Source organism: Chlamydotis macqueenii, chromosome 3 (genome assembly GCF_036417535.1).
Source record: "Chlamydotis macqueenii isolate bChlMac1 chromosome 3, bChlMac1.mat, whole genome shotgun sequence".
Lineage (NCBI taxonomy): Eukaryota > Metazoa > Chordata > Aves > Otidiformes > Otididae > Chlamydotis > Chlamydotis macqueenii.
In genome coordinates this window covers 9,756,941-9,829,029 of record NC_141558.1, presented here as the reverse complement: position 1 = coordinate 9,829,029, position 72,089 = coordinate 9,756,941, and the positions used below count along the sequence as shown (strand labels likewise).

The 72,089-nt window shown below is 38.1% G+C and overlaps 1 protein-coding gene across 2 annotated transcripts; it reads right to left on the bottom strand.

Annotated features, from left to right (window-relative positions):
• Positions 1-18,069: 18,069 nt before the first annotated feature.
• APOB (apolipoprotein B) lies at positions 18,070-55,134 on the bottom strand. 2 transcript variants are annotated; one of them, XM_086745099.1, is made up of 29 exons: positions 55,037-55,134; positions 53,319-53,357; positions 50,582-50,697; positions 49,566-49,711; positions 48,368-48,521; positions 48,028-48,183; positions 46,900-47,024; positions 46,625-46,710; positions 45,676-45,895; positions 44,428-44,655; positions 44,115-44,232; positions 43,846-43,992; positions 42,580-42,791; positions 41,986-42,223; positions 41,262-41,438; positions 40,772-40,963; positions 39,862-40,029; positions 38,447-38,658; positions 37,735-37,917; positions 37,388-37,509; positions 36,550-36,760; positions 35,102-35,277; positions 34,780-34,967; positions 34,378-34,523; positions 31,597-31,973; positions 23,093-30,658; positions 22,172-22,286; positions 21,161-21,344; positions 18,070-20,077 (listed from the first exon to the last, which is right to left on the bottom strand). In XM_086745099.1, the coding sequence occupies exons 1-29, from the start codon at positions 55,092-55,094 to the stop codon at positions 18,251-18,253; spliced, it is 13,887 nt and encodes a 4,628-aa protein (XP_086601225.1). In that variant the 5' UTR covers positions 55,095-55,134; the 3' UTR covers positions 18,070-18,250. The 2 variants fall into 2 exon arrangements, with proteins under 2 accessions (XP_086601225.1, XP_086601226.1); XM_086745100.1 differs by having other exon boundaries at positions 37,382-37,509; positions 53,319-53,354; positions 55,037-55,094.
• Positions 55,135-72,089: the final 16,955 nt, after the last annotated feature.

The following is a 72,089-nucleotide window of genomic DNA, read 5'->3' as shown; positions in this document are numbered from 1 at the left end:
TGCTGTGTAATAAGTGGAGATGGGCACATGGAAGAAATCTCAGACAATCCAATAAGTGGATGGGTAGAAAATGCTGTTGAAAGGACCAAAGGGAATAGGACAACTGTCCAGACATTTCAGAATTTCTTCCATGCTGCAGGGCACTGGTGTCCAAACATCTTGTTCTGGTGGCTGAGTGACTCTTCTGGAAGTACTTGGAGATGATTTTTTTCCTATCCTCCAGGAAACATTCCTATCCTCCATTATCATGCAGTGAGCAATGTGGGCATGCGTGCAGTAAAGATGATCTGAGTTTGTGCCCTTAATCCAACTCGAAGCGGGTATGTCATCCTTCATGCATATGAACTATAAGCACATGCACCTTCCTGCTGTGTAAATCTCTGTCAGTGTCTGGGAAATCCCTGAGAGCAGGATGCTATTCCAGGGAAGATCACACAGTTCACCTCTCCTGAGCTCTGCAATCTGTGGGGTGGGAAGCAGAGTTAGGCTGGATGAACTACTCTATCTGGGGCAGCCCACTTCAGCTGACATCCTGATGGGGACTTCTCAGCCCTTTCAGTGCCGTATACTGGTCACCAGCATGTTGGTGATGTGAGATGAGGTGTGAGACAGCAGGGAAGATACCAGCTGGGATGAATTGATCCTGCCACAGCCACTGACCTGATTCACAGTCAGTTCCTCACAGCAGCGTCTGGGCGGCCCACAGACGGGATGGGCCAGCTGGGACTGACACAGAAAAAAAGGCTCGTTTTCAATGTCATGAGTTTGGGAGGCAAAGGAGGGTTGGTTGTGCTTAGTGTTTGTGGAGAGAGAATCAGTTCTGGAGGGACCTGTTCATCTTCAGTAACAGAGACTTGTTTTCCTGGAGCAAGACACTTCTGTCTGCTGTTAATTAAACGCAAAAGCAAAACGTAGAATCAGAAAACTCCAAAATCAAACAAATCAAGATAGGCAAACTAGATTTCCTAATTTAGTGAAGGGTTTCTTTCCTCCTCCCTCCAGCTTTGATTGATTCTCAAAGAGGTAAGTTTGGTTTTTTTTGTCAGGGTCAACTGAGCAGTGAGAGTTAGTCTAGGTTCCTTCAGGAACACTGATTCCTCTAAGAGATACAGGTTGGAGACAGGAAAATATGGCTCAGGAAATCAAAAGGATATAGTATGTGCCTTGGCCGAAACACTCACAGTTGGATTTCTGGGCTTCTAAGTGGTTGTGGGACACTTAGTTCAGATTTGGTTGCTTATGTCTATTTCCCACCTCTAAAATTGGTCTGTTTACCTCCTACAGAACGTATTTTCAGGTAAACTGAAGAAAACTTTATGAGAGAATGAAGTATATCAATTTGTATTGTACAGTGTCACATCATCATAAATTGTGTTGTGGAGCCTGTTGATGTTATTATGCTTAATCTTCTGTCTAGCTCTGAACAGACAAAGAACTTGTGGAGATTTAATTCCAGTAATTGCTTCTGCTGACAAGCTGAGAACCTAACTCTCTCAAGTCAGTAGGGAAATACGCATTCCAGTTGCTTCTTTAGCTCGGGTTCCTTGCAGTGGTTTCAGTATATTTTGCTGGAAAGTGCTTTCTCACAGCCAGGTCTCCCATGACACCGATATGGAGTGTACACTATATTCTTTCCCTGTTTCCTCCGGAGCCCAATATATCCTTTGCAGCACTTTCAGCTTGAAATGAAGTATACGACCTAAAGTCTATAGAATAACACGAATCACTGGACAATAATTTATAAGGTCACCTCATAATTACTATTGAGTATAACATGACCCTGTTTATTGGAATATACACAGGAGAAAGATTATTTTTGTAATTTTTCTTGTTTATTCAAGCCAACATTGCTCCAAATCTGAATGGATTTATTGACAACACAGTAAAAACAATCATTGTCAAAACAGCTGGGAAAAAAACTTTTAAATATGGTACAATCTTCCTTCTCCTGAAACTTTCTAGCAGGGAGGTGGGGAGCAATACCTGGCTCACGGCTTTTCTGTAAAAGGTGATTTTTTTCATACATAAAGAACTGAGATCTGCTTAGGGATCTGTAATAAGAATGAACTAACTAAATGATAACAAAGCGTGTTGCATGTTAATGTTCCTGTTCTGGTTTTGTTAGTGAGGGGGGGGCCTAAGGTGGTAGCTTCTGTAGGAAACTGCTAGAAGTCGCTCCCCTTTGTTCAGTGGACTTGGCCAGGCCTAGGGCAGACCCGCTGCTGGCCAAGGCCAAGCCAATTGGTAGCAGAATGTCCCGTGATAACGCCTCTGCGATAACGTATTTAAGTAGGGGAAAAACAGAAAAAAAAAAGGGAAGAGAAGATGTGAAGCAGCTGAGTGGGGGGCAGAGAGGGGGAGGCGCAAGCCTTATTGGCCTTGCAGGCCTCACCCTCTGGCCTTCCGCCGGGCAGCTGATTGGGCCCAACTCTGCCCGGCCTGGCTGCAAGAAGTGCAGAGGAGATGAGAAGTGAATAAGATGAAAAAGGATCCTGAGAGGTGTCTACCAGCCTGTTGTGAGGAACGGCTGCAGACGCCAAGGTCAGTGAAGAAGGAGAGGGAGGAGTAACACGGCTCCTGGCCAAGATTCCTCTGCAACTCGTGGTGACGACCATGGTGGAGCGGGTTGTCCCCCTGCAGCCCATGGAGGTCCACGGAGGGGCAGAGATCCACCTGCAGCCCGTGGAGGACCCCACGCCGGAGCAGGTGGAGGCCTGAAGGAGGCTGCGGCCCTTGGAGGGCCCGCTGGGACAGCTGTTCTAGAGGGACTGCCCCCCGTGGAAGAGATGACCCATGCCGGAGCAGTTTCACGAAGGACTGTGGCCCGAGGGAGGGACCCCACGCTGGAGCAGAGGAGGAATGCAAGGAGTTCTTCCCCCGACGATGACACAGTGGCGTAAAACAACCCATGATGAACTGACCGCAACCCCCATTCCCTCCCCCCCCCCCCGCGCCATGCCGCTCGGGAGGGCAGGTAGTATAGATAACATTAAGCCCAGGAAGAGGGAGGGGTGGGGGGAGGTTATCTTGTTCCCTGTCTCATTCTCCTGCTAATTTTAGAAATAAATGAATAGTTTTCCCCAAGTCGAGTCTGTTTTGCCCGTGACGGTAACTTTAAGGATTTCTCCCTGTCCTTATCTCAAGCCTTGAGCCGTTTTTCCTTATATCATCTCCCCCTGTTCTCTCGGAGGGTGGGGGGAGTGAGAGAGAGACTGCATAGTCTGGTCCCGATTGGGGCTGAACTGCGACAGTTCCAAAGAAACATGTTGTATTTGGAAGAAAAGCAGGTTAAAGCAAAGAAGCAGCCAACAAGTTAAAGAGGGAAAGTTATGTTTTGGGCTTGTTTTGCAGACTCTCAGGGTTCTGCATTTACTGCCCCTAGGTTATAACCCCCTGTGCTTTTCTCCATGGGAAAGGTAGAAGCAGTGAGGGGTAGAACAGGCCGTGGTGTTTTTGGTAGTAGATGCAAAAATCTTTGGGCAAAACAATTCTGTGTTATTTTGATTATCTGGAAAACTCTGAGGATTTGAGGGTGAATTTTCTTTTCCTGTGATCATACATGATTTTCAGGGCCACCAGGAGCCCCCTTGAGACCTGAAAAAGCTGATAGTATATCCTCCCTCGATACTTCTGGTGTTGAGGAGGGAAGGGAGAATTTTGATAATCACAATATTATTTGTGCTCAGGATCCTCCCTGGCCTGCAAGCCAAACTCTCCCCACTCTCCAAACTGAAGTAGGGCGCATGAGTAAAATGCTGGGGGGTGGAGGGGGGTGGAGATGCATTGTCTTTTTTTGCTTGGGTAACGGCTGCGGTTACAGGAGGGACTGTGGCGTACATCACCTTGTGTGCTTTCATAGAATCATAGAATCATAGAATGGTTAGGGTTGGAAGGGACCTTCAAAGGTCATCTAGTCCAACCCCCCTGCAAGGAGCAGGGACATCCCTGACTAGATCAGGTTGCTCAGAGCCTCATCCAGCCTGGCCTTGAACGTTTCCAGGGATGGGGCCTCCACCACCTTTCTGGGCAACCTGTTCCAGTGTTCTATAACTCGCATTGTAAAAAATTTTTTCCTAATTTCTAATCTAAATCTACCCCCTACTATTTTAAAACCATTACCTCTCGTCCTATCGCAACAGGCCCTACTAAACAGCCTTTCCCCATCTTTCTTGCAGGCCCCCTTGAGGTACTGGAAGACCGCTATCAGGTCTCCCCGGAGCCTCCTCTTCTGCAGGCTGAACAGCCCCAGCTCTCTCAGCCTGTCCTCATAAGAGAGGTGCTCCAGCCCTTTTATCATCTTCGTGGCCCTCCTCTGGACCCTCTCCAACTGGTCCATGTCCTTCTTGTGCTGGGGGCTCCAGAACTGGACACAGTACTCCAGGTGGGGTCTCACCAGGGCAGAGTAGAGGGGGAGAATCACCTCCCTCGACCTGCTGGCCACGCTCCTCTTGATGCAGCCCAGGATGCGGTTGGCCTTCTGGGCCGCAAGGGCGCATTGCCGGCTCATGTTGAGCTTCTCGTCCACCAGCACTCCCAAGTCCTTCTCCTCAGGGCTGCTCTCAATCCATTCCCCGCCCAGCCTGTGTTTGTGCCTGGGATTTCCATGACCCAGGTGCAGGACCTTGCACTTGGCCTGGCTGAACTTCATGAGGTTGGCACGGGCCCACCTCTCCAGCCTGTCAAGGTCCCTCTGGATGGCATCCCTCCCTTCCAGCGTGTCGACAGCACCACACAACTTGGTGTCGTCGGTGAACTTGCTGAGGGTGCACTCTATCCCACTGTCCATGCTGCCGACAAAGATGTTGAACAGGGCCGGGCCCAGCACGGACCCCTGAGGGACGCCACTCATGACCGGTCTGCACCTGGACATCGAGCCATTGACCACCACTCTCTGAGTGCGGCCATCCAGCCAACTCCTTATCCACCGAGTGGTCCGTCCATCAAACCCATGTCTCTCTAGTTTAGAGAGAAGGATGTCGTGCGGGACAGTGTCAAAAGCTTTGCACAAGTCCAGGGAGATGATGTCAGTTGCTCGTCCCTTGTCCACCGATGCCGTCACCCCGTCATAGAAGGCCACCAAATTGGTCAGGCACGATCTGCCCTTGGTGAAGCCATGTTGGCTGTCACCAACCACCTCCTTGCTCTCCATGTGCCTTAGCATGGTTTCCAGGAGAATCTGCTCCATGACCTTGCCAGGCACAGAGGTGAGGCTGACCAGCCTGTAGTTACCTGGGTCTTCCTTATTCCCCTTTTTAAAAACCGGGGTTATGTTTCCTCTCTTCAAAGAGCTTTGAGGAGGCTGAAATATCTGACTGGTGTCTGAGTAGGTCTGCACACATGCAACCTGCCTGGGTGTACGTTTTCAGAGGTTTCTAAGGATGGTTTTGCATTTAGGGTGGTTGAAGGAAAGAAACCTCACTTCTCCAGGAAAGGCGTTGTACAAGAAGTCTACCTTCAGCATATGTTTGTGAGACCAGAACCAGAGAGCTTACTGAATTCTACCAAGATTTGATGGGTTAAAAGCACCAAGACACTTCACATGAGAGCAGTGACTGTAGAGGCCTGACAACTAGAGAAAATCAAAACCTGTGTAAGAAATATAGTAAATGCTGTGCTCTAAAAGCCCAGTTTGTTGCTCTTCTGGTATTCAGGATCCCGTAACTCCACTGCACATTCCAGATGTGCATTCCAGACTGCTCCAGTTCTGAAAGTATGCTTGGCTTGACCAAACACGGGGGTTTTAATTCCAAGTAGAGATGTATTCATTTGCAGTCATCAAAAAATGTATATTTATGGAGGAAAGCTTGGGTGCTGCGTGCCAACACACCCATTATGAGTGTGTAGAGTAAAGAGGCACTGTCAGATTGCATATGTTTTAAATATCTAGACTGAGAGACCAAAATACGTAGGGACAGTAGATGGATTAGTGACACATTTGGAAAACTATGGGTACATGTATTCTGGTAAACTGAACAGTGTCAAGGCATGGGCACAGGCACTGGAACTTATTCATCCATGCTATTCAATTGTTAGAACAGTCCTTGGTGTGGTTTTGGCCCAGATCAACTAACAACCTCCCCAAAAATTCCTAGATATGGTTTTGTGAGTCAGTAAAGGCCAGGGACTGTTGCCAGTAGGCAACATGCAGACGGCTGTCCTGTTCTAGAGGTTAAGAGAGTTTAATATTATGGATGTGATCAGATTGTTCCAGATGGCTTGATGGCCCTGACACTGTTTAGTTTACTAATATAGATGTAACCTTTAGGTTTTTATACTCATCTACTTGGACCTGTGACTCACATACGCCAAACAAGCAGCTGTGGTGATTTAAGATGTTATTGCACCTGAGCTCTTTGTTACTGGCAGTTTTTGGAGGTTGCTGACCCCACTGTAGAGCTGCCAAAAGTAATGTGCTTCAAGTGTTTTAGAGCAGTGAAGGTCAAGCCACAGTGTGAGGTCTGTGCATGTACTGAATATAGGGAAAAGTCCAGTTTAAGAAAATTCTTCCTCCTCCCATTGCATCCGTGTGTTTAGAAGGTATTAACTAAGGCCAGAGCTCTCACTGGAGCTGTTGCTGTCTCATCCTTCAGCACAGGATGCCCTTAATCATGACCTTTTGGATAATACCCCTTTCTGAAAGCTACTATTTGGCTTCCATGGGCTGCACTGCTTTTCTGAATCTGTGCTTTTCGGACTGGCATTGCACAAGAGTTTTGCACCCTAAAATCTATAGCAATGATATTTTCCCCAATTGCAATCACTCGTGCTTTTAGAGACAAATTAACTTTAAACAGTTTAATGTCTGTTCAGTTGTCCCAGGCAGATTTATTGTGAATAGAGCTTCCAGCTGCCGGTAGGACTATGGTAGGATATAGAGATGGTAGGTGGTGCGGTGCTCTTTTTGTCCATGGCTGTGAGGAACCTCCAGCTGCCGGTGGGACTATAATGTGGTATTGATGGGGGATCTGATTGTTTCCATATATCTTAGGTCATTTTTCTTTTAGAAACTTGCAACACTCTCTGGTTGAGTGGCAGAAGTGATGGTCTCCTCATTCCCATACCCAGGGCTGTGGCTGTCAAAGAGAAGAACCAACAACCTCAGCAACTGAAGCAGCCACCTTTCAGCTCCATGGAGAGCCCTTGCCTCCCTGCCCAGTGTTCTCGCAGCCTCCCATGTCTCCCTGATAGCCAGGAGACACCCCTTCTGGGTCATCCATGCCACTCACCCCTCTGTGATGTAGGCCACCCTCAGTGTTCTTCCTGCTATGAGAAGGCCATTTCATCACCAGGGATGGTGCCAGGAGATCACGTGTGGCCCAGTCAGCCCTTGGCTACCCAGGGTGATAGGGTGACAAGCTCTGCAGAGCTTCCAGCTCCCTGCAAGACCATGATGGGGTGCAAGTAGGGTACTTATTTGTCCTGTAGAGCTTTGAAAGCTCTCCAGAGTGAGAGGACAGGACCACACTGGGGGCCGGTTGCATTCCCATCTGTATGTCAAGCTGTAATGCACAGGAGAAGCAATAATGGTGCAGCAACTCTGCTCTGTCCTCCCCCTCCTGCCCTTGCTTCTCTTCCAGTCTGAGCTGGCATAGCCCATTTTATACTTACTGCAGCTGAGTGTGTCACCAACCCTCCTGTGACATGGCCACCACCAATGTTCTGCCTGCTGTGACATGGCTACTGCATCACCAGAGTGATTCCAGGAGCTGGTGGCTGCCTGCTGTGACGTGGCCATGACATCACTGGGGCTGATGATGTCTCTCCTCAAGCAAGAAGAAGCAACCAAATAATAATAATAATAATAAGCAACTGATAGTGCTGGGGAGGGAAATTAAGTAGCTGTATTTGCAATTTAAAGAACAGCAGCTCAGTATAGGTTAAAAGAGAATTAAAAGCAGCAGGTCCTATTCACTGCCCAATTTTAAAGGCTTATGTTGCTGCTTGCTGTTGAGATTTGTGGGTCTGAAGGCTAAATTCTGGAAGAAAAATACTTGTGAAGTTGACTGAAGGAAATGACCTTTGGAATTAAAGACATGTCCACTTCCAAACTCTGCATCAAGTTACTGATGGCACTGAGGATGTTTCAGTGTGAATCTCAAGAATCACACCTTTCTCTCCCTGACATGAACCAGAGATTTTGCAAGGGACTGTCTTATGCTACACACTTCAGCTGAACAAAACTTATAAGTTAGCTTCCATCTCCTTGGTTCTCAGCAAAAGTGTTGCATCCTCCTTAACTGACAGCACCAGAGGCAAAGGGTGAAACACAGGTGGTTCCCTCTGAACATCAGGAAACCCTTTTTTATTGTGGTGGGGACTGAGCACTGACACAGATTGCACAGGGATGTTGTGGAGTCTCCCTCCCTGGAAATATTCAAAAGCCATCTGGACATGGTGCTGGGCAACTGGCTTGAGGTGGCCCTGCCTGAGCAGGGGACTTGGACAAGACAATCTCCAGAGGTCCCCTGCAACCTCAACGATTCTGAGATTCTGACTCTGTGAAAGTATTAACAAACAGGGGCATGGGCTGACGGTTACCCACTGTGCTTTTTGGCAATCAGATCAGTGGCTTAAACAAAACTTAGAATATGGAGAAGTCTGCCACAGCTTTCTACCAGCCACTTCTAGGGCAGTATCTGAAGGGAGATGAAAAGGACATAAACAACTTTAACTACAAGAGAGTGAAGCTCCCTGAAAAAGGTTCCCAGACTCTGGTGTGAATACTGCAGTTGGTGTACCTATTGCAGTGCTACAGACACTCCTAGGAAGATGTGTATGTGTAAATGAATGGTCTTTTTTGTGTGCTTTTTTTTTTCCCAGAGGGCACTGGGAAAGAAACTATACTTCACAACCTGGTATTAGAAGACAAGCTCAGAGATGAAATTCGTTGGGCATAAGCCGTTTGTCTTGCTTAGAGTCTCCTTGTGTTTTTACAATGCCTCTCCAGCTGGAGAAACACAGAGCAGTAAATGTAATTTAAAAGGCATCCTCAACATTTCTGATATCCTTAGCATCATAGCACATGCCATTCTTGTCCTCCAAAATATGTGGGGAAAGTGTGGTCATCTCACACAGTGCAAAAGGACAGCTGCTGGTTAATGGCTCTGCTAATCACAAGTGCACGCTAATAAAAAAATTCTACTACTTCTTATTTTAAGCCAAGTTTATGTGCTTATTTTAAGAACAAAGGCCCAATTGCATAAAGTACCAGTGTTGCTCTAGCCAAAAATTGTAGATATCCCATCCCTCCCTTCCTCAAAAGGAAAAAAGAAGCCTTATCTGGTTGACTGCAAGAGCAACATTCTTAGATTAATCTCAGAAAGGCATCTGATGAGTAAAAGGAATGCATTACGTCAAAACAAAAAATCACATTTACTGGTCTATCTTTTCCCAAAACCAGTTTCTACATGTGTTGAAGATAAACAACAGCAGCAAAGCAGGGAGTCTATGACCACAAAAATGTCATCTAGGGCCATTTTCTGTGACTTCCAATGTGAGTGGGAAACGTAAGCTTCCTCCATTTACATTACGCTAGATAGTTTTGGGAGCACAAGAACTGCTGAAGCCAGATTTAATACATATTTGTGTTGCATGATTGATCACGAGTTCCACTGGAAGATTTTCCTGTGGCTGGGGTATTCATAACTAAGCTTTCCTTTGTCATCTCTGTATTAAACAGGTGTGGACTCACAGCCTTTCACTTTTCTGGGGTGCTTACAAGGTTTAGTTCGTACCGTGGAACTGAGTAATAGTTCAGGGTGGAAGGTATCTCTGGAGATCTTCTGATGCAATACTTTACGCAAAGTAGGGCTAACTTCGAAGTTATACTGAACTTTGAAGTCAGATGATGTTGCTTGGGACCGTACTTACCTGAGTTCTGAACATCTCCAAAGAAGGAGATTCCCCGGCCTCTCTGGGATCTGTGCTGGTTTGATCACTCACAGGGTGACTTTTTTTTTCTCTTCATATGGCTTTTATCTATTGATTTTTGCCTTTTTGCTGTGAGAAGAACTTGACTCTGTCTTCTCTGTAACCATGCAACAGGTCATGGAAGACAGAAATAATGTCTTCCCTTAGTCTTTTCCTAAGACTCAACAAACCCATCTATCTCCCTCTTGTTTGCATGCTGTGTGCTCCAGCCCCCTGACTAGGTTGCTGGCCACTGCTGAACTCACTCTGGTATGTCCATGGCTCTCTTTCACTGGGGATCCCCAAACCAGACACAGTAATCCAGATGTGGTCTCACAAATGCCAAATAGAGAAGAAGGATCTCTTCCCTGACCTCCTAGCTACAACTGCCCGGTATGCAGTTGGCCTTCTTGGGCAAAAGACCGTCCTGCTGACTCCTGTTCAACTTCTTGTCCACAAGGAGAATACAGATAGGTAGCTATAACATGTAGATGTACATATTATACATTGTATATTACATCTCTCTATATATCCTAACTTTATCCTCCCCCAATGGAAAAAAGTGTGCTTTAAAAAGTTCTGTTGCAACCTTATCCACAGTGGAACAAATGGGCTATCTGCTAACTCCATTATGGTGGATATCAGTAATCACTATGGGAGTACTCGACTTCAGAAACAGAGACTGGCTGCACACCAGACACGGAGCAAAAGTGCAGACGGGGTGAAGAAGCAGCTGAGCTTAGCATCAGACTTTCCAGTATGTGCTCACTTTTCAGTATCAATCTTTGCAGGCTATGCTTTTCTACTTTAAACACTTTTTTTTTTTTGCAATTATTTGTTTTTTTAATGGAAAAAAAAGTAATGTAATTTTATTAAATAAATCATCTTCTCCCTGTAATATCGACTAGTTTTCATGCCTTGCTAAACATTGAACCAGATGAAATGGGGCTTGGTTACGTACGGTTAAGTGGCATGCTTTTTGTGAACGGTAAAAGAGATAACTATTTGTTATTTTTAAACAAATGTTCACCCGTAAAAAGAAACATCTCTATTAGACAGAAAAGTGACTTCACAAAGGTGCATTATGTGGCAGCCAAAAATTGAAACGGGTGGCAGATTATTTCCAAAGTTAAAAGTTTATGGCGAAACCACGATATAAATTAACTGCTAGCAGCCGTTGAGTCCATTCCTCGGATCATTTATCTGTATGAGAGTGTTATATGTTTGATGCCTGGTATGTATGATGGTTTTGGGGTGGACTAGAGTGTTTCTGAGTGATTTAGCACATGAAATCAACTCCAAGTTTCTAAAACAATAAACATGATTATGGGACAGAGAAGTCAATACATGAATCTTGATTTCTTGTTGACACTACAGTATGTCTGTCCACTTCATGGTCTTAAGCACCATTAAAGTTATTAGGTTATCTCCAGGTCATGAATTAGTTTTATTCTGACAATGGCAACGAAAAGCATAATTCCCATTTTACTGCTGGGAAACTAATATATGAGAAAACAAGGTGACCAAATCATGCAGTGGATCCAAAACTGGCTTAGGAACTGAACTCCAATGCAGAATTTGAGCTATTAAAACTAGATCCTGTCTCTGTAGTGGGTAATATGCTGTAAGGGTAATCAGACATAGGGTATATATGAAGAAGATCTGTAAAAAGCAGAAAGATAGTGACATTCAGTGGAAAACTTAGAGAAGACATAGAAGTCCAGATGACACACACATACACATGGCCACAAAGAAGTCACCAGGTTGTTACTGGGCTGGCAAAATATCAACAACATTTTTTAAAACAGAAATGTTTCTAAAAGGACTGGAAAACCTCAGGTCAAGCCTTTTGGAGGAGGAACTAGCCACTGTTGAATAAGATCAACTGTATATCACTTCACAAAATTGTATCCCAAACTCATCAGTGCATTTCAGCTAAAAGGAGGACAAAATTAAGTCAAACTGCCTCACTGCAACATCTAAAAACTATGACGTTCTAATTTTGTCTATAAACAAAAATCGAAGCTTTAGATGATGAACTTGGTGGAACACCGTTGGTGAAGCTGCTGAATTAATGGGACCTGAGTGGGAAGAGTTACGTCAACTAGCTGCTGACAGGCACGTTGGGGAGACTTGGCTGGCTCAATGTGCTGAAATGAAGGGGATGACCTAAGGATTAAGGATTAGCTTTAGGTTTTTAACTTGACAGTAATGTACACTGTACGTGTGCATGTGTTTGCATGGATATGTGCACATATAGACAGATGTGTCTGAGAGAGAGATGGAGTGGGGATTGTACTGCTGTAATGCGTTTGACTTCATAGCTTTGCGTATATGGACTATGTGTGAGGGATGTGTGTTCCTTCTAATTTGGCTGCTTTTCTGTTCTGCAACTTTAAAATGAAATGCTTTTGCATAACTTTCCGTATTGTTTGTAAGTAGTTGTAAGCCAGACATTACCATAGAGAAAAACAAAGGCTTGTTAAAGAAAGAAATGTAATAACAGCTGAGAAAGAGCATTATGGAGAGACAAACAGCCTGCTAACAGTGTGAAATGTCTGTCTGAAGTGTCACACAACACAAAGATAGTAGGTGTTTTTGAGACCCCCTTTTTTATTAATATCTCTTTAAGAACATTCCAAGATAGTAATCTTGAAAAAAAAGAAATTAACACCTATGCTGAACTTCAGAGACAGTGACGCCACCTCTCCACTTTTCTTCCTTTGTTGCAGCGTGATGTGATGCAGACTCAATGGGAGTGCGAAGTGAGAGGGAACGAGTGTGTACCTGGGAAATGGAGATTTCCTGGCGAAATGCAGAATCTTCATTCGACTGCCTTAGCCTGGGTTCTAATAGCATCGTGTTACCGGCTTTGGATCTTAACTGCTTCTCACGCTAGCCACTGGTTTTAAACGTAAAAATATTAAAGGCTGTAGAAGGAAAAGAAACAAATGGCATTTCAGAGGCACTGGTGGGTGCTGTGTGGGAATGTTTAAGAGATGGGTGACAAAACAGTATATTAGCAGATGGAGTGATTTCTGGGGGTTCCAACACAAGAGCTTTCCATACATGAAAACTACCAATAGAGCTGTAATTACCAGTGCTTTCAGAGCAGTGCGAGGGTTGAGTACAAGGGCATCCATAAAACACTTCCTATAGAAAACAGTTCTGAATAAAAACACTATCAAGCTTTTTAGAAATAAAGTAATGTAATCATAGTAAGTACCAGGAAAGGTACTACTGCAAAATAATGAATAAGTGTATGTTCACTTTTTCCTCTATTTGGCAACAGCATTGGAATACATCTTAACTGTGGCAGAAGTAGCGCTAGCAGGGGAAATGTGTGGTGAAGGAAAAGCATGTTATGGAGACTAACTATTTGCTTTCCATCCTTAGCCAAGGTTGTACACAAACCAGAGTAGAATATTACCTCTGTAAGCATAACCGGGTTGCCCAAAAACCTGTGAGTCCCCAGTCTCTTTCGGTATAACTTCCATAGATTAATTATAGAAGTGGCAGGCAGCAGTCAAAGAGTTGCAGGTCTGTTACTTTTCCCCATGAATCTCCTTCATTAAGATCATCTTTACTCGCCCCAGTGGCTTCCTCTAAGTATCTGACCAGCCATTTGTAGGGTAGATCTAGTCCGTATTTTCATTCGCTATGCTCACTCTGCTGTCTGTTTGGTTCACTCCTTGCTTCAGACTAAGTCTCATGTCCCCCAGACATATATACTGCACATGGCTCTTGGCTCCAGTCAGAAGCAACCATAAGTTCCCTCTTTAAGGAAACTTGGACACTGACTAGAGAGTTGTTCCAAGTCCTGTTTCCTACAGGCTATATAATGTTTGAGCTAGTTCATATCACTTGTTCTTGCTCCCTGAGTCCCAAAGGCAGTATAGATTTATCCATAAATTCAAGATTGTTTCTAGCATGTCCTCTTGAAACCATTTGCTGGGAAATCAAAATGAGGTTATAACTTGTGGTGGGTCTCTGCTTACAGTAACCACCTGGAACATTCTTCACCACAGAAGTGTGGTGTAAGCATCTCACATGACCTTTGTTACATCTGTAAATTGGTGGTGGTACTGCTGCTCAGTGTGCTTGATCATAGAATCATATAATAGTTTGGGTTGGAAGGGACCTATGCCTCACAGTTGCAATCAGAATGATTTACACACAGGGATACCATAAAATTTCTCTGTCTTTGTATAATGATGTATTAGAATGGTGATTAAGCCAGTTGCTCATAAGCTATTTACCAAAAGGTAAGTACAGTGTTAAGTATGGTAAACTAAAGCCATACCATTTTAGTCACAGAGAATCACAGCGTAACTTCGGTTGGAATGGACCTTGGGAGGTCTCTAGTGCAATCTCCTGCTCAAAGAAAGGGCAACCCTCAACTCAAACTGGGTTGCTCAAGACTTTGCCCAGTCAGATCTTGCAAACCTCCAGAATATGCTTTTGTTCTACAAGGTCCCAGCTTCCCTCAAGGCCTTGCATTGATAAAGAAATGAGAAAAAGGGTGATGAGATGTATGTTGATATTTCCACATTTAAGGCATGGGACCAGAACCCAAGATTCTTGACCCTGGCAGATTTTCTCTGCCATAGTAGGTAAAACTGGGTAAAAATATATAGGGACTCTTGGTAGTGTTGCACAAGTGACCTTTATTCTGGCCTGTCTTGAATTTGATTAATTGTCCTGTCTGTAAGGTTTTTCAAAAATATTTTTTTGTGTAGATTTTTATAGATAATAATATAGCCTTTGTCCTACAGGATCACAAAGACCTTCTCAAGTTATATACCTACTTGGCCAAAGGCTGCTCCTACTGAGGCCAATAGACATTTTGCGATCGATTTCATTTGGGCCAGGATCTGGCTGTGTAGAAATGGAATACAAGCAATTATGTATGTCTGCATGGCCTTTAATAAATTCTGATTTCCCACCTGAGCAATAAATCTGCCAGCAGAAGAGTAGTACAAAATTTGGTGTCACTTACCGAACAACTACATGTTTCAATATAAACTTTGTAAGGTATCAGTGGGCCACAATGACAGTTGCTCTAAAAGTATCAATAGCATAATTTAGAGCCAGAAGTGGAGGATGCACTCTATGATGTGTGTGGTTGTGGGGGTGTGTGTAGAATCTCTGTATAGACAGCAAATTATATGTGTATTTTTAAACCACTTAATAGAAGACCAGCTCCAGTTAGTTGCATAATCTAAAATTCTGGAACATTTTTGCTGTCGTACGTCTGCAAAAGTTTTTCATTTAGGAACACACACGTTTCTTGTCAATGTTATTTCTACAATCACTTAGTTAGAGCAGGGCATATTGTTCTCTGAATTTCTTGTTAAAATGTTTCACTTAATTAAACTTTTACAACCAGTTCTGCTTTATGTCTGATACTTGCTGTAAATTATAAAGAAAAGCTCCTCTGGCATTTATGAGAACTCAGATGATGAAGACTATAGAAAAAAAAAAAAGAAACAGTGTCAGTGAGTCCCAGAAAGTTGCTGATTCTCAGTTATCTCCCACACAATTCAATTTAATGAAATATAATATTTATTATTATATAAAATAGACTGAAAAAGAGGCCAAAATAGAACTAATAATATTTCAAATTATTATATTGCAAACATTTTGTAAGTGGAGTGAATTGTGGCATAATTGGAATAATTGTGGTTTTGTCTACATGTCCGTAACGTATTACGTGGAAAATAAGGCTAAAATTTGCTTGAACCTTGAAAGAAAAACAAACCAACAAAGAAACAACAGGAAAAGCCATGCAACTTAAAGTTACACCTGGTTGTATGTGCCTGAGGGACATACCTATGCACACATGTGAACATACACACTCCTTCCTGTGTCAAAACACTGCCAGAGGTTCAAAGGGGTGCTTGAGATGACCTCTCTGGTGTGCAGATTTAACAACAGCTAAGTTCCAGCAAAATCTCATTTCTGAGAGCAACATTCTGCTTCCAGACCCCCCCCAAAACCAATTGTGGGATGACTGCAAGATGGCTGTCACATCGATTACAGGATTGAGAGCTTTAATCCAATTGGCGGCAACGCTGCTATGAGACTTGGAAATCTCCTCTAACATCTAACCACAATTTAGTGTGCAAACTATTGTGTTTGCTCTTAGGAAGTTTCTCTCTTGCCAAAGAGAGCCAGTATTTACGCTATTTGGCATATTTATTATTCAGTTAACCCATTCCTTTTAAGTAAATCCTTTTTTAGAATGTATAACCCTCCCAAGAACCAGAGGTGATGGATAGAAATAAACAGCCATGAGGGGGAAAACAAAAGAAAACAACATTTTAAATCTCTTTTCTCCCATAACTTTTATAATTCATTCTATTGTCCTTTGTTTCACAGGGCTATTTGTCATGACGAAAGGAAGCAAGAATCAGACAGTGTTTGAGAAATCTGGTTGTGCTTAAACATTGGTGAAATTCAGGGAAATGAGTTGTGCAATCTGACATCAAATAAAGATCAGATGACCCATAGGCTTCAGCTTCCTTGTGAATGAAGGTGAAAGGGCTCTGCAGCCAACATCTTTATTTACCATGATACTCAGCAGGACGTGGAAACTGGGATTTTTATACTTCTGGTTCCCCTGGGCAGGGCAACATATGCAGATTAGTTCTATTTAGAATGAAAACTCCTTATTTTACAGTTCACCAGGGACTAATCTGTCTCTTTATCTGAGAATTATTGCTATATTTGTGTTGGCTGAAAACTCTAAAGAGAAAATGGCTTTACCTTAATTCCTAAGAGATGCCCACTCTGCCGACAGCTAGATAGGTGTGTGCGTACTGCTGTGCTTGTCAGGTTCTGATGCTGGGGTTGATGTAGCTCAGCTGAGAAAAATCCTTACTGGCAGACTTACTTGGGTAATAACATTATCAGGCAAAAGCAATATCAAAGTCGCACAGCCCGACTTGCTCTGAGATCTTGCTAGATCAGCGTGGACCAGCTGTGGAGGTGCGAGCGTTACTGCTGCATAAACTCAACATGGGCAGTGGGCTCTCCTGTTTCCAGGACCTGAGTTAGCATCTTTTCATGGTGCTGCTCTGTGTTATCAATGTGTATTTGCTGCCACAAAACACATTCTGGTATGCATAAACTGGTGCTCCGTTGCCTTGTGTGTGTAACCAGTCATAGCACGGGATGCAATCACTCTGTTTTCCCATTAAGGAACAAGTAACAACTGTATTACAACGTGAACTGACTGCACCAAAACACACATGCACACAAAATTTCCAGTGTTGTTTCTTAAAGAGTTTATTCTCAAAGAGGTAACATTATTTCAGTCTGAGCATGCCTGTCTCAAGGACTTTCTATATAGCATTCCAACAGCTGAAAATAAACCATAACAGGTCCACATATTTTCCACTCAAAAGTAGTCCTATTTTCTGAGTGAATTCTTCAACATTATTTAAATTCATCTTTAAATTGAGAATTCATTTAAATGAGGTCTAGGTTTCAGTCTGGGGACTCAGGGGAAAACTTTTTGACTCCCATCGTATTCAGTGATGTCAGTGAAACTTTGACAGTTAACTAAACTCGCGATAAGTAAAAGTTAGACAATTTGATGTGAAACAAGAAACATAATGGGGAAACAGGTAAGAAAACCCTGTATTTCTGAATCATAAATTAGCCAGTAGAAAGAAAGCCCATCTAAAATTCTTGGCTTAGTTTTCTGAAAACTGATACATGCACAAATTTATTTTTCTTAACAGAACAGTGGTATTATTATTTGCAGTTTTCCAGGAGTCAGATTTCTATATATAATTCTATATTATTTTTAACTTTTGGTATTATTTCCAGAATTCATTAATTTTTTTCTTCTTTTTTTTTTTTTTTGTACATGCTCTTTTTCTCCCAAACCTATCTATGAAGGTATTTCTATGCTGGGAAATAGATATGCTTGCAAGTTGTTCTTCAACTGGCTTATGAATGTGACCTTTAACTTAAAACCTGTTTGTTCTATGTATTCCATAGCTTTTGTAACTATTTACAATACGTATTGCACATTATCGGCTTGATCCAACATACAGTGAAATCAAAGTAAAGATTTCCCATTGCCCTTGACAATTGTTGGATTAAGCCCCATGGTCCAAGTAAAAGTAGCTGTAATGAATGACACAAAAATGTAATAAAGAACTCATTTATTGGCTTATTAAGCTTATTAAAATAACCTAGCGTAGATTATTGAGTTTTCATTTACAAATTCAGATTCAAACAGTGTCTACCTGAAGCTCCAGTATGCTGATTGCTGTTATTTTTAAATACACTGTGGTACAAACTTATTACTTTTCTTCCACATGTCCATTCAGGTCTTCATGCGCTGCTGTATATTTTCCACAATCTGCTGAAGACTCAGTTGCTCAGTGGCAAGTTGTTCATCAATGAATCTTTGCATTTCTTCCCATTTCCTGGAGCCTTGCTCAATGCCTTGTTGAATCAATGTGCGTGTTAGTTCCACTTTTTTTCTGAGTGCCTCACCGCTTTTTTGGGGCATTTGGTAAATGGACTGCCAGTCAAATGGCTTGGGCACATCTATTCTAAGCTCTCCTTGACGAACAGCTATATATGGCTTTATGCTCTCAGCTGTTATTTGCTCAAACCAACGAAGAAGCTCTGAGATATATTGCAGGAATGCAGAGTAATTTTCTACAGTTAGATCAATTAACCTTTTGGCCTCATTGATTAGCTTTTCTTGGGAATCACTAAGCTGCCCATAGATTTCCTGGAGTTTTTCTTTGACTTGCTTTTTATGTTCATCGATTTTCCTCTTAGCAGCTGCAGACCAATATCGGATTTTTTCCTGAGCAGCAGATGAGAGCTCCATGACCTTCTGTTTTCCTTTTCCTTCAACATCCGTTATAAGGTCGTAATATTCCTGGCTGTAGTTTTCCACCAGTTCTCTCACTTGGTCCATCAAGCGTGTAACCGAGTCAGCAAGATCTCCAACACACTTGTTGTGCCAATCCACTAGTGTATCTACTAGATTCTTCAGCCATTCTAGTACCTTGTCTTCCACCTCATAGTATTTCACTGACCATCCAAGTGTACTTGGATCAAAATACTCCTCCCGCAACGCCTTTACATAGAGGAGCAGCTGGTGCAGCTTTTCTGAAAGGTCCTGGAATGTCTTCTGGCTAAAAACTTTAAACTGAGAAACATATTTTTTAAGATCTTCTGACAAGGATCTCAGTTTCTGTGCATAGTCTGATGCCATTGCATCTCTGTACAGCTGTTGTGTTTGGGCTTTGATGTCTTCAAAATTTTTGGATTGCAAGCTTCTAACCTTTTCTTCTATCTTCTGAAAAACTTGTTGCACTGTTTGTTTCAGTTGCTTAAGCCTTCCTGCAAAATCAGCTTCCTGGAGAGTAGCAAACGTCTGCCTGATTTTGTCCTGCAAATGTTTCAGCATTTCTTTAATCTGATCAAGTACATTACGACCCCTAAGAATTGTTTCAGAAGCAGGAACTCTGACTTCCAGCTCATTGATAGCTGCAATCAAGGCATCAAAGTACTCCTGAAGTTTTGAAAGGCATAAATCAGCATTTTTTGCTACCTTCTCTGTAGTCATAAGGTATATTTCTTCACCAGTGTACTTTTCAGACAGTCCAGGGACCTGGAATTTTGTGGTCTTCAGGAATTCAATGGCTGAGTCAATTAGGTGTTTTATTCTCTTGTGATACTCCTCTATTATGTCAATTGTAGCATCCAAAAGCTTTGCTTTTATTCTTTGATAGTCAAACTGTTCAGCTTGATCTGCTGCTTTTTCGTATAGCTGCTTAGCATTGACCTTCATCTCCTGATATTTGTCAGAGGCCTCATTGGCAGCTGTGCGAAGCTGAACATCTATTTGATCTATTTTTTTTACAGCCAATGTGTATGCTTTGTCAGCATTATTCTGCATGATATTCTTCATCTTTAAGGTGGCAGCACTAATTTCCAGTCCCGTATGCTCCTTATGATACCGATTCACATACCTATAGACGGCATTTGTCATTTTAGGTACTTTTTCTTTTAGACCCACTAGCAAATCTTTCGCAGCATCCTCTTTCCAGTTGAGTTTCATTTGAATCAGGTCAGGTTTCTTGAAGGATATCTCACTTTTTAATATGTCGATGTCCTTCTGAGGAGCAGACTGAAAATATAAAATGGGATAAGAAAAAGGTAGCTTGTATATAAAACATTTTCTATATTATTTACAAATGTATTTCAATATCCTCATTTTGTATCTTTAATTTCATTATATATTAGGACATACACACTACAATTCTTTTCTATTATGTGTCTCGTCTCATCTTGAAAAGTTATTTTGGAATAAATTATTTTGTATCAAGGTCCTTTGTGCCTCTTCGAACAGCAAGATCAGAACATAACAGTGTTGTTTTTTTAAAAAAAATTACTTCTTTTATATTAAATGCCTATGATGTCTCATAAGACATGTGAATTTCTTGGGAAAATTAGCCTTCTAGTAATTCTTGAAATAATTTAAAGTGAATTCAAAAAGCATTTTCCTCATATTAGAGGAATTAATTTTGTAATCATTTAAATCTATGAGACAATCTAAAGAGTTACTCAGAGTAATTAAAGATCTCTGAATAAGAATCTATTTACATAAACAAATTTTACAGTTTTCAGTAGTAAATAGTGAATTATGAGTTGCTTGCGATTCCTAAACTAGTATATAATCTTGGAATGTAAGATTTTAAGTTTGAAATTATTGTAGTATGCCATTAATAATAGCATCTTATGTTAGCAAATCTAATAAGGTTTTTACTTCTCATAATGTATTGTGCTAGATTAATGGATTAAAAAAAAGACACTCTATAGATGGTCTGATATCTTCCGGTGGCCTGATTCCTATAATGGCCACTTTTGCAGCAATTCTAAGTAGCCTGATCGGTATACATTAAACCTGATGAGTAGCTTATCTAGAACAGGCGTTGTACATTCTTCACTTTCAGTGAGTGTGTTTTCTTGATAATAGGAGAGGTCAAAATTAATTCTATGGGGGAGCTGAAACAGCTTCTTCACACAGCCGCTACTTTTAGTATTAGAAAGGCCAGTGTAGGAAACAAAAACTGTAATTACTGATAATATGCTTTTTACTAGGACAAAGGGTGGTTAATTTACATCTTAACATAAACATACACAAACTCTAAACACTTTTCCTCTGACCTCACTCGACCTTTTTGCTTTTTATTGCTCATATCCAGCTTACCCGAGTTCGGTAGTAAACTTTTGCCGTGAGAATGTCAGTGTCCATTTCAACGAGATAGCCCAAGGTCCCAGCAGAGGGTGAAGATACCGAGCCGGATAACCTCCTGTCAGTCGTTTGGTAACGCATATGAACATCTGTGAAAGTTGGGCTGATGATGTCTAGTGATGCAGTGCTGTCCAAGACTCTACAACGACAGGGAACACACAGCTATGAAGGAATGCACCAAGCGCAAGCCCAGTGCAGTATGTCTAAATACAGTACCACCTGTCATTTTATAGATATATGTATGTAAACAATGCCTTTGTCATCAAAAGAAAATGTAGGGTTTCACTCTCCACATTTCTTAGGATTTAGTTTAACGCATTCAAAACTTCATGTCACTCCAATTTTCCTGTTTTAGATAAAACTATATTGAGCTCCGTTGAGAATTTTCATTAAATTAGGGCAGCAAAACTTGCAGCTATACCATTGTCAGCTTTCTGCAGACTTCAACAAGCTGACTGCAATTTTTTCCACTGGTACAAGTATAGGCAGTATTTTTTATCTGCATTTGTACTCGCCTTCACAGACTTCTGTCCCTTGGATATATCAACACAACACTTGCAGATCAAATCAGGCAGTTAGAAGGCCAGCTCCATAATCGTTAATACCAGTACTTGTGAATAAAAAGTACTCCTTAACAGCTTGTGGTGACTGAGGGCTTCAGTGAAAAAAAACCTAAACTATGTTGATGGTCAGATCTAGAACTGCCCTGAGTATAAAATACTGTGTTTATATCTCAGCAGTTTTCTGAAACAGGGCTGCTGAGAAAAGCTATTCTAGAAATGCTGAAAGGGGACAGCTTTCCAGCTATCTTGAAAGGGAAAAAAGCCACGGCTGGTAATGACAGGATAGCTATGAAGGTTCTTACTAATTACAGCAAAGCACTCTGGGGCATTAGAGAACAAAGTAAAAATACATCATTGGCAATTTTTTTCCATTATAAATTATATTAATAGAGCAAATCTTTACCTAATTCCCAAAAGAGTACAATCTTCCTTGTAGTTTGCACTCATGTCGCGATGTGAAAAGCTGCCAGTTGTCTTCACAGCAAACACACCTTTGTCGTATTTGTAGTTTGAAACAACTGTGAAAAAGATTTCAAACATGTGTATTTCCAGAATTTAGCAGTTAAAAAAATGCAAAATACATCTCCACTGGTATGTTAGATGGCCAGTTGTGGGGTGTTTCAGTAATATGTAAAATTATACATCGTGAAACTGCATGCTTATAATGTCCCAAATAAAAAGATACTAAAATATTTGTTGAACTGTAGTATTTTAAAATTCAGTTTTCCTCTATACTTAGACAACATGCATATAACATTTTGCATTCATGCAAGTCATAAATGGAGATTCTAATTTCCTGAGAGTTTAGAATTTTATCCTTATGTATATTTTTAGTATTATTACAAAGTCTAGCTTTCAATACTATATGGGACTCTAGAGTTTTCTGAGTTGAAATAATTTTTGAAATCAAACATGCTGAGTTCCCAAGGAAAAAGATAGGTATTTCTTTATCTGAACTGAATCAGATAAAAAGTCAGCCTGCCTTCTCTCCTTACATATATTATCATAAATACTAGGGGAATACTACATTGTTCACAATTTAAATTAAGAAACTGCTACACAGAAAAGAGATCTTTTCCATTTTTTTCACAGTAAGCCATTAGTTACACATATATCTAATCATTAGCCTTCAGGGTGACCAATTGAGACTCTCAAAATAACTTATGAAAAAATGCTGGTGATGATAAAAGAAGCATAATCTCATGTCAATGCCAATTATACAGCAACACCTTCATATGCAAACTCTTGGAAAAAAAAAAATCTGAAGAAAAACAGTGTCAGTATTCCCCCAAAACCCTGGCATATAGAATTTTAATTATCTTACCATTCAAGTCATATTCCAGGAACTGCAATGTTGAGCTGCATGTAGAGTCAATGGACTGTTCGAAAGAGTCCTTTTTGTTTGTTAAGTCTGTTCTCCAGGTGACATTGTACAAAGGGGAAGCAACTTTGAAAGATCCAGTCAGGGCACCAAATGATGGGATGTAAATTCCAGCAGGCAAGGATATTTTGAGAGGGGGGATATCAATTTTCTGTTCAGGAATTGTAATTGTAGGCAGATCAAAATCTGCAATCTTATTAGCTACTGCATCCAGATCTACATGGAAACTGTCAAGAGAAATACTCTTTGGAAGAGTGAATTGAGACACAGTTATTTGGTATTCAGGTACTGTCACCTCAAAATATGGTATTTTATATTCTTCTATTGTAATATAATTGGCTCCTACATCCACTTTGGGGAATCTTAGTTTTGGCAGTGTGGGTAAATTGACATCAAATGGCATTATGTTTAGTGTCTGTGGAATTTTTATGTTGCGCAAGTCAATGGTGTATGCTGGGACCTGGAGAGTGGTGAAAGGAACTCTGAACTCTGGAGTGCTGAGAACAGGGCTTGGAGCCTTTAGGTGTAACTCAGGAATACTGAAAGTGAATCCATCGGTCAGCTTATTCACAGGTATGGGGAAAAAGTAACCATCGTCACTCCTTGTGTAAATGAGGGATGCTGAACCATTTAAGTACTGTTTTCTGTCAGCACTGGTAGTGACATCCAACTTCAAGATATCCCATAAGCTCTTCTCAGAAATGGGACATTTTATGTTTTTGAGGAAGTCCATGTATCCTTCCAAAGATCCAGAAATATCAAACTTTGCCTTTGATTTTTCATTTGATAACTGCATATCATGACTGAGAGATAATGACTGAATTTGGCCTTCACCCTTCCAGCCAACTTTCTGGTTTGCAGTACTGATTTTCACTATGACAACTTGATTAACTGAGGCTGTGTCCAGGAAGGAATTTGGCTGAGTGGCTTGAATCTGAAGATCTGCTGATATACCCCAAGGAGCCAGCTCTAAGGTTGCTTTGCACCTCTGAGCCCCCGTTGTTGTGAAAAGAGGTGTGTATCGTGCATAGTTCTTCCCACTGTGCTCCCAGATTGCGTAAACACGACGGGTAGATGCTTCAACTGCAAGTACTTCTTTCATTTCACTGTTCCAGAATCCATCTGCTTTGGAGTGGGCCTCAAGCTTGAGAGATGACCGAGCTCCATTAGCATTCAGATAGGTGCTTGCCTCATGGTCTAGACTTCCAGAAAATGCAGTGTAAAATACTCCATCAATGTCTCCATTTGTAGAAGTTTCTACTGATATGTAAGATGTAAGGCTCTCTAAAGCAAGTTTGTGAGCAATTCCTCCCTTAGCACTGGTGCCATATTTAGGAGTATTAAAATCATACCTTAATTTTATCTCTGAGGAAAGAGTGGGTTTAGCCTTAGTATTTCCAGAAAGTTCTTGGCTGAAATTCATTTTGAAAACTGATGTGCTGATTTCTGCATTTGTTGCCACTGAAGCTTCCATGTTCCTCTTTGTGAGACTTAGTGTGCTGTCATGATTTCCTCCTATAAATTTGTTATTACTCAGGGACAATGCTGTGGCCAGCTTCAACCCCCTTTTTCTTGTTAAACTTGTTGAACCATCCAGCTTAAATTGCAGTACATCAATGACAGAAGAGGATGAGACACTGAGATGCCCAGCAATATCTGACTGATTGAAGAGCCCGGCATTTGCAGTCAAAGTGATCACACTGGATTTAAATGAGAAGTCATAAGTAATGTTTCCCATGGCAGGAATTAAGATGTGGTTTGACGGGCTGTTGATTCTGAATCTAGGAAGCTTTAGAGTGCGTAGATCCTGTGGGACATGAAGGACTGGAAGCTCCAGAGAAGGTAAGACTAGTGTGTAAGATGGTACTGAAAAGCCAATAAATGGGACTGTGAATCCTGTTGTGCTTATTTCTTTTGGGAGTATGTAACCAAAGGCTGGCATCTCAGCAGTAAAAGGAGAAACTTCAATATTCACAATTGGAATGGTGTATCCTGGAATCCTAAAGGTCCGTGGCAGTTTGTTCAGTGATGTCTGTATTTTGTATTTGTCAAATTTTGCTTTGGCTTCATTGTATGATTTTGTGAGAAAATCTAAAGCGGTGTTTCTTCCTCTCTCAAAATGCTTGTTGAAGACAATTATGTATTTATTAAGTGCTTCATGCACTGTTGCTAAGGGAAGAGGGATTATATGCACATCTTTATTTTTGTCATACCGAGCATTCAAATTTAAATCAAAAGATTGTCTTGTTGTCTTCAATAAATCCTTCAGGCCTACCTGTTCCCACAGTGAATAATCTAGCCGAGGAGTTTTGATTCCAGTGTAGGGAACCTGAAGCTGAGGAATGGTCAGAGGAATATTTAGGAAGTCCAGGTTGGCATCTCCATTCATTTCAACATGAACTTCAATTCTGTCATCATTGTTGCCAGCAGACATGTTATGGGAATATCTGTACTGATTGAACCTGCCAGTAGCTTGCCAGCTGACTTGCTGAACAGAGGAACTGAGTGCAAAATCATAGTTATTCAGGAAGTCAATTTTGCCAGTCAGTTTCATTGGGAAGCTAATTTTCACATTTCCATCATTTTTTGTTAATAGACGAATTTCAAAAGGCTGTGCCAAGAAGGAAATCTCATTATTTACAGTTCCAGTAACACGTCCATTGAGCCGAGCATTGTGAGAGCCTGTTAATTCCACCTTCATTCCTCCAAGCTGTCCTGTGCCTTTTACATTCAGAACGCTACGTCCCAAACGCTGTGACTCAATTTCAGACTGAATCTGAAGTGTTGCATAATTTAGGAAACCACATTCATATCTCATAGCTTGGTTGACTTTCAGGTACTTATCATTTATTCTGTTGTTTGCAGAAAACGTAATAATGGGGCCCTCAACCCTGAAAGTGGCATGTGAATCATGAGTGCCTTCATCAGAGAAATCAGGAGAAACCCACTTCCAGTTTCCTTTACCAGTGGAGGTAAATGATATGTGTCCTGCTTCTACCTCTGTTGTCATATTATTGACTAGATGAGCCTGGCTGGAGAAATCAGCTTGTGGAATATTCAGTCTGTGAGAATATACCGTTCCACTCTGCATCCAAATTCTTCTTTGCAGCTTGACCATTAAGTTATTCTGTAGTTCTATAGAATTTTTTGTTGTATATAAGTTTGCTCTAGTTTCAGCTTCACCTTCTACCGAAGTTCCTAAAAATATCACTTCACTGGTGTGATCAACTTTAAGGAACCTGTGGTTGACCTTCATGGAATTTTTAAGGTTCAACTGCTTCATCTCGGGGGCCAAGAGACGTGAATCTGCAATAACATTAAAAACTAGGAAGTCTAATTTGGACTTTGTTTGAGCTGACAGGGAGGTCACAAATTCTGGACTGTTTGCAAATGTTGTAGTATTATGAACCTCAGCTTGTGTAGACAGTGTAAAGAATGGAGAGGTGACTCTGAAAGCACCAGACAATTTACCAAATGTAGGGACAGTCACAGTATGTGGGATACGCGGAAGCTGGAACTCTGGTATCTTCATGTTAGGAATCTGGAGCTCATTTAGATTTAGCTTTGGAACCAATAATTCTGGTATTTGAAACTGAGGCATTTGTATTTCTGGGAAAGAAATGTCAGAAAAAGGCATATCGCTCATCTTCAGATCTTTAAAAGAAATTGCTGGCAACTGAAATTCACCGGATATGAGTTTGTCTATGGTTCTCACAATCTGAAGTTTAATCTCATTCAAATCAATTGTATAGGAAGGAATTTCAAAAGTATTTAGAACTGTAAATCCAGGGGTAGTAAATTTCATTGGAATTTTCATGTCCTTTAGTCTCTTAATATTTATCTCATAGGAGGGGATATGTAGATCAGTCAGTGGAACAGTGAAGTCTGGTGTTTGAAATGTTGCTTCGCGAAGACTTCGGAGACTAATCTCAAAGGCAGGTATAGTGACTATAACAGTTCTGATTTCAGGGACTTTAAATCCTGTTTCAACAAACTGGTTTAAATTTTCAGCCCAATTTTTTAGATCATATTTTTCAGCCAAAGCAATGATTTTCTTAAAAGCTATGTTCCACTGGTCAGAAATGTATATGACAACAGAATTGTAGAATTGGCTTATCTTCTGAAGATACCACTGGAATTCCTGGGAAATATCCATTTCAGAAATCCTCTCTCGCAGGTCTTCCAAATGTTCATTTACCTTGGCTTTCAGATTAGCAAATGTTGTCAAGTTTATGAGCTCCTTGAACCAGTTAATTATTGTAGCAAGCCTGGTGTCCATTAGTTGTTCTATGTATTTTGAAATCACAGCTCTAAAATCTCTGATATACTGTTTCAGTGCTTCTGCTTTCTGTGGAAGTTCTAGATTTCTGAGTTCCTCATTTATTTTCTGTGTCATTTCTCGGATTTTGTTATTTGTGTCATCAACAAACTGGTTATAGTCAAAAGACTTGAGTTTTTTAATAACCTTGTCAAGGAACTTGTTGACTTCCTTTATCATCATTTCATAATCAAAGGTTTGTACTTTCTTGACAGCATCATCAATAAAAGCAGCAACTTTATCAAAGCATGACTTCACATCAATATTTTTCAGGTAGACGGTCAGTTTCTGGACAGTTTCTTTTACTCTGTACTGGTTAAGCAGCTCTATCATTCTGTCCATTAAAAAATATACCTGCTTATCAATTTCATATTTTACAATTAGTTTGTGCATATGACCTCGGAAAGCACTGACCTTCTCAGAGACTTCATACTCCTCCATCCAATTTAGAATAAAGTTTTTGATTTGTTCAAGAACTTCATTAATTTTTTCAATTGGTAATGAACGCTTCAATTTTTCTAAAACTTCTTTAGCATCAAACATTTTAATCTGCTGTTTCAAATTTTCTGCAATGTGTCTGACATCAATATTCTGAATCTGAATCTTGAGTTGTTCTAGGTTTTCCTGTATCCTAGCTGTAATCTTGTACTCCTCATCTACATTTTTAAACCAAGTCAAAGTGGTGCTTCCTATTTTGCTAGGATGATACTGCTGGAAAAAAACTTGCAATTTTTGAATAGTGTCAATTACAGTCATTCTTATCTTATATTTGTTATCTAGAGCTGTCATTGTTTCAACTATTTGGTCAAGAAGCTGTGCAATAATTGCTTTAATGTCATACTGCTCATAATGATCTTTGATGTATTGCTCAATTTGTATCAGATAAACCTGCAGCTGAGACAGTATTTCTTGAAGATTGTCCATGGCTTTTTCCAGCATAATTTGGAGATCATCTGATGTTATTCTATAGTCCTTTGTGAAAGCAACCAAATTATTTTTCATGCTGCTAACTTTGCCCTTCATATCTAATTTGTCCATGTAATCATTAACGTGCTGTGGGAGTTTATCCAAAGTTGCCTTGTATTTTTTCATATGCTGTTCTATGTTAATGCTCTTCAGGTAACTTTGTATGGCCTGCAGTGTGGATAGAATGGTGCCTCTGATTTGTTCAAAGTAAACTGGTAAATGTTCCAAGAATGGCAGGTTAATAACATGCATATCTTTGTTTTTGTCATACTTCACAGAGCCAGAGATGCTGAATTCTTGAGGCTCTGACACACTGCCCCTGAGGCCCAATATGTCAATGAAATTAACTTTTTCAGATGTGAATGGCAGTATGACTGATGTATCCATTACAGAGAGATCTGCTAAAGCTTTTCCACTAAGTTCCACACCGGTCTTTTCTGCATCATTGTAAGCACTGAGATCTTGTGAATATACATTATTGTTCAGCTGACTTTTCAATTTCCAAGCACTTGACTGCTCTGCTGGAGTAAAAAGCATATGAACTTTGCTATCAAGCAGGGTAGTGTATCTTCCTCTAGACTTCAAGCTATGACTGGTAGATCCTCTGTAATCATGGGAGAAAGTGAAAGCAAGAGGCTCTGCTTTAAACAGGAATTTGCTGTAAAGGTCTCCTGTGTGTTCACCCATAGCAATCAGCTTTGCGTTACCATTGGTATGTATATCAGCAGTGAGAGCAAAGGGGGCCATAGTGGAACGCACGGCATTGCTGAAATGGAGAGATTTGGAGTCACAGTTTGTGTTCACAGTAACTGAGGAAGCAAGTCCTGCCACATCCAGATTAACTCTGTGACTCACTGCTGCACCTTGAACATTTGCAACTGTATCTGTTTTAACGTTTGCAACCAGATAATCATATGTAATGGTGTAGGTATGCCTTATTTCATCTGCTCCATAGGCTCCTCTGATATTGCCACCCAAGTTCAGCTTCAGAGGCTCAAGAAGCAGTTCTGCTTTGTTGGAAACTTCTGTTTTAGTGTATTTAATATTATTGCTCAGTTTAGCTGTAAGTGAGCTAGGCTGCAGTTGTAGGTCAAAAACATGCTTGTGGAACTTGTCAAAGTTGAAGCTGTTGTCTAACTTTGAAGCAAATGTTAAGGATAAGCCAGGAATATTCAAGTCGTTTGTGTACTCCAACTTAATCTCTTTGAATGATCCTTGCAAATTATTTGAAAACTTGAGTCCTTCTCTATTAACTCTGAAGTTTAAAACATGCTTGTTGTCCATACCCAGAACTGTACTCTGATATTCACTTCCCAGCGTTATTTCCGTGAGGCTCACTCTGCCACCTAGATTGAACTTTGCATTGTTTTTACCGTAGCGCCCAGAAGAGGACAGTGACATGGAGCCTCCAGCAGTATCAAGTTTGGCATTCATTTCACTCTGCATTGTCAACGGACTAAACTGCACATTTGTGGTTGCGCTGCTGGCCAGACCATATTGATTTACATTGAGTGATGACTTATGTGCAGCTCGGTTCCTTTGATCAGTCACAGAGAGATCAGTGTTGAAAATGAGATCCTGGGAATTGAGAGAACCTGCAAACAAGGCATAACACTGGGTTTGCTTGTAAGTGGCTTGGTACTCAGATCGAAGTGCTGCCATCTTCTTTGACAAAATTAACTCAAGCTTATTGACACCCGCAAGATGTCGATACCTCCCGTTTGTTTCAGATGTCATTTTCAGCTGGCTGTTTTCATACTTCAGTGAAGCTGTGTTCTTTAATAGTCCGCTTTGTACATCAGAAACTGAAGTAATGGAAAATAAATCATCACTGTATCTGCCAGAGATCTGATTGGTAGCCTGAAGGTAAGAAGAATCCAACTTCAGATTTGATTTTCCTTCTAAAACCCGTCTCTTTTCATTGTACGAGCTTGACAAAGTGTAAATGCTTCTTGCAAAGACAGAAGCCACTTCCAGCTGTCCTTCCATCTTGATGTTATTGATATTCACATTATTTGTCTTTTCAGAAACAACATCACCGGAAAATGAAAGCTGAGGACCCAGAGTACTGGATGCCATCAGTGATATGGTGTAGTTTGCAACCGGACTGGGTTCATAACTCTTTGTCCTGGCCAATTTAAAAACTGATGTTAATAGTCTGTGCTTCAGGTGATTTTCATATGCATAGGTGAATCCATGTCTATTGTATGATGCTTCTCCAGAACCTGAAATAGGAAAAAGGAGACAAAAGCTCATGGTGTAACTTTTTGCCTTTAAGATTTTGTCTGATGCCACTATGTTACTGCTTGAATTGTGATTACTGTCATTATACCATTTTTCTTTAAAGGCCAAAATATTTTGATAAATCCTGAATATTCCTATTAAAATTGTTATTATTTTTATAACTGGGGCTCAAGTTTTTGGACTATGAATAAATGAAATATATTATATAATATTAAATATAATTATATGAAATGACATGAATTTACACCATTATTTAAACTTAAATTGAGAAGATGAACTCTCAAGAATAGCCCATATCTAACATTCCAATTTTTTAATTTTCTCTTTATTATGCTTAATTTATGGTGGGGAGTTTAAAAAAGACTGAAGTTAGCTTGTCCTTTGCAATTTGAGAACACAAACTGCAATTTGAGAGGAACTAACTTAAAAATACCAGTCTTAAGACCTATCCAGTTTAAGCCCTGGATAACTGCTATGTAGTTATGGCAGTATATAGACATATATAAATGATTAAAAATTATATATTTATTTATATATATATTAAAAATATAGCAAAAAAAAATTGTTGTCATACCTACACATGCACCTGCACACTTGATTTTGAAAATACTTGACTTGTTAGACACACAAGTGTTTATAGAATCATGCCTTCAGTTTTGAAGGCCTTTTTCTTCAGTAGGGAATATCTAGGAAAACGGACCTTAAAAGTCTTTCTTGAATTAATCTGACTTCACCTTTATGGTCTGAATAAATAGATTCACACAATATCTTTAAAAAAAAAAAAGGAAAGTGATTTGAGATTATACAACATCTTTCTTTAGATAAGCAACAGGAAAATGAATGTGCTGTACCTAATACATGGAAAATAAGGTCATTAAAATAGTTTTGCCAACATTGCAGTATTAACACACGTTCTTACCTTTCACACTGTAGGAAAGTAGCTCAAAAACTGAAGCAGCGCTCGTGGCATAAGTAGTTCTTACGCTGGATGCTTTCTCTGTGGTGGTATTAGCCAAAGTGTACGCGGCTGTCCAGTTGTAATAGTTGCTGTACACGTTAGCAGAGAGTTCTAAACTGCCAAGTAAAGGCACACGAACAGGATAGGACTCTGGAACAGTAAATGTTGGGATTCTGTATTCCTGAGACGGCACGCTTATTCCCATTGACTCCATTACCAGAGGAGGTGTTTTAACAGTCTGTGGCACCTTTATGTCATGGGATGATCTTCCACCAAATGGTAACGGGATATTAACTACAAAACTGTTCTTATTCAAGCTGTATCTTATCCGGCCTTCGCTAGAAAATAAAAGTGACTCTATTAAAACCTGTAAGTCCATGATGGATACACAGAAATTTCCATGATTCCTACTATTCCCATAATACTGAGCTTACTTAAATCCTTACATCAATGTCTTGACTTTAGGTTTAGAGAAAATGCAACGATTATCTAGTATTATCGGTATTTGTGAAGCACTCATCTATCTGAATTTACTGAAAGCACTTTTGATATCAGTGATTTCTGTCAATGTTTTTTTTTGCCCTTATTTCATAATCAGGGAGACAGATATTTCAGGTAGTCTAGAAACACGTTTCTGTAAGACCTTGTGTTAGAATTCAAAGGTTACTGATTCTTTGTTCAGAGCTTAACTAATTTTCATAGAATCATAGAATCTTAAGTTTGGAAGAGACTTCCAAGATCATCAAGGTCAAAGTCTTTTAACTCAGAGGTGGAGAGTGTTATTCAAGGGTCTAAATATGTGTCAGTTATGAATCTTGCATTTGATTTTCTACTCTGAGAATCCAATTCTGCTTTATAAACATTAATGAAAAGATGTATTGGCATGATAATGATCCTCAAAATGAAGGAATCTGAATGAAAATAGCTGACATATAGGAAAAAAAATAATTCCTCCAAACCCACTTGTGCAATGTGTCATGCCGAGTACCAGAAAAAGGTGACGATATTCTTCTTAAAAAAAGTGATGTATTCTTATAGAAATGCAGGAAAAGTGTCATTAGCATTATAAATTATAAGAATATAAATGATCAAGAGTTTATTTTTCTAGGTGTTTCAAAAGTTTCATCCAAATATTTGGTATTTATTTTATTCTGAATAAAAATAAATACAAATCTAACCATTTGACCAGGAGCTAGAACTGGAACAAATGGATCGTCAGCTGAAAGTTTGTAGGAAAAAAGTGTAATTATGAAAAGGCAAAACAGAAGGAATCTCAGCCTTAATTTGTGCATGAACAATAAGCTGGCAAAGATGCTTTTCTTGTTTGCCTAACTGGTCTTTTATATTACAAAATCTTATTTTTATACTCAGAGCTACATCCTAAGATGAAAATTAAGGAAGCATTAAAGAAAAATCTGTTCCTTTAGATCAAATGGTTAAGAAAGCAACATCACAGAGCAGTAGAAATTCCTATTATTATTATTCTGATGTGCACTGCTGATAAGAACATAGCGGAAAAAACCAGGTTTTTCCTTGCTTCAGAATGAAACAGAATGGAATCTTAGGAAGAGAATGTAAGCAATAGAAATGTGTAATTAACCTACAGCTTAATATTATCACAGTGAAAGGTTGTACATGGGAAAACAGCGCTAAGAGAGATAAAACGCAGGACTGTTCTCTGTTTTTGTAATCCAATCTTACACTAGCTTCTGTTGTCCTTTACAGTCATTTCAGCCATCAATATTTCCTTAGCTCGTGGGAAAACTCTACAGACATGTTTCTGTTTATCAGAGTGGTAGCTGTGGGCCTATTTTGAAGATATTACCAAGCAACACTGTTCCTTGAATCCTTACAGACAGGCAGAGGAGCAATGTGATATAGACACTAATTGGCAAGAACAATACGTGCTGGCAACTGTAATGAGGGAAAATCCTGGCAGGTGCATGAACATTTTAAAGTCTAGATCCACTCTGGCTGACTTATAGTCTGATTTCCTAGAAACAGAAGAATCACGCTATTTATCTGCCTTTCAGTCTCTCTTTTTGTTTGTCAAATTGTACTTTTTAGAAATTTTTAACATATTGGATGATTTCTATTAAATTTGACAGAAGGATAAAAGCCTTAAGGGTAATTACATTCATGAAAGTTCTGTGAAACTCTCTATTAGGCGGAGGAGATGGGCCCAAACTAGTGCAAGCATCCAGCCCACGTATGTATAGCCATGGCACGTGTTGCCTCTGAGCAAATGACAGATGGAGTCAGACATGGGAAGAGGTCAGGGTACTATATTGGTGGAGGTCACCCAGTATGTGTAGGGAAATGGAAGAACTGTCCAGTAGGACTGCACAGTAAAAAGTAGAGATACTAGGGTTATGGCCAAAGGCAAAAAGTCTGTAGGGATGCAGGACACAAATCTATGGGAAAATTCTGTGGTTCAGAGTAGAGATTGTTGAACACTGTATTTTTGTTCAGTTCTCATTACTACATAATACAATACTCCAGGATATATTCATATACTTCAGGAGCGACTGCTGAAGAGTCAAACCTGTACTAAAGACATGCATCATATCCTCCACATAATTTCATCTCTCTGGTCTTAAAATTCTTTGTTATGATTCCAATCTTATGCCAATGTTTACAGCAATTCCATGCTGCTTTATAAAACAAAGTAAAATAACACAAAAGTATGGACAAATACGTATTTTCAGTGTCCTGTGTGACTATCCTAATTTATCTCCCTACCTTTTAAGGAAAAGTTCTTCAGGAATGGTGATAACAGGCAGGTTAATTTTCTGAATGTTCAGTTCCTGCAGTCCACTTAGTTTGTCTTGCAGAGTCTGGGCATAGGGGACATCTTTTGATGCCTTTTGCAGCCAAGTGTTGGTTGCCTGCAATGAAGAAAAAAGTTTTTCAAAGTAAATAAGCTTTAGGTCTTCCCAGTAAGTTACCTGACAGCCATTTTAATGATCCATATACTGACTCCTAGGCATCTGTGACCGGCTTGATCAAAGCTAGAAATATACATATTTTTCAACCTGATGAGTGCTTTTACCAATAGTTCCCATTTTGGCTTCCATAGAGGAGGCAAGAATTCACCAAGGCTATGTAGTCAAGCTGTAATATCTACTGTAAGTTAAAACATACCACAATAAATTGTGATACAATATGCCGCAGTGTCATATCTGTATGAGCCACTTTCCGATCCAGCAGTTCATTGGCATGCTTCTCTAAAGTTCTTGGGTAGTCTGAAAAGTCAACGGGGAAGCCAGAAGACATTCTTTTCACAGCAGCACTGGCACCTGAATTCCACTCTAGCTCAATTTTCTCAGAATCTGAAAATCATTAATTTAAAAGAAAAGGGCAAAATCAGTAATATTCTTGTTCTATTTAGTGGTACAATATAAGCTAATGTAACAAGATGTTTAAATTTATAGGTTGTACATGTGGATCATGTTTTTGCCCCTACCATATCTGAGAATAACTCTTTTCGAAATTGAGTTCCCATGAGTTGTTGCAGCTGAGTTCATCTGAAGATATCCTTTGTTTGGTGAATAATTAACCAATGCTTCAGTTCTAAGTTCGGTTTGCAGGCGAGGAATAGAAATGGTGCCTCTTAACATTGCCTCTTGCAGTCCAGCATATCTGTGAATGCAAAAAGTAAATGTGAATATAAAACAGTTCACGCTAAATTTTCACTTATGTTTTAGGACCAGTTTCAGCATTTAAATCTATAGTAAAGGCATAGTAGGTGTTAATAAAAATAGATTGAATCAAACTTGTAAACTCTGTTCCAATTCAATGAATGTTTTCAGCTTCTACTAGTTACTTTGGGAAATCTATGATAAATTATTATAATGCTACTGTGCAGATACACACAATAGTAACTTCATATTAATTTGATAATTCTGAAATGGATGAAAATATGTACCTGTACTGGTAGAGTTGTACCTGAACCAAATTCTGAACTCCTAACTCAAGTTGAATTCTCTACTAAAGATGTTGACTGTGGCCATGAATCACATAGAAACAAAATATTTGACAAAACATACGATGCCACTGGGCTTAATTTTCCTGTATTCACATTTATTTTACCTCTCTGTAACTTTGTTGACCCGAGCAAATTTCTAATATTATGTTAGTGCAAATGAAAGGGAATTGAGGTCCCTGACATCTGTCCAAAGCTCCCACTGATATCAGAAGCAATTCTGCATGAACAGCAAAGACAAAGACTCCCCGGGGCACCATCAAGATCACAGAATTCCATGGAAGATTGAGGTTTATTAAAGAATGTGATCAGCTCATTTCACTATGGGCTTGTGAGGCAGACAATTTTAGAAACCCTGGCAGGCTGAACATTTTTGTTAGCTCCCCTGTAGATGTTCCCGGAAATATTCTCATCATGAAGCGTGGGAATTTTTACAGGAAACTCTCAGTTATTTTTGGTTTTGTTGCTTATTGAGTGCCATTAGATTTCTTCATGGGGAGATGTAATAACTTTTTTTTTAGAGCTGAACATATCCAGTAAAAGATAATACCTCTCTGAACAAACCTTGCCTTGTTTATATCCTTGGATTATCACACCTGCAATAACACGAGTACAATGTCATTCTTGTAGTCGTGTGTGTGCAAAACGTGGAAGAACTAGCTCGAGGAAACATAATACAAATTATATATTTACATCTAGTTTAAAAGATCACTTGGTGTACTAGATTTATTTGATGTACACATGATGGATTACAAATAACGTACTTCAAACGTTTTTAAGAGGATTTGAATGACAAGTTTGTATTTCTCCCTATATAAGCAATTTCTCCAAAATGGGATAAAATTTCCCAAAATTCTCTATCTTCAACAAAACCTTCAGTTATGTTATTCAAAGGTATCTGTAATAGTCTAAGTGGTTTTCTGAATTACCTTATCTGGCCAGTAAGAGTAACTTCAGAAATCTTCTTGTTGTTAAAGTCTAAGACAGCAGTATATGCTTTCCTCCCAGAAATGGATTCATCAATAATTCTGAAGTTTGTACCAAAGTCAACATCAACATCTGGAATGCGGACATCACTGGTCAAAATCTTTCTGTCTCTGTTGTACCTGAAGGTCAATGTGGCCTCATGCTGCTTTACACCTGGAAAATATGTACTTTGGTTATTCGCAACGATGGAATCTGTTTGAACATTTCTTAAAAGAAGAATAAAAAAGGATCAACTGGAAATTATATCACCCTGAAGATCTAACACAACCTTTGATGAGTCTGAATCTGAAACTGGGTCCTCTTTTTTCTCCTTATCTTCTAAACCCACCATAGACTGATCTGCCAAGCCTGTCACTACTTTTATTACGTAAACTTGCCATGCCACAGATTCTTCCTTTGAAAAATTTGCTGTTTATGCAGTTCTTCTCAATTTGTGTGCTTTATATCCGCGTTTCATTAGAAATGGTATTTTCCCTTGCTTATAAAGAACCCATTAACTTCTCCTCTTCCTTGCTTCCATTCACCAAGATCAGACTTTTATTTAAATTATGGGGAAGCATTTTTTGGATGAAATAATCAGCCTCCAATCACGAAAATCTTGCACTGGGATTGCATATATGAAATGAAATGCAAGTTAAAGTGTTGTCCTGTTTGGTTGTGAAAATTATATTCTATTTTACACTGTAAAGAATTATATTATAATTAATTCATCAAATCTTTTTCTCATTAAATGACACAGCTCAAACTGAGCTAAATAATCTTGCTTTTTCAGACTCTTACCTTCTGCCTGGACAGCAAACTTTAAGGTGTCTATCAGGTAACTTCCCTCTCTCTGCAGGTCATAGTTTGCACTTGCAGAGTATTCCTTCACTTCACCTGTGGATGCTATTTCAACTTCAAACCTAAAGAAAGAGTAAACAAATGTCTTGCAAATAATTGTTTTGTCCATGTCCACAAACAGAAAAACCATACAGTTCTCAATAGCTCTCTTTCTGAGCTGCTTCTTCTAGTCTGTTTTAAAGATTTTTAAAGGTAAGCTTTATGTGAAAGTGTACTGTAGATACTAAGCCCTAGGAGGGAAGGTTAGTTAACACAAAATAAACATAGTTAAGGCTGGTATGACTTACCTGGATTCTCCAGTCAAGGGATAATATGGAGCTGCCTCTGTGGCACTGGCATTAGAGTACAATAATTTGGTGCAGAAATTTAGACCAGCAATGAAAGGCTTGCAAGAAGTCCAGGTTTCTCGGTTCTCAATCAGGGGTGGAATCTCTTCAGTTTTGGCTGGAGACACCAAATGTAGCGTATTGCTAGAAAAGAAAAGTGAGCCATTTATTCCCAGGACAGGTGTTCAGACATTGTCCTATTAACAAGGTTACTTTCTGAATAAAAATCACTTGTTAAGGTAGGGGCTTAATGAAAGAACATTTGGTGGTCAAATGATCAACGGGTTTATTATTATAAGTATTATTACTGATAATTATAATTCTGTGTATTAAGCCATTTATCTTCTCTAAAATGAATGTAAGTAGTTAATTTAAATTCAATCTAAAATTACTTATTGATATTATAATAGTTTTATCTGAAAGAAAACAAAATAATAGAAATTGTACCAATCTTATTGAAAATTTCAGAAAATGTGAGAAATTATAGTATCTGTAAGCCTTGACTCCTAGTAGCCACTTATCTGGGCTATTTGCTTATGTTACAAAATAAGTTATCTAGTTTTACAATGTCTGGGATTTTTCTGAACTGAAAATTTCTCCATTCCATTCCAATAAAAAACAAGAAGGGAAGGGAAGGATATAGCCTTGAAAGTCCTCATTCAGTTCTCATTACCTGATACTGAGGAGCTTTGTTGGAGTCTTTGGAGCAGGAATACTGAATTTCAGCTGTCCAGCTTTCATACTAATGTGTGCTTCGATTCCAGACTCATGGAATATATTAGAATTTACCTCCACGCCACTTCTAGCAAACTCAGGCATGTCTATTCCCAGGTGTGTTACAAACTCAATTGCTACTGAAGGTTTAGCAATCAGTTCTGCATGCATCTATTTAATAAAAAAGAAAACAGTATATTTATTTGCCCAATACACTTCTTACTGGTTTTATAAAACAAATGTAATATTCTTGATAATCTAGAGGTAGGTTTTATATAATTGATTTTGCTGTTAAAAAAATTTGATTCCCAAGTCACATAAGTAGAGGGAGCACAAAAGTGGCAACTGTAATGTAACAAATGCAGCAAGATGATAACACCAAGGAACCTCACCTACTTTAATGTAAAAATACACATGCTTCAGAAAGATTTTGTACATGGAGCTATTGCATGTATTTTTAAATCTGAAGACAATAGCCAATTTTCCATTGTAAAAAATAAAATTAGCAATTTTCAAAACCAATGAGTAAACTATTTGACAAAAAAGAAATGGATCCAAGATTTGAATTTCTCTAAACAGAAAACAGCTTATTTTCAAGCTTTTGGTTTGGCCATTAGAGAAACAAGGGACAGAATGCAAAATCCTGGTAAAGATTCTAAAGGTAACTAAAAGGCAACCAGTGCCAAATTTAAGGACATATTTTTTTTTATTTTTTACTTAAATCATGTATACGGTGGAAAATTAAAAGTTTAGGTGAACTGAAAGTATTGAGAAATTGATATGAAATATTCATTAAATAAGAGCAAAATAGTCATTAAAACTGGAAAAAAGAATGGAAATATATATTTTAAAAATGTCAATCAGATAATTAACTTTGTGTTACATGCTCTTTAACTGTTACAATTACAACATTTTTCCTTTCAGATCAAAAAATGTTTCATTTAACTCAATTTTCAGTATTTCTTTTAACCGAAAATTAGAATTGTCACTTTGAATTGGTCACATCAAAATTTGTTATTAACTGTTTAGTTTGAACAGCAAATTCTTATGCTGTAGCTTTTGTACTACTCTCATTTGAGAGCAAGGAAAGAGATATAACATAGATTAAAAGGATTATTTTTGAAAGGGTGATCAAAATACTTTTAATTCATCTATCTTATTGTGTCTCATACGTAATTTATTATATGTACTACTTCTTACTTTAACGTAAATGTCATTCACAAATTAACTGGAGACCTCTAGTAAGTAAATGGTTTTATTAATATCAAGAGTATTTTGTAGTCTTTAAAATTCTTCTGGTGTTACAGTTTTACCCCTAAATAAGATTGTAGTTTATAAGGAGGAGACAAAATATTGACAGTTGTTGAGACTTACGCTTTTTTGATGAAGCTTCAGAGCTACTTTGGCTCCAGGTGTTGCTATTCCAGACAGTGCAAACTTCAGTTGCAAACCTGCTCCAGTTGGGAGCTCAAACTCATTGTCCATGAACATGTAGTGGACAAACAAATCCCTGTCAACACCTTTTGAGATGGCTTGTGCAATCTATGAATCAAACAAGGAAAGGATCAATAACAAATTACACTTTGGAATATACAGATTTCATACTTTTAAAAGTGATCATGGAATGATTGTAATTGTGTAATTCAAAAATTAATTTAATACAGAGTATAGAAACTAATTTCTACATATCCCTTGCTTCAAAAAAATGTTTATCAAAATCTCAGCTTTAAATACTAGGTTTTATCACCTGCCTTGATACACACAGATCCTCTACCTTGACATACACATACAAAGGTGAATTGGTTTGAATAACATGTAACATTCTGGCTTCCCTAAAGTCAATGGCAAAGTGGTTTTTACTTCAATGAAAGAAGGGTGTTACCAAGTATTCCTAAACTGCACTACATCTTATTTTCTTTTTAACACGACAAATTATTGCTTAATAGTAATATATATTTTCAGAATTAGAAATTAAAATAATGGTCAACACTAAGATTTTGGGTGTTCCAGTAGATATCTCAATTATACAATAAGATCTGAACCTTCCCTTTTTCCTTCCCCTCACCCATCTTCCAGGACGACTCCACTTGGTTATTGAGGAGTCTTCACAGATTTCTCAGAGTCTTTCAGACTAAATCTAGATAATTTATTTTAAATAATTTTATTTTCATGCTGGTATCAAATATCAGTTCTTTACATCATAGATAAACATAATTTAAATCCTAAAAAAACCTTGTAGAAAAAAACCAAATTAATAATACACACTGGTGCATCAGAATCGTACCATTTCAGGAATAGTCTGAAGAGTTTTAATGCTCTTTACAATCATGCTTCCCAGCAACTTGAAATCACTGAGTTTCATGTACCCAAGTTCTTCTCCCAGGATTCTCAGATATGCTTTTCCTTCAGGAGCTTGCTTGCTGCCCAATTCTTTTATCACTTTTTCAAGGTTAAGCATTATTGCTTTCATGATATCCTGAAAATTCAGTCAGAAAGTAGTAAAACAGATTTATGAGAAATCTGTAAGATCATATATCTACAAGTTACTTAGTGAATGACAGCTAATCTGCACATGCATTTCTTACAGATTTGTCTCCAGGCAAAGGGCCCTCCCATGTAAAATTAAGAAAAAAAACATTGTTACATAGCATTAGGGATTTATATTTTAGCTTACCAGAAGAGGAGAAGACTTATATACAATAAAGAGGGAAGTAGTGTATTTATTGTGTAAAGATAGGAATGCTGTGCTGGCATAGAATGTTTTCAAGCTGTACCTGATCCTGCTTGCCATCCTGGGAGTAACCAAAATAGTCAAAAAGCGCCTTGGAAACCTGCTCTGGCACTCTGCCATGAACCCAGTACAAGGCCTTGCTTGCAGTATCTGGGAAAAATCCCTTTTCTCCAAACAAAGCTTCCAGTGTTGGTTCAAATCCCTTTCCATCCAAGCCAAGCTGAAATGAACAGGATAATGCAATAACTGAGACTGTTTCCCCACTTCTTTGGAGCTTTACAATAAACAGACTTTCTAGAGAACAAACAATGCATTTAAAGTGTATCCTACAAGTCTATGATTCTAAAGGGAAGATACGGAATACTAGCTCTTACACTTAATTTTATCTCTGTGGTGAGGTCCAACAAAAAACCTACACATAGACTCTATCTCACTTAAAATCTACTATGAGTACTTCAGTGTGCCAGTAATGATTCATTAGCATGAAGTCAATTTGTTACAGATGGGTTCATTTTACCCCAACTGAGGCCTTTAATAACTCCAACAGGGTCGTCCATCCAGTCAGTGTCAAGTGACATCACATAATGGATGGCTTGCTCTAAAGCCCATTGAGATCAAATGAAAGTGCCCTTGTAAGCATAGTGATCTTTAGATTTCTCCCAAAGCTTGTAAAAACAATCCGTTATTCAGAGAAAGTTGTTATAAGCAAACAAAAATGAGAAAGAAAACAGCTGAATACTAGGAAAAGTTGTTGATAATTGTTGTACCTCAAAGATATCGCTTGGGCCAAGTCCATACACATTCAGGGTGGTTTTTAGCATAGTCTCTCTAGGAACATAGCTGTTTGGATCAAATATCACATTTCCCTCTACTTTGGCAGAGATGGGATCAACTCCAGGTACAGAAACTCTTTTAGAAATCTGATAATTTTGTGAGAATTTTCTGAAATCTTTGGCTGTTGGAACCTGGTTTCCTTTCAGAGATTCTTCAACTTGGCTTTTTAGACTAGGAAAAAGGATAGCAATGCAAATATGATTAGTATAAATTCCAAAAACTCATTTAGTCTTAGTTGAGGGAGTTCTTGTATCACTTGCAGATATTCATACAACTGAGGTGATTGTAAATAGCTATCTCTCTGTGCATATTAACAGTAAAAATAAGACTCAAGGGAAAGACCGTAAGCTAGCACCGCTCTGACAAAGCCATAGATTTATTCTGCTGATGTGCTTGTTCAAACAAAGAAAACAAACAAGCAAACAAAAAACCAAGCAAAAAAATGCACTGCTAAATAACTACCACTGCAATTATGGTCAGAATTTTGTTTTTCCTAAGACACCAGTAGATAAGTAAATTTTACTTACGCTTCAATGCCTACTTCTTCAGAGTCTAGGATGTTGGCAATGTGTGAGGCAATAAAGCTTTTCACTTGCTCATTCTTCTCCTTTGTGAGGACTCTCAAAATCTTTGCAAGATCACTTGAGGAAGGATTTTTCATCAGTATGAGGTAGGCTGCTAGACGTTTGTCTGTAGGTGCATCCCCTTCTTGGAATGCTTTCAGAAGTGCTGAACGGTCCTATATAAATAGAGATAGGTTTGCACTGATGATCTGGCTAGTAGATGATATTGCTAAACTCTTTTGGGAATATATAGGGTGAAATAATTTCCAGGATGACATTTTTTCAGGACTGCATAACTATTTCTATACCTCATTTCTATAACTGACCAAAAATGTTTCACTGAAGCTATTTTGATAAAGTTTCTTTTGATAGAAAATGTCATAAAAATTACGGTTTTATTAAAACTGATTTTCTTATCCCATATCTGGCAGGTTACTTTTTTTGTTTAGAATACTGAGTTTTGATTGTTGGGAATAAGATGTGTTCTGGTCTGCAGACAAATTATCAAATTTTGGAAAAAAAAGAATTCCATTTAGGAAAAGAAGGTGATCAAAATCTTGTGGTACAGGAAAATTAAAACCATAGTATGAAAAGAAATAATAATAATAAAAAAATCAAATGGTTTAAATTAAACTGAATCTGAGGACGTGAACTCTACATGTTTCCAGGCTCCTAGAGTCATTTAAGCATTGTCTAGAAACAAGAGTATGTCTCTTAGAAAAGAAACTTGTTGATATCGAAACTGTTTCACTATACCAAGCTGAAGCGTTCCGTATGGTAACATCCATTCTGTAGGAAGTGTCATTGCAACGTAAACATAAATCTAACTGGTGCTATTAATAACAATGACAATAAAATGTCAGTATAAAATAGGGACCTGATTTTTTCTTAGTTAAATCAATTTAAATCTGGTGGTTAAAACCACCTTTAAATAAGTAGAACTCCATTTAAGACACTCTAACAGGAACAGATCTAAACTTCCCATTTAAACTGAGACTATCTATACAAAGCAACTCCATCTCAAAGGAGCAACACCCACTAAGTCAGAAATCTGCAGAATTTCTCAGATATGTGTACGGAAACTAAACTGACTAATGCAGTTCTAAAAAAGTTGGAGATATCTAAAATGGGGATAGCAAAACTATGAAATAATGGTAATGTTTTTGCATAGTCAAGAACTTCTTCTGTGAGCTGAAGACAATTTATGCTGGTTCTTGTGACCACATTTACCTCTTCAGTAACAGTCATTTTCCTGAATGCCTGGATGGCTGCTTTCTGAACTGAAAGTGATGCAGCTTCATTTCTGATACATGTCTTAAGGAAAGATTTCAGGTTGGGTTTAGCTTTCTCCATCACTGCACCCATGTTTCCAATAGCCTGTCAGTGATAAAAACACAGAAAGAGGGCATACATTTTTTCGCCATCAATAGAAGAAGTGTAATACATGCACTAGAATTTAAAATAATAGCCTGCATAAGGAAAGAAGGAAATAAAAATACCCGAAGTGTGAGGTGTGTAACTTCATCTTCCCCAGAGCAATCAGTGCCAAGCAATGATACCATGAAGTCTGCAACATCTGTTATTTCCTCTGTCACAATCATCTTCTCATTGTAGAACCTAAAGGAATAGAGAAACACATTAGAAACAAATGGAGAAAATGGGAAATGTCTATTTATTTTTTATTCCCAATGAGCAAATTCATGAGAACAACAAAAAAAAATCCTCAAAAAGTGACTACTCTTAGGGTTTACTCCAAGCATTGTAATGTTTTCTTGAGGTTATTTTGTACAATTACATGCTATCATTACTTACTTAGTAACAGAATGACTCAAGCCATAAAAAGAAGCTCTACTTGGCTGATATTGGGCCATGCTAAGAATTTCCCGTATTCTTTTCGGAGTTGGAGAAGGCAGTAGTCCCAGGGTATATGTTACCAGGTCTACCACAAGCGGATTCACATTTCCAGTTCTCAGAATTTGAAGGACTGCACTATAGCACTCTGGAGTCCCACACTGAGTCAGGGCCTGAACTGTGATGGAACTGAAAGGAATAGAAATTATTTTGATTCATTAATTCCCTGTTTGCAGTTATTGCTGCATGTTGCATGTTTGAAATAAACATTTGACACGTTTATTAAGGTGTTTTAATATAAATGACATATGCTTATGCATGACTGGAAGCAAATCACACAATTGCTTATCAAAAAGAAGCTTCTTAGTTTTACAAGTTGTACTAATAACACGACTAGCTATGAACAACAAGAAAGTATTAACAATACCATAATTACACAGACATATCTTTTTTTTCTCCACAACAGACTTTCTCAGAACTGTATTATAATATAGCATATTGAACCAGACTGAGGCTCTAGTCCCTCTGCAGACTGAGGAGATAAAGAATGTGTAAATTGACTGAAGTCTAGCTAGGACAGAAGAGTAAGGGTGGAGAGTGGAGGGCAGGGTCAAACCAAAGAATTGTGCCCCTCCATGTCTCCAAAAATCTCACTTTCAAAACTGTGTTCTTTACTGTAAATCAGACTTGGGAATGTGGACATACAGTCATCATCCTTGAGCAAAACTGCATGAAAGATATTTGGCTATAATAACATATCCACAGTATTGCATCTGGCATACATGCTTGGGATAGTGAGGGGGAGAAAAATCTTGTGCTGGGCTGTGTTATACTCTAATTTATAGTTTAGCTTCTCCAATATATTTGGAAGATTTGATGGGGTAATGATCAAAACAATATTAGTTCTTCACAGCTGGCCAGAACTTTCAGATCTATTTGAATTCTAATATTGTTCTCATATATTTAATGTTCAAGTTCCAATTAACAACTGAGCATTCCTGATGGAAAACTTGAAATCCACAGGTTTTACTCTCTCTTTGTTATTTTTCTCTCTAGATAATTCTGATGATACTTATCTTTCTGAAAGATATGCTTTACCTCTAATTAAACTCTAATTTAAAACCACTTGCAGTAAATCATCAGCTTTAGAATGGACTTGCTATGGCATTGACATGTGGTGTAACTGTACAATGAACTGTTGTAACATACCCTGAAGTTTCCATCATCTTTGGAACAAGAGAGCCAAGAGTGGTGTTATGTAAACTTCTAAGTCCAGAAACCAATTTGTAAAAGAGTTTTGCTCTCTGCTGGTTCTGCTGGGAGGCTGTAAGTTTATGCAGTTCCTGAAGGACTTTCAGAACAGTATCCCCCTGCCTGGGAAATTTGCCATCTGTACTTTCCAGTGCAAGTCCCTTCTCTTCCAGTTCATCTAGCAAACAAAAAAATGGCATTATTTACATCTTTATCAAGGAGCTATGTTCATTTTTACCTTCTGTCATACATTCAGTATAAATATAAGCTCTGTAGCTTATTTTATGTGATAACTGTTGAAGTTGAAGTTTCTAAAAATAATGGAATGGAAATTAAATGTAATTCTCCCCAAAGATGAATAATACTTATTTGCATAAATTCTTTTAAATTTTCATAAAGAGGATTCCTTAGCACCTTTTATATTAGCACAGTTTGTTTTTTCAACTTTTAATGAAAATATTCCAGGAGAAATATGCTATGACTAGCAATAACAAATGCACGTCAAAAAAATGTGTTTCAGAACCAAATATACAGTAATCATGGACTGTTTACACTTGGCAGCTGAAGCTAAAAGTTGCATGAGAAATTATGGTTAGTTAAAATTGATTCATTAAATTAATTTCCATTAAGATTACTTTCCAAGCAATTATACTTTTTAAATTATGAAGAATAATTTCAAAATTAAAATGAAAAGACAAAGACTATTTAAAATTAGAGTGTTTTCAAACTTTTGAGGTTTTCCCATTTTATAGCCCTTTTCCTGACTAAACTGATCAAATTTTGGTAAAAATTATGAATTGTTTTGGTTCTCTCAACTGCATCTTCAATTAATTCACTGTTTAAAAAAAAAAAAACACCTGTCCCTGAATTTAACCTGTATTTGTATTATTGAGAATTGCAGCTATACCTCCATCAAAATTTCTGTTGTTGATCTTTGGGGTATCTTCAAGTTTCAGGGTCTGGTTGACCTCCGTCATCACACCATAGCGATTTCTAGGAAAAAAAAAGAAAAATTCAGTGATTCAGTTGACTCTACGTACCTTTGAGGGGTCTTGCCATGCCTCCCATCTTCTTGAGAACAAAATGCATGTTTAAGGATGAAGTTGGGGCATAATGTGATATATCACCATACAAAATAAATATTCATAAATAAAGAATAATGACAAATAGCAAGCAACATACTTGTATGAGGAAGGCAGAAACAGGTGTTTTTCACTGCAGACAGCATCTCTTATATGCCTTCTCTTTGCATCAATATTGTAATGACAGAATTGAGTGCTCCTTAGAAGGGTAGATAATGGGATGTTCTGTAAAATAAATAGTTTGGGAGTCATTTTACTGAACAGGAAACAAATATAATTTTAAAGGCTGCCACAGTTTTACTGTAATATTAACAGTCACAACATATTGGAAACAAAGGTGCATAGCTGGAATCATTCTCACACAAAGACAAAACTGTGCCAGTATCAACCTCTAGTCTAAAAGACTCTTCACAGGCAAAAATACCACTGAAATTTTCCCTCAGGCCTTATTGAGGTGTTTGGCTTAGGAGTTACTTCATGATTGATCCCCTGCTGCCTACAACAAAGGACTCCTTCACAGAAACCAGCTTGTAATTTTTAGAGTAGTTCAGGCCTCTTGTAACAGTTGATGCTCTTTTAAATTTCACTCTTATTACAAAAATGTTAAAGATTTCTAGAACAAGCTGCAGAAGTGGCAGAAATTATAAAATGTGTTTTCAGCATGATATGAAATCCTAATTTTGTTTTTGACGGAGAACACTCAAAAGCACAGATGCTATGATACCAGGAAGAAATTTGCCAATATTCAAGCAAGCAACTGCATTTGATCATTGTGGATTCACAGGTAGCCTGAACAGCATGTCAAACCATTTACTTCAGGGCATTTAGAGCCCTCTCCTCCTGTACATCATATACATATCAGGGTTTAGGAGGTCTACATGTTTTATATTAAACCAGAATGTTGAAAATTTTAACCCACAAAACTAAAAATTTGGATATGATCTGATAAGTTATCATATAATCAATAGTACTAACTCCTTCTATGAAAAGCTCTCCTTCAAAAAATAATGAGAAGAACATGGAATAAGGTAATTACACTCTTTCTCTGCATCTGTTTTTCTCTGTTGACTGCCAACAAAACCACAATCTGATCTAATGCAAGGGTTCAGAAAACCTATTTAAGCTTTTAGAAGGTAAATACAAAATTTAGTTGTTGTAGTAGTTGTTAATAATTTCAAGTGATATAGTGAATAATGTTTTAGCATGTATTTTTTAATGGTATACTTACTAGTCCCTTTACAATGGCAACAGGGCTGACATAATCTCTGATGGGACTGAAGTTGTCACAGGCTTTCAGGTCCCTGTTAATCGAAATATCTTCTGCAACATTCCCTTTTCTAGATTTGAATTCAACTTCACTGTCACACTTCCCATATACAGTATCCTGGAAAGAAGAGAGAAATCAGTACCTCTGTTCATGCTGTCAGACAGTTTCTGATCTAGCTGAAAGGCATGTTTTCTCATCTAAATTCCCAGGTCTTTTGAAAATTATGTTCAGGAGTAACTCTACTAAGTGAAGTTTCTCCAATTTCTTAAGGAAATAAAATGAATGCTTTCAAAACACCTACCATTGAAATTGTTTTTACGTTTTCTACTGTTTCTGTTGGCACAAGTAGAGCTGAGATGATCCCTCTCTTGAGGTTCAATACATTCAAGGGTTCATCCTTCTCGGGATACAGCTTGACTTTTGTTCCATCCTGAATGCTGAATTTTAGCTCATGCCTGCCCAAAAAAAACCCCAACATTGGTATGAAATAATATTAAAGCCACCCAATGAAGAACATATAATCAATATAGTTCAGCTATAGCTAAAGCATCTTGTTTATCTCAGTCTATTATTATTTACTATTAATTATTGTTACTATTAGAGATTATCGCCATTAAAGGAGCAAAATTCTAACCAAGGACATTCTGATATCACCAGACTACGTCATCTAAGGAAAAGCAAATATCAAAAGCAATGGCTGAAAGTTGGAATTGCACAAATTCAGAGAGGAGATAAGTAAATTTTTAGAATGAGGTAATTATTAACTACCGCAATAGGCTACAAAAATGATGGGAAGTATTATCTACTAGCTGCAGTCTTTAAATAAAACTTTGATTGTTTTCTGGAAAAAAAAGTTATTTTAACACTATCTCAAGTTGTTTTGAGACCTATGGCTTGTGAAAGAAGATGGAGTAGATACTGAGGCATCGAAACAAGCATGAAGGTGCATGAGTAAAATATGCACTGACAAGCACTAGAGACTAGTTGTGTGGAGGGAGTAGTAGCAATAAATTACAAAAGCAGATAAGTAAGGAAAAGGTAAGTTGCATAGGTCATTAAAGATCATGATAGGAAATCTGGACTTCAGTCTCAAATGCCTTTCTATTGCACAGTCTTTGTACCATGTCAGCAAAGGAAAATTATCTTAAAATGGCTGCACACAACCATTTGAGAATTTGCTTACAAGAAGGAACATTCCACTTGCAATAATCTTTAGGGGACTACCCAACAGTTTCCTGATGTAGACGATACAAATGACAAAAACATTCCAGGTGAAAATTCTGGATGGAAAACAAACTTCCCTACTAGCAATTGAGAACTGTGCCAAGTTAGCCCTAAATTATATCAGGGAGAGTTTTGCTGTGGAATCAGCTTATAAATCTACCATGTTACCATGAAATGTGTTCTATGCCTTGAAAAACATAGTCAGGGTGGACTGTAACATTGCAGCTCGCTCCATGTTAAGGCTACAAGTGGTGATGATAATTGATATTGCTTACTTGGACATGGCATTTGCAAAGTCTTCAGAGTTCTTTGACTTTTTCAGCATGGCCCTTCCCTCAGTGTCAACACCAAATGTCTCCCTCAAGGAGCAATGCATTGTCCTCAGGATGAAGTGGCATAGCTGTGGTACCTCCAGTTCAACCTGAAAACACAAATATGATGTGTTTATCCTTTTTTTCATTATCATGTTTCCAGGATCATCCAGTTACAGGTTTGAAAACAGACTACTTCTTGGGTTTTGTAAGGTGTCAGAATCACCCTGGTAGCAGCTGTTGAGAAAGATTCCAAAGTATGCTAAATAGCTTAAGGTAACTTGAGGAAGAAGACAAGAAAGCAGGTATTTGCTTAGCTGATGGGATGGAGTATACTATATCCATGGTAAACAAGCAGTTTAGGTTCAGAACATTTATAGTACTAGAGGAATTGCATGAACACTTGAGTCATTACACTGATCAATGTTTAGATTCTGTCAGAACAGCATGTGCTAAACAAAAAAATATTTTCCCCAGTTACTCCATTTCAGAAGGAAAAAAAAAAACATGATGGAAAACTTTTGGGCAAGATGGAGGTCCATTGGGTAGTTTAATGGCCTACTGGACCTTTTAGTCCTACAGCCCTGATCCTGGCTTGACTGTTACCATCAACAGGCTATCAAGTAGTCTTCATGGCATCAATGAGCTGTTTTAGTTCAACTTCTAGAATTGTTTGATCGACATTGTTAGACTTAGCCTGGGAGCCAAGAAAAACTGAACTACCAGGTTTCCTCCCTCTCTCATGTAAAAATATAGCCAGATCAGTATTGAAATGAACCAACACGGTGGTATGAAGGACTTCTGCCATCCTCAGTGCCTCCTGTCTAGGACAGGGAGTCTTAGTCTTCAGGACTCTGAACATGTGTCTTTCAAAAGAATGGTTTTGTTTGGAAAAACATTGAAGGATGCTTCCCAGCTGTCAGCTCCCATGTTATTTAGTATGGAGTCCCAATGGGTTGTATTTATTCCTCTTTCCCTACCTTGCAAGTAATCTTCGAACCGCTTCGAGAATCTGCTGTTCCCGTGATCCCACTTGATGTTTCTGCTTCATATAAGTAAACATATTTTCTGAGGGGTTTAAATCTAGTTGCGTCTTCTGCAATTGGGAAAACAGAAGTGCTTTTATGACTTGGGTAGGATATGCATATGTAGATCCTTACAATACATGCTCAGTGTTGTGTAACTAAAATGAATGCCACACACAAAGGAAGCATGAGGACCCTCCCACTATTTTCTTTTACAGAATAGCTTTCAGACAAAGAAGTAATGTCTTCACATCAGTTGCATATTTTCCAAAGCAAAAGACAAAACTTAGGGGGGAAGCATAAGTTTTGGGGTCCACTGCTCTGTTTGATGAGATCTGACAATATGACCCCATCTGGCCTTCAAATCATGCCCCGTTAAAGTTAATGACAAAAACGGGAGAAAACTTCAGATGTGGAACTGTTTAAAAATGACCCTACTGCTTCTAAATTAAACCAATCAAATTGTAGTTTTCAAATGGTTAATAAAATAATTATTTTCAGCTCAGCTACTCCATCATAATTCAAATGCAAGGAGCTGTTTTATCTAAGTCACATGACTGAAATTGAAAGCAAATAAACACAGAAGGAGACAGAACACCAAAACTAGCATTCCTCAATACCATTTCACCTGAATCTACAGAGTATCTTTCTGCCTGAAACATGATCTGCTCCAATTAACTTATTAGATCTATAAATTTTACTACAGTAGACTCTTTTTTAATGGTGACAAACTTTAATTATACAAAAACATCCAGAACAAGGCAAAACCACTAAGTTACAAGCAAGGATAAGGCACAAGGAAGTATTTGCAGAGGTGTTTCTCTTTTTATCAAAGGAAGCCCCAAAATCTAATGGGCTTCCTCAAAGAGATGAATTTCATCTGTGTTTAATTTGTCCCTGTTCCCTTCAGAGGCAACTCATCTGTAATTTTAAACCCTACAAGCATAGGGTTATAGAGACATAAAGAAAAAAATATTTTGTCTCAGTGTCAAATACAGAGATATAAGATCTTCTTTTGGTGTCTAGAATGCATAACATAGGCCAAACAATGTCTTCAATTACAATTCACTCCCATTATAACTGCAAGCATAATTTCAAACTAAATGCATTATGATCAGGCATTTTAAGTCAGAGTAGTTGAGGTCTATCTGAACCAGAAGTTATTGTTCCCTCTGCTTAAACTGAGCAACTCACTGGTATTGTGATGCTGAGTGAAAAGCAATTTCACAAATTGCTCCTCTGTGGTTATTTGTGACTGAACATACTAGAATCCTGATCTACTTTCATAGAGAAAAAAAGGTAAAGTCATCTCAGTGTAAACCCACATAGCAAATCAAATCTGTAGGATTTTGCTTGCCTATACCTATCATGAATGTAGCTTACTCTTCCTCTTTTATAAAGCATTTGTCATGTCAGAGGCCAATGGCAATGTTATCTTGCCATTTATGGCACAGAATTGCACACTTAGAGAGGAGAATAGAATATTACCATAAATCTCCTATTTCCTCCTTGGACTATCACTTTGATAAGCTTTACATATTTTAATAGTGTTTAACTGAGATTACTTTCTTGTAATTGCTAAACAGAATTTATATAATTAATACTTGCTATCATACAGTAATCAGCATCTTACAAATATTTGAAAACTAAATTATCTAATTAACCTTAAAAAAAAAAAAAACTGCTATAAAAAAGTTCAACACTATCCCTGTCACTTTTGGCTATCCTGGACTACAACACTGCTTAACTGTAAATTCTCAGAAATTTTTGCAACACCAGCATCTGTTATCCGAACGCCAAAAGCCTAATTATTGCTTCACTTCCTGCTTTTAAATAGAAATAAATGGAAAAGGAATAGGGAAATGATAAGATTAGAAATGCAAACACCAAATAATTTATTATATCAAAAATACATAAGAAATTGGCAATGAAGCCCAGAGGTCTTTGAGTTGGTTCAGGCAGCTAAAATAAACCCAGTTACCTGGAGATGGTGCTAACCCATCCAACAAGGGAAAAAAAAACCCCTGAAGATCCAAAGGGACAAAGAAGAAAACAACTTTTTTTCAGTACTTTGACCCTATGGTGGAACATTATGTATCTAACCAAGCAGTCAGGGCCAGTCAGAGTTCATTATAAAGATAGGGCATAAAGTCAGCATTTCCTGAGTCTTGACTTGTTTAAAGAAATTGCTGTCCTTGCTGACAGAGTTGATGATTTATTCCACAGGTATTTAGTTAGATAACCAAGGGCAATTCTGTGGGTTTAGCAGCCACTGTGAAGGGTAAATGAGAAATGAGCTTCAGCCCACAGTAAAGTGTAATGTACACAACCTCACTGCTAAAGCTTCACACCTGACAAATAAGGATTTTTAGATCAAGATATTTGCTCTTTACAATTAAAAATCAACAAACCAATGGAAAGTGGTTTCTTAGTGGGAGCTTTTTAAAAGTTTAAAAACACAATCTCAGCTTCTCCGATCTTAGGAAACTTCTGAAATTCTTTGAACCAAGCCTTATGGATAATTAAATATCTAAACCAAACAGCAATAAAGACTTCAGAATATTGCCATCACTTTTGTTTCAGTTATTTCAGAGGAAGGGATTTATGGAACAGGCAAAGTCAAGCTTTGAAAGATGTATTCAGTTAATATAGCGACGCAAGATAACAAAAGCAGATGCAAGAAATCAGTTACTTGAACATGCTGGATTTCCACTTTCAGGCGTTTCTTCTTCTGTAAAGAATAAAAACAAGAATTAGAAGCTGGAAAAGTAGTTTATAGCTATAAAACAAGAGCTATAGAAATATAAATTGAAATACTACATTTTTGTTGTAAGTCCTTTTAAATTCATACCAACTTTTGATGTAGTTTGGCATACTGATGTAAACAACAAAGCTGCAGTTAACACAGAAAATACAGAGTCAAATCTAAAGAGAGTTACAGTAGTTCCGTTGATATTGTGAACTAAGACCTCAGAATAGGATCTTTAGGTCACTGAATTAAATTACTTTGACTTAAACTGAGAAGGATCAGCTTCTAGGTGAAAAATATGTTTAAAACTCCTATGTTATGTGAAATAGAAAGTTTATACATCCTGGGCACAAAACGTAGAGGCAGACAGATGAAACATACCATACAACACAGTTTAGTTTAACATTTTAGTCTATTTGAGCACACAAAAATACTGCATAACAGATCAATGGCTATATTTTGCCTTTTGCACACTTAAAAAGGAACAACTTTGACAATTAGTACTACAATTCTCTGCTATTAAATCTTTTCTCAATATTCAGAGTTTATTCTTTGGAGGAAAAGAAGACTGATTGGAAACCTATTCAAGTTAAGAAGAATCATTCGCTCTAATCTGTCTTAGGTATGTCCCATATGACTCTATTTAAAATAAAATCTATTAAATTTGCTGCATTCATTCAACGCTGTGTCATTCTCTGGGATATCACAGAGGAATGCCAGCACTTTTCACAATATTCTCTGCAGACTTTCCAAGTTCTCATTCTGGGAATTCTAAGGTTGATCACTCTATAGAAACAGAGTGTAACACTAGTTACAGTAATAGCAATAGCAACAGTAATAATACTATTTCTATTACAATAGTAATAGTAATAACATTAATAACAAACACTAGAAACAAGTCCATCCCTTAAAATTGTATAACATCAGTCAACAACAGAATATTAGTTCAACAAAGACATATTTATGATTAATTAGATCTGCACATAAAACTAGACCTACATAAGTGGGGCCAGACTCACTTTCCTCCTTCAGTTTCCTGAAGTCTTAAGTAACACTACAGTGTCGTATTCCAAAAAGCCACCTCTTGGGAAGTAAGGATAGCTCACAATCCACAGCACCATATTGATCTAGCCTGTCATTTCTGATCTTAGGGAAAAAAACTCTACTGGCCTACTTCTTTTACTACTACTCCTACTACTGATGACTATGTCCCCTTAACACAAAATTGTACTATTTCAAATGTCAGTATCACCTGCCAAATACATTTTGCTTTATTGCTCTGTCTTCACATTTGCTGCAAAATAGGTTAGCAACAGCTGGGATAAGTCTATACGGTATCTCCAAACTACAGTATCTCCATGGGGGTTTAAAAGGACAGCATTACTGAAAAACAACTAGGCCAAAGTAAATTATATTAATTCCTTACAAGTTGCAAAATACATTAAATCTGGTTAAAAGACACCAGGTGACATTTGTGACTTTTTCTACATCGGGATCCTCCTATGATTGCACAGTTCTACAAAGGGAAGAGATGACATCTTTGCCACACTTACCCTCTCTAATTCTATAAGCCATTGTCCTGTTGATTTTCGTATTATTGTTGCTTTAATGGGGTCATTAAAAAAGTAACAAAAAGCACTAACATAAAAGGCAGTACTTACGTGTGAGAACATCACCACTGAGCAGCAGCAAGAGCAGCAAGAGCCGCGCAGGGCCCATGGTGGGACCCAAACCCTCTTGCTGCTGCTTCTTTTCCTGTTTTTCCTTCCCCTCCCCTCTTCACCTCTTCCCTACCGCCTCAGAGGGAGAATGAGCCTTCTGACTTGGACCTTCATTTATATAGTCTGTGGCAAGCAGCTGAGGCAAACGGTTTAGAAAGCTCAGAGCAAATTGCCAAAGGTCCAAAGGTGAGAGTTCCAGATCTCACTGCACTCCAGACAATGCTCTGCTTTGGTTGCTGGGAATCCCTGAAGGCAGAAGACTGAGCCTATATTGGAGACAAGTCACTCTTCCACTTCACTGTTTTTTTTTTTCTTTAACAGAGTTTTAAAAGCAAAATCCCTCAGCTACAGATTCCAGCAACGCATTCAAATAAATTTCCCACAGATACATAGGAACAATTACAATGCATAAACTATAGCTGGAAGAAATTATCACTGCAGCATGCTTTCAGTATAGATGCTGAGAGGCTAAAGGGCATGAGTACTGAAGAAAATTAGAGTACTGTGCAATTTAGACATCTTCCCTTTACAGGCGGGAGAGTAAAAGTTTATGATTTTTCCCTTTGTTGTACCAAATTTTGTCATATACCTTTCTAAAAATAATTTTACATTTACTTGCAATATTATGGTAAATCAGGTCATGTTCATGTTGAAACTCTGTATAATTCTTTTGTTTCCTTATTTTTAGATTAAATTTATTTTGTTTTCTAATAATAGCAATAAAAATAAAAATAAGGTAATAAAATTTATCTGAATGAAGAAGATAAACCTACATAGAATATAAACCTAATTAAAATACAAGCAAAAAATATTTTAATGAATATGTATATTGGTAAAAAAGACTGATTTTATATCCTGAGAAATTCTAGTAGTTTGAATTCTCTGTCCTATCTATCACAGCTAATTTTAGTAAAAAAAAATGACTATGGAAATAGTTAAAAATATTTTGTTCAGTAAATTTAATTTTCTTCTATCTGATCAAATTGAAATGTTTTGACATTCCCAAATCAAAATACATCCTCTTAGTTTGTTGAATTAAAAAATCAAATTTTGGCTTAGCTAAGGGGTAATTCCTTTTCCCTTGAATTGTTACCATGTTACCACGCATCATGGCATTTATCTCTAAAATCCCTTATTTCTTCATACCCTTTCTCTCTCAGACTTCACAGGCAGGTTATGTTTCCCAGGATGCACTATGATCATGTAATTCCTAACATCAGTTCAACCAAATGGCAAGCATTCATGTACGATCATAGAATCATAGAATGGTTAGAGTTGGAAGGGACCTTCAAAGGTCATCTATTCCAAGCCCCCTGCAAGAAGCAGGGACATCCCAGACTAGATCAGGTTGCTGGAAATTAGGAAAAAATTTTTTACAATGCCAGTTATAGAACACTGGAACAGGTTGCCCAGAAAGGTGGTGGAAGCCCCATCCCTGGAAACGTTCAAGGCCAGGCTGGATGAGTCTCTGAGCAATCTGATCTAGTTGGGGATGTCCCTGCTCCTTGCAGGCGGGTTGGACTAGATGACCTTTGAAGGTCCCTTCCAATCCTAACCATTCTATGATTCTATGCTCAGAGTCTCATCCAGCCTGGCCTTGAATGTTTCCATGGATGGGGTTTCCATAATCTCTCTGGGCAACGTGTTCCAGTGTTCCACAACTCACATTGTAAAAAATTTTTTCCTAATATCCAACCTAAATCTACCTCCCTCTATTTTAAAACCATTACGCCTCGTCCTATCACAACAGGCCCTACTGAACAGCCTCTCCCCGTCTTTCTTGTAGGCCCCCTTGAGGTACTGGAAGACCGCGATAAGGTCTCCCCAGAGCCTCCTCTTCTCCAGGCTGAACAGCCCCAACTCCCTCAGCCTGTCCTCATAGGAAAGGTGCTCCAGTCCTCTTATCATCTTTGTGGCCCTTCTCTGGACCTTCTCCAGCTGGTCCATGTCCTTCTTACGTTGGGGGCTCCAGACTGATCTCTTTCGAGTATAAATGTATGCATCTTTGTAACATTTCTTCTGTTGCAGTTAGAGAATCTCATATGAATACCATTAAACAGGAAACCCAACTGACACTCAGATGAGCTGCTTAAACTGATAGGATTTGGACTTCAAACATGTTTCTTAGTGTCCTGGTTTCAGCTGAGGTGGAGTTAATTTTCTTCCCAGTAGCTGCTGTGTTTTGTATTTAGTATAAGATTTGGTATGTGAAAAATGTTGCAAATACACGGATGTTATGAGTTGTTGCTAAAGAGACCAAGGCCTTTTCTCAGCTCCCCAGGTTTTGCTAATGTGCAGGTGTAAGAAGCTGGAAGGGGTACTGACAGTTGACCCAAACTGGCCAAAGAAAGTATTCCATACCATAGACGTCATGCTCAGTATATAACTGGGGGCTGGCCAGTGAGCTGGCTTGTTTTTTCTCTTTCTGTTCAGCATCATTCCAGCATAATTTTCAGTCTTTCATTTTGCGATTGCTGCTCAGGATGGGCTGTATTGGTCATCGGGTTGTCAGGTGGTAAAAAATTGTGCATCATTTGTTGCATATATTTTATTATTCCTATTATTATTAGTATTATATATTACTGTTTCTTCCTTTGCTGTCCTACCGAACTGTCTTTACCTCAATCCACAAGTTTTCTTCTCTTCGTAAGTCTCTTCTCCATGCTCTGAGGAGATGGAAGGTGAGCAAGTGGCTGTGTGATGTTAAAACATGACAGTCAGTAATACTGACATTAACACTCAATTTTTTTGTGTAAAATCTTAGTTGTAGGAGTTCTGGCATTCAGAGCCTAGATTTAATTGTAGAAAGAACAATTTATTTTATCAAATTTTGTCTTCAGACTTCACTTCACTACACTTTTTTCCACAGATGCACAGAGGAAGCTGCATCAAATCAGTCAAGTAAAACTGAACCTCCTTCTTCATATACTTGTTTTTCCCAGTAAGGAACCAGTTTTTCCTGTTTTGGCAATGGCAACAATGTCTTTGCTAATACTAATATAAATACAGAAAATCCATTAACCTTTAATTATGGAGTCTATACCTATTATATATATTACTATGTTTATATTATATAATATTATATATTACATATTACATTACATATTATACGATACCTTATACATTCTAGACCATGGTTTCTTATTCTGTTTGACGATACTCACTTTTCCTTTTTCTGTCACTGGAAATTGGTCAAATGTTTTGACAGTACTGTTAATAGAGCAATGTGGTAACACCTTCACTGGATACATTCACCAGAAATTTTATCTTGTGCTTGTCATTGCACTGTCTTAGGGTAAATCCCTCTTTTAGATTCTTTATTAAGTTTTGCATCTCACTTTCATTCAGTGACTTTTGCAAGACAACAGTACACACAGTTTATGAAAGCAATTATGCTTGGTATTAAGTTTCTTATATTGCAAAGAATCCTTACGTACCTTCCTTTCCATCCCTTTCTCCCTTCCCTTTTTCTTTATTTTTTCCTTCTTTCCTTTCACTTTCTTTCTTCTCCTTTTACTTCCTTCTTTCTTTGTGTCTTTTTAAAAAAGTATACCCACTACATGCTGTTCACACATTTTTTTTGTTATTTCTCAATCAGGTCAAGGCTCAGCACTTCCGGTTCTTTGGGAGCTCCTTGGAAACATTGGTCTTAGTCTTCTACTGTGTTTGCCAGATCACAGTGTCATCTGTTTATGTCTTAGCATGTCCCTCACAAGAGAAAAATGGTTGTATTTTCTGGCGAAACACCTATGGTGCTCACTATAACCCAATGGCAATTGGAGGAAACCATGTCTCCCAAAGGAAGTGTTGGAGGTGCACAAACATACACTCTGTTTGTCTAAGAACCGCTGCCAGAAGCCTGCTGAGGCATCAAGAGTAGAAAAATATTTGACACAAGCCATCTCCTCCAGAATTTCTCTCCTTGTAGGTAGTGGAAAATGTTTCCTTTTTACATATTTATTTAGTTCTTTTTAGTATATTCCTGGGCAAATGGTCTGTCTTATTTTTGCACTAACAAGAGAAAGTACCAATTCTGTTAAACCTTTTTTTCACAGTCTCATTTCAGAGTATTAAACCTCTCCAGTTCCTTAATTCTGTTTGTCCCTCAGCAAAGAAATGTACTTTTGAAATGAGGTAGGTTGGGATCTCTAAATTCAGTTTTGAATTCTGCCAGAGATTCCTACAGAGACGTTGCAAACATCTACTTTATTCTGTCTCACCAACAAGGTGACATGGTGAAGTGCTCAATATATTTCTAAACCAGAATTTTTTCCCCGTTTTTTAATTTTCTTCCAATTTCTTATTTATCTATGCCTTCCATTCAAAGGCTCCTTTCTAAACTCACCACTGGAAAACTGATTTTCTACTGTCTCTTTTAGTACTATTAACACTGTTTCTCGTACAGATATTCAGTGCATCTGAGAAAAAGGTAAGACTAAGAAACAACCCATTTACTTCCACAACGACAATCCAGGGATTTCCTGTAGAAAAATTACATGCTGCGGTTCTAGTAACTTCCATTGAAACAGTGGCATTTTCTTCACCCTTTTTGTCCAGGTTGTAAGGTCCCAGTACTGTCAGCCTTGCCAAAATATCATATTTCAGTGGAGTGTCATGACATAAGTGGTTCAGTGAACTCCAGCTTGAAAATCTATGCACCTTTTTGGTTCATCTCTCCCATGGTTTCAACCCTTGATCATCTTCATACTGCCAGAGCTCATGCTGTCTCCACAGGCTTTCATGTACACAGGATGCTATTGCTGCCTGCAAAATTCCAACTGCTTTCCCAAAATTAATTCCCACCACCACTGTGCTTTCTATGAGACTTAATTTGTTTTCCAGACTTACAAGTTGAGTTCGTCAACACAGAAACAGTTTATTTCCCTTTTTTTATTCTTTCTTTTCAAATATTTATCTGTCATATGTTAATTTTCTACAGAATACCATACTCCTCAAATAGGGACACCACAGTTAAATACTTAGCCTTCTGCACATCAGTTAAATGGAAGCTTTAAATTTAAGAATTATAATTTATAGAACTACTGCCTTGCTGTTTTTCTTTTTGCTGGCTTCTGCTGCTCACAAATACACTGAGGAGTAATGTTTAAACCTTTTCCAGTTGTTTTTTCCAGCACTCTGAGCAGTTAATGTTTCTTTCTGCTTTTGAGAACTGTTCAATAATAACTCAAAGTCAAAGAGTTTGACGGGTGGCCTTCACTCAGTGTCTGAGCTGATCCATCAGTTTGATAGTTTTAACTGATTGGTGTAGTGCAACACAAATTTATGCACAATATTATAAAATTACTAGATAATTTCTGAGCCTTTTCAAGGCACTGTTCTCCTTAGATAGGAAAAAAAATCCAGTTTTCACATAAGCAGCAGGGAATAGAACCACAAACGGACTAACTTGCCTTACAGAACATAGGAAGCCCTCACTACTAGCTTTCTCCTAATGTTAGATAATTAATACTGCAGAAGACGCCCCTTGTGACATACTAGCTGCTTGAAGGCCACAAGGAAGACTCTGTGGACTAAGCTTGCATATGACAGTTAAGGAAATAGGTTTACCCAATGCCTCATCTGAGGAGGAGAAAGAGATTTTTTTCTTTTTTTTTTTCTTTTAGTTTCACTAAGGCGCTGATGCTATACAAGGAGGAAGAAAAAATGAGTCAGTACTTTTTGCATGACATTACCAGATATGATAACGAAATGTATGAAGGCACAAGAGTGATAGCAGATATGGCTGTCGGGTAGGGACTGAACTTTAGTCTATATATGGACCAGGTTATAAATTTCATTACTCGATGATGAACTGCACCTGTTAGGCTTGAGGCTCTGAAAAGTTAGAAAGGAAGGGGACATGTCAGTCCCCTTATTGATACTGACATCAAAGGCTTTTAACTTTCTGGTCACCTTCGTAAATATAGCCTTAATGAGCAGTGGGTTCAGTTTCCTTCCCAGGGTAAAAATATTTTCAAAATTAGAAACATTATTGTAGTGGTTGTGATTTTAAGTTCTAGGATAGGCCAAGAGTCACAGAGATCTGAGAAAAAATATTTCAATCAGTTAAAACTATCAAAGAGGCTTTGCATTGTATCATTGAAACATCTTCAGCTTACCCATACACCTGAGCATTCTGGTGACTAAACAGCATACTTCTGCTGATGATAACTGAAATTCTTGATTTGTAAAAAAGTCCTCTGAGAAGAAAGATCTTTTTACCTTCTGCCTGGGTTCCTTTCTAAACACAGTATAGCAGTCTAGATTAATATAAAACTGACAGGAAAAATATCATATTTTAAAGACAGACATTTGGGATATTTTTAATTACGACATTAAATATTTCTATCCTTACTTATCTGGAGCAACATTGTGGTGCAGGAAAATACTACACACTTCCTCTTTACATGTACAACTCATCTAAAATGTGCTGTCAAATCTTAAACATTTTAATGTATTTTTAAAGTAAAGTATTTGTCTATATTTAAGGATTTTTTTTTCTTTTACAGATAATTATCCTCTTTCTCGTTCTTCATTAATTTCTTATTACTCATTTTCTATATAGCAAAGTCGCAGTTACAAGTATTATCCTCTTCATATACTGCGTTTATTCCAGAAACCCCTGTTTGAAGTCACCTTATTGTCAGTTCTATTGTATTATCTTTTAAAGGACTTTATATCCCTATAGTATGATTTAAGCTTATATATGAGCTCTTCACATTTCTTTCTGAGTGTTCTTTCACTCCTTTCATTCAGTTAAAAATGCAGCTTTTCAATACTAGATACTTCTGGACTTGATAAGCCACTAATAGATAATGGTAAGAACACAGTATTAATAAGCTAAAGGGAGGGAAGGAGGGAAAAAAAGAAGGTAGAGAGGGAGGAAGGGAGGAAGAAAGGAAGGAAGGAAAGAAGAAGTAGGAGGGGAGGAAAGACGGAGGAAGGGAGGAAAGGGGGAAGGTCATTTTTGTCATCTGTACTTTCTGTTGTGGGTCTGCGGTGGGTCAGTGAAGTATGTATACCTAAATCCACGCCTGCATGTGGCCGTAATAAAAAAATGAATTTATTGTTCTCAACAGCTTGCACTGGGTACATGAAAGTTAACAGTTTGGATTAAAAAAGAAAAAAGCAGCAGTCCTCTAATTAGGATGAGGCGCTTTTTTTTTTATTGCTTTGCTGAAGAAGGAAATATGTCTCCTAAAATCCACACTAGTAAGCATTATATGCTTGCAACTGAAATTCAGTTTTGATGGAATATAATCTTGACAGAATACAAATCAGCATGAAAGAAGTGTATTTATTCAGAATACTAACTTGTCACTATTATTTCACATAGTAAATAGGAGTTCTGCCGTGAACACCTTGCATGTGGAATGGTTATTTCCTCACTTGTCTATAGATCCACACTTCCATGCACTGATTAATAGGGGCTTCCGCCAAAACCAAGGGGTTTCTAAATCTGAAGTTTTGGTTAAAACTTATTTCCAATATTAGTACATTTTTATTAGTAAAATAATGTTATTTTGTGAACTCCATCACACAGTCAGAAAGAATGGTGCTGGAAATAAGCATGGAACTACCCCTTATTTACAACCCCTTATTGGCATTACCTACTCATTTGGTGATGTCCCAGGAGCTAGAGTGACATCAGATCACGATTCCAAGTTTAAGTATCAAATTATGTGGTCAGATTTTCATATTGAGCACTGAATTCCTTCTGCATACAGCTTCCGTTTTGGGGTCTGAGGGTTTGAAAATCAGTCCATGACATCTTTGAAAAATATATTTCTCTGGATAATAACGGGTTGCAAACAATTGCCACTTAAGCTAAAACTTCTTTAACATAAAGGGTTCAGTGAAGATGAAGCATTTTGTTTTATGTTTGCGTATGACTGTCCAATTGTCTCTGCTATAAACAATGTAGTGATTCATTATGCTGATCACTCAAATGAAACCAAACCTCATTTAACACTAAGATAAGGTATAAACTGCAAAAATAGGTTAAAGTTCATCCTTCAATAGCAGCTGGGGCTCCAAAAAGAAAATGGAACGTCCTGTTGTTCAGATGTTATTTAGTTCAGATGTTATTTAGTAACAGAAGGAAAACTTCCAGAACTTAATTTTTTTTAAAGTCCTTTGAAAACATGCTTAATCAAGTTAAATAAAACATCTAAATATTCATTTACTTGGCAAGAATGAAGATTTCTGAATTATACTTTTTGGCATAAAAATCCAACATATCAACATGCCAATTATGAAAGTTTTATGAGAAAGGACAGGTTTCTTAGAGAAATGTAAGAGTCGCTTTATCTACAGAATGAATTGGTTGAAAATGATGGATTTATGTTACTCTATCTGATATGAGGAACTGGCACAATTCTGAAGCTGCCTCTTTGTTCTTATTTGATGCTCTCAGCAGCTACTTCTCTGCTGACTGCCCCACCATTTGCCTTTCTATTCCATGACCTTTCACCATCTTTCCCCTTGTATCTCTGAGTTTTCATTGCCACAATTGGACTTAAAGAATTGTATTTTCTAGTGTTATTCTTTCATTTCTTCTTCTTATTTTCTCTGTTTCAGCACATCACCTATACCCCACACTATCCCAATGTTACCTTTCCTTCTTCGTCATAGTTAGTATTTTGCTAAGTCTTGCTTTTGTGTTAGACTGCTGAAATCTTCTCTTTATCTTCCTGTTCACTAAGCCCTTGTAATCCACTATCCTATCCAGAATTCCTTTGCGAGAACAACCTAGCAGATTCCCATCACATACCACTTCAGCTGCTTAAAATGGCCACTTCTGCCGCATTAAACCATGCATAATCTCAGAGTGCTTTACCGTGTGGCTTCCTGAAATAACTCTCTGTCCATTTCTCAAGCTCATGATGCAACACTTGTGCACTGTTTCCTAGTCTAGTGTAGCCTTCAGGCCTAGAACATTCAGACGGTAAGGTTAGATAAGATGTATTCCACTGTAATGGTAAGGATTTAGTGGGCAGAGAATGTGCACACAGTTGTGAGCAATTCAGAATTGTGGTCAATGTGTAGAGGTGGGCAAAAAAGCAAAGCAGTAACATAATGAAGGAAGAGAAAGGAGAACAGTGTCAAAATATTATAATAGTATTACAGTAATGTGAACAATGGTATGTTCTCAACAGTAACAACAATAATAGAAGCAAACAGAGCTACTATTCAGTTCCTGTGGTTCCAATTCGAATAACATTTAGTGGAAACTGAGAAGGATCAGAGATAGCAGGTCAGAGCCATGGAAAATATTCCAATCTGAGAGAGTCTGAAGAAACTGTAATTGTTTGGTTTGAAGAGGAGATAAGAAGAGATAAGATAAAGGCACACAAACCAATTACAAATATAGAGAAAGATGAAAAGCACTGAGAGTCTCCTTTCCTTGCAGTACTAGAAGACACTTGACGGTGCTTGTGTGTGGAATCAGTTCCTGAAACACAGCCATTCAATTTTATTTTCAACTCTTTGGGTATCAAGGACATCTGTATGGTGGCTAGAGATAAGACATGGATCTTACAGGAGATTTGCATCCTTCTCTGTTAGCAACTGAAGGTCAGAGAAGATAATTCACTGAGTCAAAAATGACAGTAGATGCCCAAGTCTGTTCAATCGTGCTTTCAGTTAATTTGAAAGTTGGCAATAAATCTGAATGTAAAGCTTAAATTAACTAAATAAAAATAAGTATTAAACATGATCTACCGGTAGCTTTGGAGATCTCTAAGCTTAGCTTATCTCCTGGATGTCCTATTTTAGCTGGAGTGGGACCTCATCACAATAGTGTTTTACAAAGACAAAAAAGGATACTTCCTTTCTTGACTGAGCTGGTGATCTAATTACAAACAAAAGAGACCAAAACAGACAGATACAATAATCCAAGGATACAGAAAGGATGTAATTAATGTATTTGCCAAAACTTGGACATCTTAAGTCATCTCACATACTACAGTATTTTGTCTGGTTTTCAGCTGCCTCTTCAAAAGGGTAAGAACCTCTTGCAGACACTGTATCATAACTGCCATTACCTCAGTAACATAAGGAAATTCAAACAGCATCATGCACTCATGATTAGGCATCTGATTAAACATGTAGATCTCCGCTGACTGTAAACTTAGACATTTAGATGACCTGCAGACACCTACATCACAAACTTAGTTTTGAAATGACTCAAATTTTCAGGCTTAAGCATGTAAGCAAAGAATTTTCCTTTAGAGGAAGGTAATTGTATAACTCTTCCTGATAGCTTCTAGCATTTCCCTGTGAATCACCTGACATTGCTGAGGGAAGAGTGTAGCTGCTTCATATTTTATAGAAATCCTTCTTTTAGACTGAATACTAATTAATGAGGCATGATACTAGTGGGGCTAGAAAATAAATTTCAAATATTCAATTATGTTCTCACATAGAAATTGCTCTCAACAGACTTACATCAATAGACACTTGTTTTCCTGTATCTTAAGTGAAATAGTTCCTGATGCACCCCAGTAAGAGCGTAGAATGTAGATTAAGGCAGAATGTAGAGTGTAACACCAAGTTCCTTCTTGAGGGACCAGAGTTTGAAATTAGTAAATCTGAGAATGTAAAACTTCTCCAATTCCCTGAAATGGCAGTTGTGCTTAGAAATTCAGATGTTAGCGTTTCTTATTATTCAGTTTAATGGGATTAACATCAAGCCTAATGTTGAGTTTCAGTTACCTGAGATTTATGTTGGGAAAGTGTTTGAAATTTCCCCATGACTTTACACTTTGGTAATGAAATTACACATAGGCTTAACATTTCCATGTCAGCTCTTAGCTGAGTCTGTGCTGGAAGCTTTCTGCCTTTAATTGCTGCTGATGGACATCTAACTCAGCCACAGCACAGAAGTAGGATTAGATTGAAACACCAAATGGTCAGCAGTCAAACAGACCACAAACAGGGTACTTTGGATGGGAATTTTTCCCTATTTCTTTAAAGTCAGGGTCCAGAGAGAGAGGATGACAGTTAGGAGACAGTAGGTCCAGAAAGCTAGAATCTTTATTATCTTTGGATTGGGGACCTGAATGAAGCAAGATATTTTTAAAAATAGAATATAAGGGGAAAAAAAGTCTGAGGACTGGAAAGTTAGTGTTCAAATAGGAATGGAACAAGGAAGTTAGTAGAGTGAAAGGGCCGCTCAAATATTTACACACCTAAAGATGCCCAGAAATGCAGAAAGTAACTTTCATGAAGAGAAACTAAGGCACCTCTTACTACAGAAAGACTGATTTGACAAACAGATCTATAAAATCCTAGAATCATAGAATAGTTAGGGTTGGAAGGGACTTTTAAAGGTCATGCAGTCTAACCCCCCTGCAAGAAGCAGGGACATCTTCAACCAGATCAGATTGCTCAGAGCCCTGTCCAACCTGGCCTTGAAGAGGTCTTTGACATAGTGGAGAATAAGAAAGAGACACAAAGAGAAAATGTCTGACAAAGAAGCACAGAAAAGGGGAAAAGGGTGATGAGGACAATTGAGTTTGTTTGTACTAAAAAAAGAAATGGGCCAAATATCACCTTCTGACTTTGACGGCAAGAGTTGTGTTACAGTCCACGTCCATCAAGTTAAATTCTCTTCTTGTCACCAGATAAGGGGCTCACATGCAACACACATATTGGGAATGGTTCCTGACTTAAGTTTGAAGTGGTGCCTGTGCATTATTTGGGAAAGTGCTTGTCAGGATGGCTGTTGATTGTGCTGTTTAGCTGTGGGAAAAAGTAAGGCTCAATTGCCAAGTTCTGTTTAGTTTACTAGTGTAGGTGTAGCCTGGGAGAGTAGAGTCCATGGAGACATGAAAATAATATACAAAGAACTTCAAGATTAAATATAATGCCATGACTTGAGGACTGAAGAAAAGCAGGGAGAAAAAACGCTGGGCTTCCTCTCAACTCCAGGAAATATCAGGTCTAAAAACCTGGGAAGCATCTTATCAAGAAATATTTAATAAGCCATCAATGCCATTAAATTTTGTCATCAAAGTGTATCTAGAAAACAAAAGTATGCAATGTTTGCCAAAAGTAAGGAATTGAAATACAAATTTAAGGAAGTCTGAAAAACTCTATTCATTTTTAGGTGTGCTGGAAAGCAATGATACTGCAACAGGTCTAGATTATGTCGATTTAGGGAAAACATTCAAGGAAGTAGTGCTGTTTCCAGTGATTCTTCTAGTGGGACTTCAGAGATTTTTTCTTCCAGAGGAGGAGGATAAAGATGTGACAAGGGAAGGAAAATAGGTAGATTATTGAGTAGTATTCCTAGGAAACTGCCAAATGTTCAGCCATGAACAAGCATTTATGAAGAGAGAATTGTTCTCAGGGAAAAAATTCAAATGAAGAGCATGATCTTAAGTATATGGAAGAAGAACATAACTTCTGTACTGCAATACCACTTTATAATTTCCTTATTAAACAAGTGGAATAAACTTGAAAGAGAGAACTGTAAACCTAACTGAATAAATAATCTTGTCAGAAAATACTATTAAAATAAGCAGAATGTCACTAATGAATAATAAAAAGGAACAGATCAGCAAAAAAGTTAGATCTTGGAAGGGTTAAGGGAGAACTGTCAAAACTCCAGAGGGAAAGTATGAGTGCTGTAAAAAAAGAAAGCAAAGGAAGGATAGGAAGAAAGGAGTTGATGATAGAAAGACACTGTTGAGCTTGATCTGAAAATCAAATTAACATCAACCTAATTTCTCACTGTCTCACTGTGGATCTAGCCTACGGTCAACACAGAAGAGAGTAGAAGGTCACTCAGGAAGGAACTAAATGATCTTAAGAATCAGAACATTACAAATATCATGAATTTCAGTAGTATAATGGGAAAGGTCATTCATTTAAGAACAGATAGGAGGAACTTCTGCTTTAAGCTAGAAACTTGTATATTGGGGAAAAAAAAAGAGAGGAAGGGAAGGGTTTGTATATATCGTTATATACAAAGGATAACTTTGAATAGTGACCTGTGGCATCTATCCTAGAAAAGTCAGAGAGGTCTATGACTGATCCCTGTAAGTCCACAGGAAGAGAGAAGAGCCATACAAGCTTAAGCATGATGTTGTTACAGGCCCAAAATAAAGCAGTCAAAGATACAACAAGGCTTAAGACTGGAAATTACGCATCAGTCTACAAGCCTTTGCAAAGGAATGGTGGTCTCTAAGGGGCCAAAACTAAACATTTTCAGAGCCTAGTTTAATACATTTACAACTACCATAAAAAAACACAGTTGCTTGTGATAGCAGGCAGGATTCTGGTCCTAAGGATTTTAACAGCCCTTTCAAGTTTTATGCTTCAGAAATGCTGCAGAACTTCGCTAAGCCGAAATGAATTGAGAGAATGATGAAAATACACAGTGGTTACTTCTTTGACAGGACTAGTAGACTAAATCTACAGAGATGTTACAGAAAAATTTTTCTGTTTGCATACATTTACACCGAAGGTTAAACATTACCCTGAAAGGTGAAGCCCCTCATTGCAACATCAGATGGTATTTTTCCTCAAACAGCAATGGGTTTTTAAAAACCAAAGAAGACAAAAAAATCTCACTAAAAACCTACACCAAAGATTTCAGGAATGTTTTTTCTAAAATAAGATCCGTGCCTAGTTTCAGTGGCTGACAACTATGCAGAAAGCCACAGATTATTAAACGGTTATGACATTGAAATACTCAGGCTCAGTATTGCACTTGTTATGTTTTCTTATTAGATGCATGATTATGTCAGGGAATGCATAAAGAGTGAGGAAGACAAAAAGCAAGATTTTCAAAGGCATCAAGAACAGTTTATCAATGGAAATCGGGTGCCTAAGGGGTTTTACTCCTTTGCACATAGATTCCATAATCTCTGCAATTAATGACGTACATAAGGCTACCAGTATATGCAAAAATGCAGACAATCATAGTAATAAATCCGGGAGCTCTGCCAGAGCAACTGCTCTACAACTGGATATGCTCTTTCTCTGAGAGATTCTTTCCCTTAAAATCTTTAGGCAAATTTTGCCTCGACTAAAGAAATTGGCCTCATCGCATCTCAGACAAAAATCCATACTTTTATAAAGCAAAAAAAATATTAAAACAGATCTGTTTTTCCACAATGACTAGAACTGGTAGAAAACAGCAGTTCTCAAGGAAGTATCTAGTTTAGGGTGGCAGTGTTGTTATTCTAAACTATCTGATAAACACTAGTTAGTCATCCTGCTCCCAGGAACTCTGCCTATATAAAACACTGTTTTTAATAAACACTTCGTACTATTAATGAATGTAGAGGAATGATGTTTAAAATAATTTCCTTTAAACTAAGTAATAAGGTCTGGAGTAAGTGGTGCGCAGGATTTATGAAGAACCATTCCCACGGATGTAGATTTCAACACTGTAAGAAGCCACCCATGGATCATCCCAGCTTTCTTTAGCAGGAGGGTTAGCCACCTCTACTGACAGCCACACCTTGCCAGGTCCCATTTTGCCCTTCACTAGCTTTTCTCCCAAAATGCCTGTAAAAAATTTTTCCTACAGTGGGGCTTTTTATTAAGAAAACCAATCTTTTAGATTGCTGCTTATTAGAATATGCTTGACAATTTGAACCATTCTGTGGCAAGAAAACAATTTTAAGGAATAGAAGGTATTTCCATGAACTGCTGAATGACAGCAGAACTCATGAAACTCTTATTGAACTTTAATTTATCCTTCTGTTATAATTTGGGCAATGTGATGGCCATGAAAAGAGCTTCATAAAGCATATAATGTTGTAAATGAATATTGACACTTTACTGGTAGAAAGTGGCAACTATTCTCATATTTGCATGGGGAGTCTATTCATCTATTATGCTGTCATTAGCCATGGTAATTCTTATGAATATTATATCAGCCAAGGAACGATTTCCAAGTTACATAAGGGGACAACATGTACATTGTGTTTCACTAGCAAAGGCATAAATCCAACACTGAAAAACTCATGATGTCATGAACATAGTTAAAAGAGAGACGTTCTTAAGTTACATATTTATTGGTGTTTGATATAGATAGAGTCATAAAAGTTAATGATGGAAAAGTATCCGAGCCAAGATTTTGAAAAATGGTGATAATTAAAATGAGGCTGCTGTGTTAAATATGAGTGCATATTTAACCAATTAGCACAAAAACCATTGAGATTTTTTCAGAATCTAGTAGCCTCCATTAAATTTTATAAAGTTGATTAAAAAGTTAGTTGCAATGAAAATCAAGCTACTAGTTTCCAATATTAAATACAGACTTGGGAGCCTAACTTTTTAAAAAATTTGGCCTTGTTGGACTAATAATTTATTGCCACTCAGTGGTACCTTTAATTCTTTTTTTTTTTTTGTGGTGGACTTTTAAAGGCACTAGTGAGATGCTTTGTGTTCACTAATGTATTTGGAAAGCTGTGGCATAAGTTAGTTCTCAGAGTTCTTGGCCACAATGGTGAAATTTTCTCAAGTATTTGAAATTGCTTAAAGGTAATAATTCTTGACACACCATTTCACAGCACATGAAATGAGTGCCTTGTGTTGACTGGGAATTCATGTGAAACCCTGGACAGAGGCACAGGCTCAGACCAATTGCTTCTGGGACAGAGCAGTAGCTGCTTCTGTGGAATATCTCAAAGAAAGTAGGCAGTGCCATCAAAAATGCTTTCTCTTTGAATTTACATTCATTTTAGTACAATATATTTCGGCAATATAGACATCAAAAAAATGCACAGCCTAAATTATTTCTGCGTCAGTAAAGCTGCTAAGATAACAATTTTGTAGTGTCTTGCTACAATACAAGTATCAACTTTGGTTTTTAACAGTAAAATAGAGGGAAGGGCAATTTTAGATTGTTATCAGTCATGACAACAAAGCTGAGAGAAAACAGCAAAACCCACCTTAGAAGCTGGGTGAATGACTGGGCAGCAAAGTTGCACCGAGCTCTGCCCTGCTCTGCCTCTGCTTGAGATCAGAACCCCTATTACCAAGTTCAGGATCATCTCCATGCACTGCAGTCCTTACTACACACAGACATGCCAAGCTGAGCTCAGTCTAACTGAGGAAGGGGTCAAGGAGCAAAGTGCATGGGATAAAAAAAAGAAAGATCAAAGTAGAGAAACTCAACATAAACTTGTTAACCTAACAGATAATGAAGGTATTAAAAGAAGAAACTAGATAAATAATATTTCGATATGAAGGAGTTTGCCACAATATGGTTGATCAACAGAATCTATTTTACTAGATAAGAAAGAGCCAGACCTGATGGAAAAAACCTTAAAGGATATCAGGGCAGGCTCCATTACAGCTGATATGGTCTCATCACCTTTATACGGCACCACCAGTAAGTTCCATGGAAGTATAAAATGATGTTTTGCATCTTAAAAAAAACTGGATAACTAAATGCCTTATTATGAGTCTCTCTATACTAACCTTTGTTGAATGCACTGCAAGCATTACTGAAGTCTCTGGACATTGTTGGTTTTCTGAACTACAGGGTTATCATTTGACAAAAGCATAACCTGAGGACATAGACAAATCGAAGCCAACAGATGTGACCACTACTTTCACATCGATTCTTTGGTAGCCCAGCTGAAGACAGCAGATGCTGTTCCAGAGCTAAGGAGTAAGCAAATAGCCATTTGAGGAAATGCTGTTCAGCATTTTGAAAAATGAGGACAGGTACACAAAAATTCACAGACGATTATAGCCTGGTTTTTAGAAGAATATGTGAGTAGGGGGGCTGCACTGGGCCATGGTGAAATAACCTGACATGGAGACAAAGTATTCTTAATTACTCAATTCAGTAAAACCTATGCAAGAATTCCATACCACCCCTCTTCCATTACGATAAGGTATGCAAGCTGTGTTATATCAACATTTCCATTCCTTTTGCTTTCTTTTTTATTCTTTTCTCATTTTTAGAGTATATATTTCCTCAGTTTCTGGTGTGCCATGAGTCCTTGTGGTCTTTTAGTTA

Coding starts and splice junctions, on each gene's coding strand:
- APOB (XM_086745100.1), bottom strand. CDS start 55,094: ATGGGCCCTGCGCGGCTCTTGCTGCTCTTGCTGCTGCTCAGTGGTGAT. Junction 41,439..41,985: donor GCCCAAGCGATATCTTTGAG/GTACAACAATTA, acceptor TGTTCATTTCAG/CTTGGCTTGGATGGAAAGGG. Junction 35,278..36,549: donor ACTCTTACTGGCCAGATAAG/GTAATTCAGAAA, acceptor TTGCATTCACAG/ATATGCTGGACTGCAAGAGG.